The following is a 72,089-nucleotide window of genomic DNA, read 5'->3' on the forward strand; positions in this document are numbered from 1 at the left end:
GACAAAATGTAGGATTATGTTGCAGCCCTATTGTGAAATAGCTCCTGTTGTATGTACTGTACAGTGTAAACAGTAGCCCAGCTGTAAACCTAATGAGCATAGCCTACTTATTATATGTAAAAAATCTTATATAAAAATGAGTCAAGGCTATAGGCAGTCCATTTACCTTGCTTAAGATGTATTAATAATGCACCCTAGAGCCTACATGTAGTCACAGAGTACAACATATAGAATGTAAATAACATGAAATCACTATTACAAGAAAATCTCTTAGCATTGGAGAGCATGTTCCATTAGTGCAATAAGTACAGGTGTGAGAAATATATATTTAAGTGCCATGTTGCTGTATTATGTCACAAGTGTGGGCTCTCAGACAGAGCCAGCCTCGCCTCAGGCTCCCGGCCCTGCTCCCAGGAGTAGCCAGGCGTGTGGGGTTGTTTGTTTTCGGCCGAACAATGAGTGACATGGATGATGAGCTCACACCAAAACGCAACAAAGGCCCGCCTGTAGTCCCGCCAGGCTCGCAACACAAACTCTCATTAACCTTCTTTACTCTCTGGCACACCCTCTGCCTCTCTCTGTGTCGTTAATCCCTCTCTCTGTGTCGGTCTTTCTATTTTCTTTCTTAAAACGATGGTTTCCACATCAGCTAAACCTCTTCAGTTTATTGTATTTTTATTCTCCTTCCTTTATCTGACATGTTATGCTTTATTGTTCATGTAAGAGCTTGATTCATTGACAGATAGCCTGGTTTGTTATGTGAATGCCAAAGTTCAGATGGCTGATATTTGTCTGATAACTGTCCAATACAATAAAACTTAGATGTTGATAATACGTTGGTCCAATCTACTGCTACTACTTGTTTTTTATTTCTAATGCAGTCTTCTTTTCCCCACAGGATGTGATTTACCATTTTGTCGCTGTGCTTTTCTACTTTGCTGCCTTCGTTTTGGAGGCAGCAACGACAGCAGCAAACGGAGGAGCTCATGTCAAGCCCCTGCCTAATAGCACTGACACTGTCATGTGTATAACCTACCCTCGGGGCAATATATTCACAGTCCTGAGTGACAGGCAATACAGTATTAATGTGGCAGCCACGGTGAGTGCTATATATCTTTAAAAAGAATAAGTCAGTATAATTTGTGCATTTTAATTCATATTATTATCATATTGCAGTACTATCTGAATGAATATAGCCTAATGTGAGACACCTTTGTGACGTTCTGAGGTAGGGGAGCTGCTGAATCTTCAACACTCAGCAACTCCCACCATGACAATCTAGACTGATAAATAGCACTACAGATAAGAGGAAAAATATGTGTTTTTGGTTTTGGGTGGAACCGTTGGAGTGTCGAAGTAAAACTAAATCTGACTTCAGCCGTATAGTTCTTTTTCCAAATATCCAAATTCTTTTGAACAACACTGTACAACAATGAAGACAAAATATTCTGGATATGGTCGCTGCCATCTTGGGCTAGTGACGTCATTTGGAGTCAGTCTGTACAGTTGTGATCACCACGGTATCGGGTTCCCGCCCATACACCCGTTTGACTAATCACGAGCAGCGTTGTTTGTTTTTGTTATTAGTTTGGTTGCAATAAACACCTGAACATACATACATCAGTGTGATATGGACTACCTAAAATGATAGAAACCATTTTGGGAAAACTTGATTTGATGTGCACTTGAGTTTTTAGCTAACATAAAGGGGGGCAGGGGCTATGACCTATCCTGCAGCCAGCCACCAGGGGGCGGTGGCTTTGCCTTCACTTTTATGGGGGGTGTCATGTCTTCAATTTTAATTATACAGGCTATAGCATATACAAAGTAACCCCCCTGTTCACTAAACTTCAGCTTTGGTCTTGTGTGTATTTAGATTTTTGCATTCACCTTGTCCTGATATCAGCTAAAACTGTGGGCTGTGTGATCAAAAAAGGAAGTGCTAGCCACTTTCTCTGACAGATATGCAGTAGGTTATGTTAGGTTACGTGGGGTGAGATTGTACTTTAGGTTCACAAAATATACCCAAACCATGTGCTGGCCCAAGATCTAAATTGAGGAGCTCATGCAAAAGGCAACACTTCTGTGCTGCATTTCCATATTCTCTCTATATTGTATGTCAAAGAAAAGGCCATTTGAAATGTTGAAAAGTTTTGAATAATGATTATTTAAGCCATTTATCATGCAAAAAACATTTTCTAGTTAAGGTTATAAAATGTTTCACAGAGCTTTTCTAACATTTCATATATTTGTTGTTTGCTTTCTCTCCTTTTGTCTCCTTGTCCCAGATATTTGCATTTGTGGTGACACTATGCTATGGCTGCAGTCTGGTGATGGGCTTCAAGAGGTGGAGGATGTAGCCTTGAAAACCAGCGTAAACTAGTTTTGTAACTGCTTCATAACTTCAGCATGTATTTAAACATCAGCCACACTATCCAGAGCTCGACAGAGAGCATGGCTATTGAGTTCAGTTCAGTGCAAACTTTGTTATTTCCTGATGGGAAACAGCAAAGCTTTAGATGATAAAATTTCTGCCTTAGTCAACACATTTGTTAAGATTTCTGGACAATATTATTCCTACAGGTTTCAAACAGGTTCAGTCTGGGCTGTTTAAGTCATTTTAAATAATAGCAGTCTACAATGTTCACATAACTTTATATATGAACACTCTGAGGCAACACAGAGTGATTTTGCAAGATGCAATTAATGCTTGTGACAGTTATGGTTTTGTTTTGCCACCCACTTTGTTAATCATACAAATATTTCCCCATACTCTGTGTAACATCCTCGTTGGAGGGAATATTTCCCATTTCCAATACCAAGAAATATGCCAATGTATGCTGCTATAAGTTAGTATGCACAGCTAAACGTTAATGTGATGCAATTTCATCGAAAGACTTTAATATTGCCCCATTTCCTGAGTCACATCCTCATTGGAGGGAATATTTCCCATTTTTAATACCACAAAAAATGCTTCTGCATGCTGCTAATCGGTTATGCACTACAGAACAGTAATGTGATAGTGCAATTTGTTTGAAAGAGCCTTTAAGGCAATGTGACGTTTTCACTGTCCTCCAGTAACCTTGGTGCTAAGAAGCTGTAAAATCACTCTATGTTGAAAGCTGGAGTGCTGAACTTTGTCTCCCCCCTCTGGCAGTGAGAGTAATTACACAAACACTGTTGAAGTGTGCTTATGATGAATGCCTGCAGGTGAACTTGAGCTTTTGTTTTTTACTTGTTTTTATGTAGATGAAGAGCTTTTGGAAAGGTGCAAAATGAAAGTATTGTTTTTCCTAAAAAATATATTGTGAATTAATCATTTTTTAATTTTTGTGGGGCAAATGGTCAGCTCAATGTCTGCCCGGTTGCCATGAGCTAACACTTACACCAAAATTGCCCATCTTTGTTGCTAAATCTGTTAATAACTGTTAGGTAACGTTAGCTGTAGGATGCTAACAGTTTGCCCTGTAAATCTGTGTGTGCAACAGACTCTGTCCCCGGTGTGGAGCTCACACTCCTGCAGCAGCAGTCTCCTAGCGGATGTAGACACAGGGGGACCACAGATGTTTCACAATAAACAGAGCAAGAGCAGGACAGATCATAGAATAAAGGTACTATATGCCAGCACAGAGTCACTCTCCACTCGACCATGACACGTGCAGGTTGTGCAATAAACGGGCAACTACTTATGCTTCGAGCAACAGCACTGTGGTGATATTAATGCAACAAAAGAGGGAAAGGGGAGTGTGACATCTTGTAGCTATTAGCTGCTTTAATCCTTCCTCTGAATGCCAAGCTACCTTTCTAACTGGAGCATCTACACCAGAAACTTTTCTCAAACGCTTCCTATTTTCCTCCAGGGTCCTAGCTAATCTTCAATCGCTATTGTCTCTCCCCCCTTCCTGCCTATTTAGCTCTGGCTGGTTGACGTAAAACGCATCACTTGTGTGCTAGCACAATAAATTTGCCGCAGACATTACAGACAAGGGTGGCATGGTGGTTCGGTGGTTAGCACTGTCACCTCACTGTCACTTCACTGGGTACTCCGGCTTCCTGCCACAGTCCAAAGAATGGCATGAATGGTTGTCTGTCTCTATGTGTCAGCCGTGCAATAGTCTGGCGACCTGTCCAGGGTGTACCCTAGTTGTCGCCCACTGATAGCTGGGATAGGCTCCAGCCCCCCCCCCCCCCCCCCCCCCCCCCAGCCCCGCGACCCTCAAGAGGATAAGCGGCTACAAAAATGGATGGATGGACATTACAGACACCAGGTTTTCCCCAGTGGTGATAGACTTAATCAGCAATGTGTGAATTCATTTTTCAAAGGCTTGAATGTAACAGACAAGTTCTGCACTCCAGCTTCAACACAAATGTTATTACATTTTTATATGGCCACTATTTAAAATGTGAGTTAATCTAATATTTGAATTTCAAAGTTGTTATCTTTTAATGTGAGCAATTTTTGTCAAATTTTCTCAGTATATTTTAAATAACTATTTTTCACAATATTGTTGACTAATGTTTCTCAGTGCTGTCCTATGTGTCTAACTCCACTGACTTACTAATAAATATCATTTGACCATTTATTTGGTTAAATAGATTTGTCATTTTAGTGACTTTTACTGCAAACTGATCATTTAATCTGACCATCAATAATGCTTTTGTCAAAATGCTTTTGTCAGCAACTATATTTCAAACAGTGATCTTTGTGTACTAATGGATCATGTATAGTACAGTATGTTTGTAGTGTTTGACCCATATTGTAACTGTGATAATGAATCATAAAATTACCCAAATCATTAACTATCTTGCTACATGATTTATTAGTTGTATTTAATATATACTCCTGTTTGCATTAGACTGTTAACTTTTATTAATTTAAAAATTGTTTAAATGAAGAATTTTTGTTTTTTGGCACCTGCTGTTTTGTTCGTTTGTTTTTGTTGTTTTTTTTTTGTTTGTTTTTGACATTTAAATGCATTTTAGAACAACAGAAATAAAGGTTTTGAAGAAAAAAATGGTGCACTTGTCTTGTGTTGCTGTCTGCCACAGTGTCTTCTTTGATGCTACCACTGAGAGGCGCCAGAGTCAGAAATACTCAAGCTCAACACAGGGGTTTTGTGAGAGCAAACCCAGGAAGTGAACCGAGATAAACTGGCTTACAACACTGTCCCAGGTAGTATAGTTTCTCGTAGAATTTCTCAGGTTGCACAGTTCAAAGACTTTTATGACAGGAACTGAGACGGTTTCTTTCTAAATTTAATACAGTATTTTCTTGCCTCCACCCCTGTCTGCCTAGCAGTGGCATAACTAGAATGATACTTAAAAGATACAGTATAAAGACTTGGCTAATAATATTCAGAAATGTTTTTACAGATCTGGTAGGGGTTCTGTCTACCCCCATATCAGAAAGATTTTCTAAATTTTCTCCAATGGGAACACCACATTCTAACGACAACAACAGCAATTGAATCCACAGCAGAGGCTTTGATCTATTTTAGCTGTTTCCAACATGCAGTATGGGGGCAGCAGTGGCTCAGTCCACAGGGACTTGAGATGGGAACTGAAGGGTTGCTGTTTAAAGTTCCCAACCAAACCAAGTATGGAGTGTGGACTGGTAGCTGGAGGTTTGCCTCCTGGCCACTGATGAGGTGCCCTTGGGCAAGGCACTGGGCCCCCAACCACTCGGGGCGCCTGTCCTTGAGCAGTCCCCTATCTCCAACATCCCTCCATTTAATACATGTATAGGTCCTGTATGTGCAAATGTGTGTATTTTAGGCCTGTGTGTATATGGCAGGTAAAAGAAAAGGAACTTCCCATCAGGGATTAATAAGGTATGTCTTCTTCTTCACCTAAGCACAGGAAACATTTACTGCTTGTGTGTCAAATCAATTCAGCAACACAAATGAAGTTTAACTGCATATGTTTGTGCATATTGTCACATCACACTGAGATACTTGATATAGACGTTGATGTATCTTGAGGATGTAGCTGTGGTTGTCATTAATCACTCAACTAGTCAGCATTCCTTACCCTAACTACACATCTATACACTATTTAACCAGGTTTACAGGCATTTTTCCACCACAAAGTGTTGCTGGAGCTGGCAGGATGCTGCAATACTCCAATTTTTATCATAAGTTTACAATGTCAATGTTAATTAAAGACATTACACTGTATTTCTGCAGCATTACAGGTTATTGCTTGTGTTAAATAATATGTATACAGTATGTATGCACACAGAGTATTTAAGTGAATTAATGTCACATAATATTTTTGTGTTTAAAAGCTGAGGAGTGCAACAGTTATTACACATTTGTAGGGATAACATGGCAGATTTTGACAGAAAGCTCAGTGCTAGTTATAATGCCCATGCAGCCCACACCAGAAACGATCATCATGATTGATTCACTATTGTTTAGTTCAATAATTGGATGACATTACCATTCATACTACACCATATTACATTATAACCCCCTGCAGTAATTTTATGTTGTCATTTTCGTGTCAGCCACTGGATGTCGCCCGGTATCTACAACTGCTCAACTTTACCATGTTTAACCAATGTTTACACATAAATAGTAAAGCGATGGCATCAACAAAAAATGTTGGTGGCGCTTTCCAATATTGTGCTTGTCTCGTGCACCTTCAACACAAGAAATTTAAAAAGAAGGAAATACCTTGTTACACGGAAAAAGTAAAAAAAAAAAAAAAAAAGTCAAGTTATCTTATTTAGACTAGTTCATGCATTTAGTATTTGCATTTAGCTGTGTGGTACAATATAATACAATACAGGTGAAAAACATAAAGCAACTCGTGAACGCGCCTTACGTCCCCTGTGCTCGTTCATTCACTGCTCACCTCTGCATCTCCCATCATCACAGAGTCAAGTCAAACAGAATACCACCGGAAGTCCTGCTGGTATTCCTTCACAATAAAAATATGTCAAAAGGTAAAACTTAAATTTAAAGTTTAACATGGAGCTTTTCGTGTTTGATTTAACACCCGTGTTAGACAAATGCTATTTCATTATTTCCATTATATTCAGTCCCAATTCTATGACAGAGACTGTTCCCATTAGGGCGACTTTAAAACCTTCATCAATTAGACGTTTTATTTTGATGTAAAATATAAACCGGAAGTACGTGTTTTCTGTATTGAGACAGGCTTGTTCGTTTCTCGTCTTGCTTTTCTTCTCTCACTCAGTCAGTGTTGAGAAGGCAGCAAGAACACCCGTGAGTGTCGGCATTTACCTGTCAAGATACGGAATAACGCACCACCTTAACATTTGGATTATTTCTAGTTTCGACTAGCAAACTGCTAAAGATTATCTCCACGGTCCAGCCATGGGTGTGACCGGGGCGGCATGGAGGGGAGAGGGGGATTTAAATTTCCCTTTCGTCCCAACAGCGTCTTTTGATTTGAAGTAAACGGTGCACCACAGCAGGACCGAGCGGTGTTTTCTTGACATCTTTGACTGACTTAAAAGTTGTTGTTCGTCGATTTCGGAACAGCAGAATCTTTATACACGGGTTTGCTTGTTTTTGTTGATATTTTTTGGAGTATTTTTTTCCGTGTTTTCCTGGAGAGCGGAGGTGGCGAACTGAGAGCGGCTCATCGAGTCGGGACTGACCACTGGAGTTGGTCCTGAAAATGGAGGCTGTTATCGAGAAGGAATGCAGCGCGCTTGGAGGACTCTTCCAAACTGTTATCACAGACATGAAGGTAAGACAAATGAAGTTTGCGACACGACTTATGTTACCTGAGAGCCGATTAGCGACCCTAAAAACTATGTATCCCGGCCGGTTAACTTCCCAAACATCAGTCTGTAGTTGTAAACGTGGATTTCCTCCAACGGTTAAGCTAATCAATTAACGTTAGGTCAACCAACGGTAACCTACCGTTAGCCATACACGGTGTCAGACCTCTGAACCCTACTAAAACCCACACAAATTACTCTATATTAAGTTATAAATTGATAAGCAAAATGGAGTAGAGCTGAGTTACTTTAAAACAATATGTTCAGCTGTTGTTTATGATAGTGTTTCTGCCTTTCTATATGTTAACCTTTCGTTTTGTTGCACCTAGCGAACACTTTATAATTGACTGCACTCCCTCCATTTTGTTCTACTGGAAAACCATTTTTACATTCACTTGTTCCACTTTGAAGTGGATGCAGCAGCCAACATTGGATACAGACTAAGTAGGGCAATCATCACACTCCAAACTAGGGCATCTTATTTTGATAACAAACCTTATCTCTATTACAGCTTGGCTGATGAGACAATTAGCAATTTCCCAGCTGTTGTACTTGCCTGAAGGAATTCCGGAATGTAGCTGTCAGGGTAGAAAATTACCCGCAGGGTCTGAAGGCTTTGACATGTGTAGGTCAAATGGCCAGCCATGGAGTCTACTGGAGTCATAAAGTTTGTTATGAATACTGCTCAGACATTCAGCACTTCTCTCTCAGCTCCCATGTCTCACACTTGGCTAGGTGGTTCATGGTTCCCCTGTCTCTTTAACTTTCAGGTAACTGTGCTGGCAGACAATCCATGAAATATGCAAATGCTTCGTGTATTTGTTTTGTTTGCACATAAGAATCACACATTTCCAGGTTTGTTTTTTGCAGAGCTACAGATGGGGTTGTGTACTCAAAAAATAAAGTGACAGCTCACTAAACCGGAGCTGTCAACAAGATGAGCAAGAAAGGATGGGAGCTGTGCAGAGGAAACCTTTTTTGCCATGGTGCTGGAGTGTTTGGTATCTGTGCTGAAGCAGGCAGCGCCTCTATAGAGACAGAGGTAGACTGACTGTGCAGAGATAGATATAAGTCACATGCAGAGAGAGCAAAGATCATAAAAAACCAAAGTGATGTAAGGGAGAGCAGGAGACAAATAACAGGAGAGAGAAAGTAAGAGGTACTGAAGGTAGAGAGAGTTGAGTTGGTTGTTGGGTGTAATGTTTGACAGCACAACATGACATTCCTCAGACCCCTGACAGTAGTAGCACATCAGTGACAAACATGTGCTTGTGCGATATTCATCACTTTATCCGGTGCTGTCTTACTACCACGTTAGCCTCCTCTTTTCGATGCATTAGACCACTTGTTCTCTCTGTGATGGCTTTGATAGAAGGCTCTTCAGCTATTTTCAGCCTAGGACCTGAATTAGGTAAATTTAGAGTCCCATCGGGAACAAAGCTCATTATACCATAGCAATAGTGCTCTTGTTGTGTGGGGATCTTTCAAAAGAGGCCTGTGACCCATTTTGCAACCTAACACAAGCAGGACATGAACAGTAAGTCTATTCTCCTGTTAGCAGAAAACCAAATAGGAGCAAAATAAAAACCAACTGTATGGAAATTTGGAGGTAATGTGTTATAACAAGTTATACTGTGTTCAAACAAAACCTCTTGCTTATCAACCCTACCAAACAAAATTTCATCCTGTAACTTAAATCAGACTCCCTCAGGTCTACTGGCAACAAGATGGAAAATGTATTTGGGGGGGTGTGATAGAACTGGGTTACAGGTATTGGCAAACCTGAGCCTTGGTTAGTTCTGCTTAACCCTGCAGGTGAGGTGAGGCATCAGTGTGGCCTCATGTTGATCGAGCTGTTACGTAACTGTGGGAACAGTGAAATCTGTGTTGATGATTGTGTCATGTGTTTGTGTCTCTTTTCCCCCACAGAGCAGCTACCCTATTTGGGAGGACTTTATCAACAAGGCTGGCAAACTGCAGTCGCAGCTCAGGTGAGACCGTGTTTATGTGCACGTACAACACATTTGTGTGCTTCTGTGTGTTTTATTGATACAGGAAACTTAAATTACAGTTTTGCAGTACTTCTAATGTATAAATGCACATTAATCAGGATTCTCTTTTGCAGATTTTCTGAAGATTTTGTGCTAAATTTGCATGGACTATAGATTCACAGATGCTTAACCACAACTTTTCAGGAAAATGGCACTGTGATTGTTGCACAACATCTGAGATAACCCATGATGACCCCCTTATAAACCAAATAATCTCATTCCATAAACTGATTTTGTGTTGTATATGGGCCTTAACATTAGACGTCATTGTAAGTTTCCTTCCGAAGATGGGCCACGTGTCCTCAGACAGACAAGTAATGACAGTTCACATAAAAGTCTAATTTCTTAACAGTACTGTCCAGCGGTCATTTTGTGTCCCTCTCCCCCATCTAGTCTTCTTTAAGCCTGATTTATTTCTAATGCTGTAAATTTGCACACCTCCTGTCCAAAATTATTCCAAGTCCTCAGCTAACAATGGATGCCAATCCCAGTCACCTCTCCTAGTTGGTTTTAAGTGGCCACGTGTCAAGAGACAAACAACTCATGACAGCTGAAATAAAAGCTTATTGTCAAGCAAGCACTGTAAATATGGATGTCCTGTGGTCTAAATTATTCTTTGATTAACAATGCATGGCAGTTCTCTAGCCATTTAAGTGTCCACGTGTCCTGAGACAGACTAATAGTGACAGTTGTATAAAGGCTAGGGGACTGAACAATACTTTCCAGGGACCACTCAGTGTCTCATTCTTCCATTTTCTCAGTATTAAGGCTGATTAATGGTGATATGTTATTCAAGTGTGTCCGTCATTCGGGGGTTAAATATGTGACCCTGCCATGCTAAAGCTCAGGGGGAGTATTTGTGGCCTTGTTGCTAATGACTGGTTGTTTGGCAGTAGGGTGTCCGTGTGTCTGGGCACCTGGGGCAATGATAAAAGAACAAATCTACCAGTAATTGTACTGGCGAAAAGGTGAGTTGAACCTACTGTATGGCAGTGAGATGTTTTTCCACAGTTATAATAGGATAGTGGCATTTTGATGATGGAGATGTTTGTGAAAAGTTGCCGTCTGTCTAATATTGATATGTTACAATTTCTGATCACTGTCTTATACTATGACCTATTCATTTTAGGGCATCACACCACTTTTAAGCACAGTTACTTCTTCACAGGATGAGTTGGGTGTCATTCATAGAAAGACAACCATGTTTTAGTGTTTTAGGCTAACCTTTGCCCGATTGAGGTTGTCTTACACCCTGCTCCAGGCTTGCAGTGGTTGTGGCATATGGCTGGCTGTAACGATGCCCTTGCTGCTGAAGCGCTAATAAGAGTGTGCTATCTGGGTTTGCTCGTGGTGACCTACAAATAGGCTTTTTCTGTCTGCTTTAAAGCCTGTCTCCAGCCACTAAAACTTTGGCCAAACTAGCCCCTTTGACTACAGCATAACCCCCCCTCCCCCCCCCAAGGACCTCTGTAATCTGCCTGGGGACTGGGCAACACACACACGTACACACACATATACACACAGTCAAACACAAACACACCCACCTTCCCTCCTTGGCCTGGATAAGTGACTAGCCAGCAATGGTAGCGGCATATGTCTCTGTGTGTAATGACGTCCTATGGCAGACTACTCTGTAATTTAGACCCTCTGCTCCCCTCTCACAAAGCAACTAGGAAATCAACCAATTACAGTGTTGGGCCTGTTCTGTCATTTTTTGGTCCAAATGTGGTGTTTTTTTTTCTGCCCATTCTGGTTTTAAGCAGCCATCACACACACACACACACACACACACACACACACACGTGCACGTGCACTGAACAGCTTTGAAGAAAGAGGGCAGGGTGGAATATGGCCTAGCTGATTTCTAATCACAGTCCTCTTTTAACTTTTCAGTATTTGGTCTGTTTGGTGGGTCATGGTTGATGCAGCTGTGGCAGAGCTAGGCGTACACACAGTCCTCCGTCCCTCTGATGCTAATTTTGTGAAGAAGCAGACCACCTCAAAACTCGAAATTCAGCTAGTGAGCTGTATGGTTGTAAATCTTATTTGGGTTCGAGATGGAGTCTTAAAATATTTAGATGATAAATGGACAAGTAGATTAATAGATGGATGGGTTGTGGTGATGGGTACTTTAAGTAATTTCCATATTTATTAAATTTGTATCCATCACAAAAAATTGAACATACGAACAAGGTCCATAATGAACACCGAAGTGAAAATGCAGGTAGGGTTAAGGTAAGCCTACCTTTCTGTGCTGCACACACTGTAGAGATTAGCAATGATACACAAGCTCGACACTACATTGCAAATAAATTTGGTTTATTTTTGTCAAAATACTTCCAAACATCACTCTTACCCCTCGTAGCCATTCTGCCTGTAACATTAGATTGAGTGATGCCAGACTGAAAATGTCTAATGTTATCTGCGTCTGTGCAGAGCTCTCATTTGTGCTATATGGAACTGTGCACATATTCATAGATAGCGGTTACATCACTGCATCCCTTCCAGAAGAATGTAAACTTCTAATATAGAACAGGGTCAGCTTACATTTATATTTATATATTTATTTTTGCATCTTTCACAAAGCAGAAAGGAATGTGATTACTTACGCTTTAATTGCGGAGTGGGCAGACTAACAGACAGACATACAGTACAAACATAGCCTATATATAACATCTAAAGCACACTCAAAGCACTATCTTCATAATGAGTCGTGGTATGTTTTGCCTCAAACAAGTGGAGTTAAACACAACATCTTTCTATGATTCAGATTTATTACAGTCACATTCCAGTTTCTGTTGAACTAAGAATAGATGGGGGCAGCAGTGCTGAATGTGTCATTGTCAGAAAGAGCACTCTGCTGCTGTACTACACCAGGGTCTATGGGGAGTTTGGATAGGCTTGGCCAAGGCCTTGCTGAATAGATATGTTAAAGGCATTTGTCTTGACTCCAGGATAGGGGCATTTGCAGATTTTAAGGCCAGTGGTAGCAGTCAGGTCATTTTTTTTTCATACAGCCACAGATGTCTTGAGGCTTTTTGGGTAACTGTCAGAGCGAAAATTAAAACCAGTTATTCTGCCTTTAGTGTATTAATTTATCTATTTAGAGGATACCTAATTTCACTGTCGATTGAGCCAGAAAATTCAGAAAAGATTTTGAATGTTTGTTATTTTTCAATGCTGCCTATTTTACAATTCTCTGTGGAATGTAAAACTATGTTTTTCCTTTATGTTGACAACTTCTTTGAGGTTGTGCTGATAGGAGTTGAAAGTGTAGTGAACCGGTTCAATAGTTTGGCATTTTCCTTGTAAAAGCATGGAACAGATTACAGCAGATAATCACTGCTTGTAATTGCAAACTACTGCACATTGTGCTTCAGTGGGCTGGGGCCTCTGATAGTAAAAGCAGGCTTCTGTTAAAACCACTTCCCGCACAAACCTGTTTTGGATTAATAAATTAAACTTGACTGAACAAGACTTTGCTGCCAGTGCATGTAAAATCTAATCCACAGACCAATGTGTACATGGTATAAATTTGTGGAGACAGATATCAGTTGGAGGTTGCTCCGGTGGCCGCACTCACTGGGCTTTAAATAGAAAGGAATCTGTGTGTGCCTGTGCGTATGTTTCTTTTTCCACTTGCAGGACACACCCTTGGATCTTCTAGTCAGCTCTGCAACAACACAGCACTTATTAGCCAATAGTTTATTAAGTTTTTGGGTGATAAAGGAGGTAACTGTTCTAACACTGACTAAATGCTAAGACTTGGCTGTCCCTAGAAGAATATTTAGGCCACAGACTACGGTTTGTATCAGTGTTGTTTATCAGTCAATCAGCTGTGCTCTGTTTTCCCTTTCTGTAAAGCTTGTAGGAGGCCCCTCTGAGATGTTATCTGTAAATCCATGAAGCATCTAACAACTTTCACATCTTGAGACAGTACTGTGCAGCTAACCATTAGGAACTAAACACAACAAACCCTCAGTCTATATAGAGATCTTTTCCATACGCAAGTCATTTTAAGAGCTCACAACAAAGTGGCTGTATGGTTAGCACTGGTCCTGGATTGGAACCCCAGGGAGCCCCAGTGTCCTTGCACACCAAATGACATGCATCAAGAGACTACTCCAAGGATTTAGCATTGTACTTGTATAACAATACCGTACACACAATGGAAAGTTTTTAAAAGGCATCAAAACTGATGCAGCAGAGCCAGAAATATTGTCTTTGCTGGCTGGCAGCTACATGGTCCGAATGCCGCTCAACTGCCGACAGTTCGGCTGGAGAGTTGGGTATGCTAGTAGCAGCTACAGCAAGCTTAGAAACGTAGATGCATAATGGTGTTGGAATATCAACAATTAAAAACACCTGTGTTCCACCTGCAAGTCAAACTTAAGAGTCACCACCAACCTGTGTTAAGCTATTGTTTCGTGCAGTTGTGAAATCTGTCTTTATGGAAATTCACAAGTTGTGTCATGATGGGTTTTTGTTGGCCCTTGGAACTGTTGGTCATGGAAAGTGTTTACAAATAAGGTACTCAAGGTTAGAACATGCTGTTATACCTTGGAAAATTTCCGAGCAATTGTGTTTCTTTTTTTAGCATGCATGATGACTGATAGGTTGTCTTGTCTCTGTCAAGGAGATCAGATATCACATACAATCACATGCACACACATACACACAAGGAACGTCCTCTTCATACCTATGATCTTAATCATGGGAGGCCCTGTTGTTTCTGAATTAGGTAAGTCAGTATTTGCCAGGTAAAGCCGCCAGCTAACCTGCCAATGAGGCAATCTGTTGCCAGCTAGCAAAGCAGTTGGTCAGTCAGGCAGCCAGACAGCAAGATGGTGTCTATAATGAGTAAAACAAAAAGTAATCTTACACCAAGCTTCCACTACATTTTTATGACAGATTGAATTTTGCCCTTTCTCCAGTCTGATATGTATAAGCACTATTTTATACTGCAATAAATATTTGGTAAACCATTCAAGATGACAGAGATGCAGGTATAAGTTGTTAACCTCCCACAGGCCCGTTTTCCATTTTAGAGCTGAACTGGGTAGATCCCACATTGATCCCTCCATTGACCTGTAAGTGCAGCAAACGCAGCTCAAGAGCTGCTTTGCTGAGCCGGACAGATTCCAGCGGTCTCTAAGTAATCACATAGACATTCCTCGCCCAGCAGGGCATGGGGCATTAGGTTTTAACTTACTCACACACTCACATTACATACAGACACTATCAAACATACTTAAATTTTCACATTATCAGGGTTGATGTAAGCTTCATTATCGTAAGTGCAGCACATGTGGATACACATGCAAAAGATGTTTTTTTTTCTCTGCCTTGCAGAGCAAAACAAGTTCTGATATGTGTTTTTCTTAATCTGAATAGTTTATGTCTGCCTGCCAACACTTGAATGTAATTACTTCAGTTTATCAGCCACCTGTGTTTATGTAACCTCTGAATGATTCAAAGTGCTGCCTCTGCCATCATTATTGCTCTGGGATTTTCTCCGTTTATGTGTACAGTTTTTATTTTTTTTATAGTGTTTGACATCAGCAAAGTGTGATGTGTTTTTTTTTTTCATACTGAACCGCTGTCTTCCTTTTTTCTCCCAGGGCGACGGTGGTCGCTGTGGCTGCTTTCCTGGATGCCTTTCAGAAAGTGGCTGACCTGGCTACCAACTCACGAGGTAAGAAGAGGCTAGAGTGTATGAACATTGGTTTTCTACACAAAATCTTTTTCTGATCCCTTCAAGGGATCTGTCATTTTCAGTCTTGATGGACACTGTGTAGCACAGTGCTGATAGGTTAACTCTGTTTAATGGTATGTGTGTCTGGGCACCTATGTGTCAGTATGTTTGTCTGTGTAGCCCTACTATGCAAGTCAAGTCTTTCACCCCACTGTGCTGAGAAGTTCTGTGGGTTGTTTGCTTTATCGTATGGGTAGTAAATCCGTCACTATGCTGTTTGAAGCTCGGCTGCTGGCTTTGTCTTCGACCTCTACCCCCCCCTTTTCCCCTGCTCTTTACCCTGCCACCCCCCACATACACTCCACCTCTGCTACATCTGGACTCTCCGGTGGAGTTTACTTCAACTCTGTGTGCGCATAAGAGGGAAAGAGGGAGAGTGAGAGATCTCATCCCTCTCTAGCTTTGACACCTCCAGCCCTGCTTCATACTATTAATACTATTAATAGGTACTGAGACAGACACACACATTTATCATCTCACTCACTGCAGAGAGCAAGAGAGGGGGGAGAGAGATGGGGGAGCACAGGGAGTCATCATTCTCTCTCTCCCTCTTTCTCTTTCTCTGTCTAAGACACACAGTATAAATGTTTGCTGCGAAGGAGTCAGATTCAGTCAGCTGAAGAGAGTTGCGTCATCTCTCATCTGCTCTTTCATCACTTTCTCTCTCCATTCTCTCTACGTATTGTATCTTAGCGTAGCAGTATCGCATAACACCCTTATCGTTTTTGTCCTCTGTTGCTCAGGCTTGGCTATACACTGGAGCTCTTCAGCATAGAGGCAAGCATGGATAATGTGATATAATGCACTGTTGGCTGACATGTTGCTATCTGTAGATGCACAGATGCATAACCTGTCCACATGATAATTGTACCCGGGTAATATAATAAGTTTGACTACCTGGATTATAGATGATATTTTCCATTAAGGTTCCAGCTGTATCTTTTCACATTCCTAAAATGTTTATATTAAACCCTATACCTCAGATTGGTGAGGCACATTGTAGGGCACCATATTTCTCTCCGCCACTTATGCCTGTAAGCCTTTTATTTAGCTTATCACATTCTGTACGAGCTTATGAATGCTTTGACACCTTAATGGTTTTTGATATGTGTATCTTTATCTTCTTATCTGTATTATTCTTTATCTTTAAATAATGGAATTTGTAATGCTTTTTTGACTGGTTCAGTGCCCATAACACCCCTCAGCTTGATTTATTATTTGCAGTAGTTCAAATGTCTGGAGAAAATACTAGTTTTACATCTAATAGATCTAACAGCAGCCCCATCACACACAAACACGCACGCACATGGGAACACACATATGCTCTGACAGCTGCTGTAATGACCAACATGTGTTGTAGAGAGAGTAACTTTACTATCAAGTAAGGATGTCAGAGTTTTTTTTTAATTTGTTTGCTTTCTTGTTTTGATGTATTGAGCTTATTTAGGGGCCCCCTAAACAGTTGCTTGAAGGCAGGAGAGTGAGTCTGAAAGAAAGTTTTTTCCTTATTACTAAAGTTAACTCATTTTAAAGATGCTAGCAATATAGTTTTTTCCAGTTTCTGGTAGCTCAGAGGCAAGAAAAATTGCACTGAATTTTAGGTCAGCTCCCACAACAGGCCACAATATCTCTTTGCAAAAGAAAAATCTTTTTGAGAACTTGATCTCTGGAGTCTAATTTACTGAGGAGTCATTTGTCACCAAACCAAAGTGCTCTGTTGGAATCTACTGTATCTACAAAACAGTTATGTACATGTAATGAACCTCCAGACATGCCCGAGGTATCCGCCTCTCCTCTGTGAAGATATCAGCTTACTGTATTGTTCGCCTACAAAGCAGAAGAGCAAGGAATACTTTCTGAAGACATCACGGCCCGCATGTGTCTCTGTGTGTGTGCTTGCTACAGTAGCTTTGATGTTTAAGATCATCTGCGTGGTTTTGTGTCTAGATCAGATAAAGGATGGACTGACCGACACACTGTTTTCTGTTTGCTCATCATGCTGAGGACACATTATACACACACAGATGATGACTTCTTTCTTTGATTCTGTCTATCTTTCTCCATCTTGTTGCTTCTTGTCCTTGTGTGTGACTCCAAGTCCTAACCTTCTTCACACAGCCATCACCATGGTGACAGCGTGGAAATCAGGTGTTTGCGGATCAAAAGTGTCTATGTGTGTGTGTTATGGGGCTAAAGTAAAAAAGGAAACAGCCCTTCTTCTCTCTACCACCACACCACACAGACAGCCTACTGTAAACATTCTTATAATAAAAATAAAGGCACACAAACATGAAAGTAACCAGAGACTTGACCATGCACGTGTCAAAGGTTGTTTAGTCGCTTAATCAGGAGAACAAGGCTTTGGGCCGCCTTTGTAAATGGTTGTACTGTCTTATAGTTTTGCAGATATTGGCAGTGATGGTAGCTCATAAAAATTCAAGGGCTGATCACTAAACTCAGAAGACTTTGATATGTAACAGCGGTTATGTTTATAGTGTTAAGATGAAAGTTTCTCCAGAACTCTTTTATCAGTGTTATCATTGAAGTAGCGTGATTGAAAGACACATTAACAGAAGTGAGTCTGCTCAAAAGATGAACCTTAGACTGCAATGTTGTGCTGTGTTGGCTTTTAAGAAATCTGACTCACTCAGTTCCCAATCAAAATAAAATCTGGACATGATTAACTCCTAATTAAACATTCTTTTGCAGTTATCATATAGGTAACCCCAAGCAAGACATGAACTTGATACATCTGTCTTTATACCAATAGTGCATCTGATGTTTTCTCTTCAGTCCTTGAATATATTTCTAGTCCTGAATACCAACTCAACACAGGACTTTTTCCATTTCTGACACCAGTATCTGCGCCTTACCAATACAGTTGTTTAATTGTCGTCACAGGTTAAATATATGCATGGAAGGTTCAAGCTCTTCTGAAATACCTCATGATTTCATTAAATTTAGGCTATTAAGAGACTAAAATAACAGGAAAACGCCTTATTCACAGAGGCTGACCTTTTGCCAAGATTTCTCTTTGAATTCATAAACATCTACTGGGTCTCAACTATGGTCTATGGTCTATTCACAACTTTTTTCGTATCTTCCTGGCAAAAATGATTAGTTCCAGTGTTATTAAATTAGAATGTTACTCATGCAATGTCATTATCAGTGTTGACAGGCTGTTGGGATTGTTCTCTCTCGTGCCTGCTCAGCAGCTGTGTAAGTAATATTCAGTCATTGTGTCATCTGTTGATTCAGATGAAGCTAGCTGACCATTGGAAATAATCAATTGTGCAGAATCACATAACCTCTGTGCTTTATTCTGTTAACTCTTCTTCTTGTAAAATACCTAACAGGCAACAACCTAACCACAACATTATAATCTTAACAATAATGCAAGTGGTCTTTGATTAAAATATGCCTGTTGATTTAAGGTGAAAAATTTGTGTCAGCACTATAGCGATGGTTGTTTCATACAAAACGCTCTGGGTTGTGAAACAATCTCCCAGTGTAAACTTCAGTAAATGCTCATTGCATGAGCTAAGCACTGTGGCGTAGTAAAAATCTTCAGCTGAGTTTGGGAAACAGGCCAACAAAAGACTGTAGCTTCATATAATTATCAGCATGCTGTTTGTGTTCCTGCATTTGTTTAAGTGATTTATTTGAACTGATGTATGAAAGCCAGATGTATTCATAAACATGAGCAGAGGAGAAGAATCCTGCAAAATTGCAGCGTTGGGACAGTTTTTGCAGTACATGGACCAGGTTGAGAACACCCAATCAGAGGATAGTTAGGGTTAAGAAATGAGGATTAAGATGCAAGAATTAATGCGTATTACCAAAATAAACTCACGCTGATTGCATACGTTTCTTGTTATTGTGAAGAATTGTAAAGGTAAAGTCCGGCTTACAGGTTTACAGTTGAGTGAAATAAAATAACTGGAATGCCAAGTGGAGAATGACTGAATAAAAGAAAGAAAGAAAGACTTAAGTTTCCAGACAAAGCCTTTTCTTTTCCTCTGTTGTGCTCTATTATTCAGAGTCTACTGGAGCTGACAGTGAACACAGACACAGCAGACTGGATCTGCTTGCTTTGGTAGAACTCACACATATAATTACGTACAGCAGTATACACGAATAAATAGAGAGCTACGCACTCATAACCATAGATTCTCACACACCTGTACACATTCAGATGTGTTCATGTACATTCACAGACACACACAGAGACAGAGGATTAGCCGAAACCACCTGTTTCGCTGGGCTCTGTTGTGGTCTGTTCAGATTTGGACTTTCTCCACGCACAAAGGACTCACTTTGCTTTGTTGTCTCGGTCTGATAAAGTACATTGAAGTGTGCTCTGGCATCTCCCCACTGCCTCACGTTTCTTCTTGTTTTCCAGCTACATTTTTGAACTTCTGTGCAAATGTGCACAGCTTTTATTCTTCATGTGTTGCCTGACAAATTATTCTTCACGCTATTCTTAGAATGTAAGGGTTTACTTTACATTTTCATACAAATTCAGTTTCCCTCGAAACGAAGCTGCCCTTTCCCTGAGGACATTTATTCATCCAGTTGTTTGTACTCTGCCTCTCTCTTTTGTATTTGCAGCTTTGTTTGCTTTAGCTGTAGGTGTGTAGTACAGAAAGCTTAGCGTTGGCTATTCCATGTATTTTCCAAATGGATCAGACATGTTTTTAATGTGGTCTAAAACACTGGTTGTCAACAGCAAGTAGCTCAAGAAGTGCCCTGAGCATGCAATGGTTAATCATTAAGGAAAGTTTACAATAAACATTAGCTCCAAGCCTCTGAATAATGTTTGTTCTGTGAAACTGAGAAACCAGCATTTGCACAGATGTGGGACAAACCAAAATATTACCAATAAAAAAAATAAATGTAAAGCATTCTTGGAAGACTAAAACGTGAAAGATCTTGTTTAAACAGAGAGCCTTTTTCATTATTGTGCTTTGTGTTGCATGTGTCTTATCAACAATGAAGATTTTTAAGAAATGTTTAACCCTTTTTTAAATTTGCCCATGATGGGAGTTTGTTGAATTTTTAGACTAAACATTTTCAAAGTTGTCAGCCTTTAGCGATTGTTGTGACAGAAGATTAGACCACATTCTCAGCTGTGTTTAAATGTTATTTGTTTGCTGTCTTCACGCCAATCGTCTCACTCATTACCTGTATAACTGAATTTCCCTGAAATGTTTGTGTATTCCCGGAAGTCTCTCACACACTGTAGTAACTTTTTGCAGCCTTTACTTCTGTCGCTGTCTTCGAATCACCTTTTCTTTGACCTTCTTTACCCTCTGGCCCTGTATCTTTCTCACAGTTCTATCTATTTTCTAACCTTGACCCTGTCTGCAGAGGTGAAAACATTACGTAAGACTCATGCCTGTATCCACCATGTACTGTTTGCACAAATACATCAGGGCACTCGAGTTGTGTCTGCCTTACAGCAGTGTGACAGTGCCAGCTCTAATAGGTCTAATAGTTCTATTTGATTTAAAGGTTAATGATTAAACATGTTTTGGGTCTGACCTGATAGAGGTAGTCAGACATCAGGCCACATGGAACAGTGTCCAGGAGACTGACAAACAAGCTGTTATCAAGAGTAGGCTGTGAATTCGCTGAAAGGAAAAATGTGATGCTCCTGGCAAAAGGGCAGCGGATCTTTAGTTCTTTCATTCACTTTGCTTTCAATTGAGGGTGCTATCATTCAATTACAAAACTACTCTTGCTTTAGATGCATATGGCCACCCTGAATATGCTTGGTTTGAGTCTAAAATGGAAACGGCACAGTTATGCATTTACCCTCATGTTTTACATGTCCTAAGCAGAATCTGTGCATATCCATAACAATAGCTTTCATCATAGTGCACAGTGTAAAGCTTTTGTGAGATTAAAGACATGTTTTTAGCAGAGTGCACTCGCTGAACCTAGTTTATTTATCTTGGTTAAACTAATTAAGTTAAATGAGCAGAATGGCTCACATTGATTCACATCACATTGTGTCAGTAATGTCTTTACCTCATTATTACCTCTCCAAAGTGTGACTTCAGCGCTCAGCTGTTTTAAGAGAGAACCATGATGTTTCTAAGATCTAATATGTTTCCCTCCCCTGCTAGGTTTATCCATTAAATTTAAGTACAGGGAACAACTTTATGTAGAAGACAAGTGTATTCTACATAAGCGTCACTCTGCAATACTTGTCTCGTACCTAAAGACTTTTTTGTTAAATACTGAACATTTATCATGAGGACATGCAAGTTAATTTTACTGGCAAACAAACAAACCTAATATTTTGCACATTACCCAGACTGATAGCTTTGAAACACGACACAGTATTTCATGATCTTCATTTCAGCTTTTTTGGCTGTTGGCTGACACAAAGCCAGGCAGTCTGAGCCATAATTTTTCCCTCTGAAAACTTGAAACTGAACTCGTCATTGGTGAAAAATTAGACAAAGCGCTATTGAATCCATGGACAGAGAAAGAGATAAAGAGAGAACAGACGAACAGAGAAGGCAAAAGAATAATCCTTTCTCTTGTTTCATCCAGCGCCATTTCATGTAGATCCCCTCTGTCCCTCTGCTTTGCATCAAATTATACTTTCGTCATAGTTTCCTTCTGCGCATAATGGGTTTGTGTATGCGTCTGTTTCTGTGTGCCCGCGTGCGTGTCTCTTTTTAGCTTGCGTGTGCACACGTGTTTCTGTGTTCATACAGTATACCAGTGCTACCTCTTTGTGGTATTCCATTCACCAAGGGAGTGTGAGAGTGACATAGTGGGTGAGTGGTGAGATTTCTTTTCGAGTCAGCCACGCTGAAACAGCTGATGGCAACCAGGCTACAGAGGGAGATGAGGTCATTCCATACAACAGAGCAGATGTTAAAAATAACACAGTAATGCAATTTTGACCCTTTCCAAGACTTGCATATTGTTGGAATTAAAAGCAGACAGGAATGTAAGAGTATATCCTCAAAGGTTTTTAACTTTGATAAAGATGAAAACTATTATGACCTACCAAAGGTTAGGAGACTATGGTAAGTTACTGGTATGCAGACATCCCTTCCTGGGTAGACGGCTTAGCATTCTAGCATGTTTTACAGACATAAGTAGATGGCTTGTTTGAGGCTTCCTTTGACACATCTTTAAACCCCAGAATCTGACCTTGAAAACCGCTGTCTGAGGGAAAAACTACCAGAGTCGTTCTTGCATATTGCATGTTCAAAAACACATTCACACGAACATGCAACACCAAATTTCTTACAGCACACATAGCGTAATAGTTCACAGTTGTAAAAATAACCAACCTGTGTCACATGTTGGTTAGCAGCTGTCAGGACACTGTCTGTGCATGTAGTATTTGTGCATGTGTTCATATACAGTGTGTTAGTATATCACAGTGTGTTTATGTGTGGCTGTGCCTGTGTATATATTAATCTCAGTGGCTCTGTCAGCCTCTCTAATGTTGAGTCTGTTTGGACACGCCTGATTCTGTAGAGATGAAATAGACACCTGCCACAGAGCTGGCATGTAGAAGCTTGTTAAATGTATTTGGACCTTAAAAGATTATTAAGTTGTACGAACATGTTTTTACAGCCGATAATTACTTGAATCCTCCAGTCACCTATCCAGTTATTGGGATCGTTTTGAGGGAGGATAATTAATCGTAGACAGAGCATTACATCACATTCAGCCTACCACTACAGCTCATGTTGTTTTCATTTTATGTGCAGTTAGCTTTTTAAAAGCTTCCCTTGCATGAACGATAAACAGTATTTTTGGTTTCACCTTGAAAATTGTATAACACCAAAGATGGGAAAGAAATTTTTCTATCATAAATGACCTGTTTTAACACATCCATAAGGCTTAAAGATCTAAGACCACTGTATGGTCAACATTAATATTTTCCTAGGCACTTTATTTTCACATTAAACTTGTTTCCCTTGGTTCACAAGTCAGGCAACTTATTATCCTGACGTAGATGTCTGCTGTCGTATTGTGACCTCTTCATGAATATGGTAAACCAGTTCTTACACACATCCTGTCTGTTTGGAACAATGCTGGCTATTGTTGCCAATATTACAACAATACTTGCTGTTATCCAGTTATACTCCTTAATTATCTCTGTGTCTGTCCTCCTTATCTGACTGCACATGTTTTTTAATTTGCTTTTAAAGACAGGAGCAGCCAACATTTGCACTTGGGCCAATGGTGAAAAACAAAACATCGACCAAGCATATATGTTGACTGGAAGTATGTCTGAGTAAGCTGCAGCCTTTATTAAACATTAATGATCTGTCTCTCAGTAGAAGTGGAGAGGCAGAGGATGGGGAGTTGTAGAATTGAGATGCTTAAGGTGTGTTTAGATACTGGGTGCAATCCTAAATCCCAGATCAAAATCTACAGTATGAAGTAAGCTAAACTTTTCTCATAATCAAAGTGTAATGGTGTATAGTGGGAATAAAGTTAGGGGTGTTTTAATGAAAATAATCAATCTAGTAAAGTAATCCAGTGCTAATTTTACCATACTGGTATGCTGCTTGAGATGCCCTTGCCAAGTGCTCTCATTGCTCCATATTTTCCAGGCTGCTCCTAGTTATGACAAAGTAGCTGTGCTACATCTTTCTGACCTCTATACACTGCCTGGCTTCAACCCATTGTATAACCTCTTCCATTAACATCAGTGCCGCTCCTCCTTGTGGAATGGCTTAGTTCCACTGAGGCCCCTGTGTGCCTACAATGAGTTCAACACCTGAAAATAACTTCCAATTTAGAGGTGTGTATGTTCTTCATTTTGAACTATTTGCAGTTTATTTCTTATACATTATAAAAACAGGATGTCTCTGAAACAGTAAAAAGACAATTGACAAACATCACAACAGCAGATTACGTGCATGTTGTATAAATATTTGTCCATTCTGTGTTGCTGTGTTTAGCGGATATTCAGGGTAGGTAGGGCTGTAAAGCCTAGATGTCCCTAAAGATTTACCTTCCACTATTTCCAGTCATCTGGTAATGCACTTGGTGCCTCTGCTAATGCAGGTCAGAAGCTGTCACAACTGTTAACTGTTATCTATGCCTGTCACTGTTACAGGCATAGATAACATATTCACATATTATCACGAGTCCTTTTTACACAGAGATCACACCACAGTACGGCTTCTTCATACCACCTTTGCATTTTTACACAGAACCAAAGGATGGCAGCATCATTTACAGTCTGATATATGGCGGCTGATCTGATCTCATCCTCTACTCGGAGGTTAAGGAGCCTCAAGACCTCATTGTTTTCCCAATTTGCAGACATGTTCGGCCGCTATTCTTCTTTTTGAGGTAGTCGCTAAGTGCTAACAGCTACTTTTTAATTCTCCTGCAGTGGGTGGCATGCATGCACATCTCATCAAAATGTCACACCTGTGCCACCCATTATCCCGTCCTGCTGGCTGTCCTGTTTATACAGACATTGTTTCAGTGCTGTTACTACCTCTATTTCCGGTCCAAAAGTGAGACAACTCTTTCCCTCCATTCTGCAGTCGTACCTTGTTTACAGAACAACGAGGTAGTAGAACAGCATTAGATACCCGTCTGCACAGGCAGTGGAAAAGGGGCTACTCTTTTTAACTTTTCAGTCTTGGTCATTGATGCTTTGAGAATGGTTAATGTGGAAGTGAGAACAGTGGGATCCATGAAGTCTAAATGGGAAAGAGAAGGGTTAGTAATTTGTATAGATGACTTAAATAATGTGTGTTTGTCGGTTGTCATGTGGGTGCTGGGATTTGAGCTCGGTGGTGCATGTGTACGTATAGGCAAGCACATGCTACACATATTCTTGTGTGTATGTGTGAGTATGTATGCCCTAGTGGTTCCTCAATGAGGCCTCTGTTCTGATCCCCTTATACTGAGTGACGCTGGGCCATATAATTACTGTGAACTAGCACTCATCCAGCCTACATTAGTCAAAGTAAAGAAGCGATCCAGTCTGAAATAAGTTGACATAATGCCCTTTTGCTTTTGAACTGCTCACAGTAATTCTTGATAATCCAGCAAGTTTTACCTGAATGCAGATGTACTTTGACTTGACATCCTCCTAGACAGAAGTGAAATTGAAATTTAGTGAAACAGACTTTATTCTAATTCGTCTGTATTTTGTTCACTTTACTAAGCAGGCTCTGTGTGATAGACAGACCCCCATACAGCTCCACAAAAAAAAAAAATCAGGCCCCTCTCAGTTCATGGCTTGGCCTCTGTTACAGAGCAGTCTTAGATCCTGAACTAACCCACTGTCTCAATGCCCTCTCTGACAGCGCTCTGTCCTCTTTTCCAGTTTCAGTCCAAGCCCAGCCTGGCCGTGTACATTTCCTGTCCTCTGTCCAGTCCAGACTTAGATCCCATCCCCTGGACAAGCTCGTGCCTCTCAATCCACCCTCTGTTCTCCTCTGTTAGCCCTGACCTCATCCTGGGAAAACTTACAGATCACTGGAACCAGCAATTAAAACAGTTAATGGGTCAAATACACAGACTCACGCATAGACTCACAGATTAATTCAAGCTTGCACACCCTTGTATACACATGCACACATAAACGAACACAGCATAAGCAAAGTTTCAATCATACAGACTAAAATGCTCAAAATGATCTCTGCCCCTCTTGAATGCGCGGACAATGGATTCCTCAGGCTGATTTAATGCTGGTCTTTATTTCTGCTGTTTGAGAATTTATGGGTCAAACTCTTTTGTCATGTCACATGGTATAGACTCATTTGCTATGCCATTTCGTTTGTGCTATAAAACACATTAACAGAGAAAATACAAGAACGAGTCTTTGAAAAATGTAGCCGCAACCATCTGCTCTAATACGAACATCTGCCCATTGACTTTGCAAATTTAGAGTTAGGCTCCAATATGCCCTTATCATTGAGTTGAGGGACACAGAAGTGTGAGTGTTTGTTTTTCTGTGAATGTGTGGAACAAAAAGGATAAGACATAAGATACTTGCTCTCCAAAAGAGAGACAGAAAGGGAATGCATATGTTTTCTAGACACGGAGGAGAGTAGGCCAAACACCTTTGAGTGTGTTTGACCCAGAAAAGAATCAGAGAATCCTCTGTGCACTTGACTATGCGTGCATGCAGTGTGTGTCCACACAAGTGTTGGTGGGTGTTAGCGCTGTTTGCTCTCTGTTTTTGTTTAAACATAAACCCGGTTAGACCAGTGAGCTTTGGATTTGGAACATCTGACATGCATGCAAAGCCAAATTCAATACACATTTCTTTGGCAAATGAATTTAACACCGTGTGAGGGGGTTTGATAGGCGCTTATTAAGCACGTTGCCATATTGATACTCCTTTCTGCATTGGTGGACTTGTCTTAAGATTATATTTTCTTTCTGGGAAAGTCACATTGGATCCTGTTGTCTAATTTGAATCTGGCCTTAAGCAATTGTAAATCCTGTGCTAATGTGAAACCTGACATCGGTGGCCTAAATGCTAATCATTTATTTTTGTCACTGTCCATGAAACACACAGCAGCAGACAAGTACATTGGTAAACAACCAAGTTCTTGTTGTGTTTGTGCACCTTTAAATCCCAGTAATTCTTGATGGATGATTCATTGTCAGTTGTTGACATTTCCTAAATGTTCACTACTTATATAAAGTGATTAGAAAACCCTGGGCTGATAACATCTCTTCTCTCTGTGGGTGTGTATGTTTCTGAGAAACTGAGGGCAACCAAGCTAGTCTAGACTCTGGAGTGTGTGTAATCGCGTCTGTCTGCTGACTCTGTGTGCATATACTAATTTGTTTACCTGAAAGCATTGGCCTGTGTGTCTTTTTTGTGTCCAGTTCACAAGTGTATTGGTTGTGAATGTGTGTGCTAATTTTAGGTTTCCCTCTCTGTAAAAGTTAAGACCACATCTCAGCAGCCATGCTGTCACCCAACACAGTCTGCTTTTGTTCTGTACCTCCACGCACATGCTTAAAGACTCACTCTGGAGTTCACAGAGGTGGTTAAGCTTACACTCAGAGAGCTGCCCTCCCAAGGCCTTGATTAGAGCCAAAATACTGAATGACTCAGAGGAAGATTAATCTGGCCTAATGAGAACTTTGTGTCTGAAAAGTTTGGCTCTAAATGAAGTGATCTGAGTTTGACAATCCCTGCAGTCAGAAAATTACGTGTTGACATGTAATTTGTTTCCCATTTCCACTTTTATAAATATTTGAGCACTTTCCCACGAAGCAAAGTCATGTAAGGTTGCCTGTCTGATTTCCTCTGTCCCTTCCTTCTCTCTCACTCTCACCTTCACTCTTTTTCTCTTTTCATTTTATCTCTTTCTCCGTGTCCTCCACTCCTCTGTATCTACACCCGCACCTCCTGTCTGTGTCCAGGCTGTCGAGGCCAGGTGTACACACAGCCGTTCTGTGACAGCAACACCGAGCCATTTTCTGTTTATCCTCAGGAACTTTCTGCTCAGTTGAAACTCCTCTCAAGGACAGAGAAATATGGGAAGATAGAGGTGGGCAGAGACAGAGGAGAGTAAGAGCTAGGTTGCATTAGGAAGTAAGAGAAGTATAAGGTGTGTTTACATGCTCAGATTTTCCAGTATTTGATGTGTCATACTTGAGAACAGACTACAACAGCACACATTTGCATAAAGGCTCAGAGACGGAAACACACATGCACAGTGGGATGCCGTCATCAGCTTGTTGCAGTGTTAGTGGGCAGGTGAGCCATCTGCTGCAGCATGGCAACTGAAGGTGAACTTGGATGAAGTGTTGCCTCATTCAGTCCTTTCCAGTCACTGAAAAAACTTAATTCTTTTAGAATAAGATAAAGTGACCTCATACTCACACATACATATTTCTATATGCAATCATTTTAAGCTAATTTAGGGAAAAAATGATATCAGGAAATGTGTGGCAAAATGTGCTGAAGCATGCGGCTCTTTAAATAGATCTAATAGGTGTGAGTTTAACATTGAGTGTGTGAGATAATACAGCCATTGTATGGGTTGATAGATGGATAAGTAATGGTTTAAGTTCAGTCTATTTAAGTTACTCAGTCAGCGGGTTGAGCTTTCAGTGTGTGGATTGTTCCCCATCGTCCCATAGACACTTCATAAAACACTCCCAATGAATGATCTGTTTGTGTGAAGAGCGCGTATATGTGTGTGCGAGCGGGGGCGGGTGGACGGATGGATGTGGGGTGACACTGGGGTGGAGAATGTCCCCTCGCTAACTCTTTTGACAGCATAGAGGGCTCTTACACACATATACAAGCACACACATGCACACACAAATATGCATGTAAAGGCTCAGACACACACATGGTAGATGTAATCTGGTGGTCATTATTGCAAACAAGGCAGTGTTGTGTTTTACTGACAAACAGTTCAGTCTCTCTAGTGTGTGTGTGTGTGTGTGTGTGTGTCTGGTTTAAATTATCGCCAGTGTCTCCCAGACTAGAGGCCTCCCAGTCTCTCTCCCCACAGGGAAAGGGAAGGGCACCGGCACATTCTGAGTGCAGGAGGTGAAAAGCCAAGTTTTGTAGATATTTTTGATACCCTGTTTGGTTTCAAGGAAGTGGCAAGTTAGGCTAGAGCCTGATTTTCATTGCTGTCATGTGTCTGTTAATTATACAACAGAAGTTTTTCCCATCTTTGCTTTCTGTCTTGCATCATTTCCTCCTATTTGCAAACAGCTTATGGATGGTGAATATGTTCTGCGTAGAAGTGTAGAAGGTGTTGTCATGGTTGTAGATGTCCTATCTATTACTATACTGATTAATGTTGTTTAGCTTTTGGCAGTAATACATGGGAACTTGCTTGTAGCCTATTGTGTATTTAGTACACACAGTTGTCTGTGCAAACACCCCAGTTATTAGATACCAGATGGTGTTTGCTATTACAATATTACAGCTATAAACAGCAATTTCTATAGTAAGGCATTTTGCTGTGAAATGTAGAAAAGTGATTGAATGATATACATCTGAATAAATGTAAGATACATTTATTCGTCAATGAAACATTCCATACATGGCCTTGGGCTCTTACGCAGGAGAGAATACAGTGCCGCTCCTTATTCACACCCATACCAAAACTGCATTGTGACTTATGTCGTAATATCTTCAGAAATGTCGCTCCCAAGTAAACCTCTTGCATAAGCCCCCAGATGGAGTATTGACAGTATTGAGCACTGAATCGGTTCTACAGGCTTTTTTCAAGAGCATGTGCCTACAAGGTCTTAATTATCGGTATGAATGTGGCTCTCCACCCTCCTTACTTGAATTACCAGTTTCTCTCTGTATGATTAACACATGCATGCTGTAACATTCTTTTTCTATTGCTAATATTGTTGTAGTTGTATTTATTTTATTCTGCTGTGGTGTTGAGACCCATTTGCACCTAAAACCTGACCTGAGATTTCTGCTGTGGTCACAGTGTAAAGAATTACAGAATTGCAATTTAAACTGTGAGAATAAAGCAGTGGACTTTGGCTGTGACTTAAGTCCTGCATACAAGGAGACGAACGTGACTCAGACCCCATGACTCAGACCTTAGTTTATTCAGTTGTTTGTGTTGCACACAGTTATTGCAGTGGAAATAGGAACCTCTGTCCTCTTCACTGTGAATGATTAACCATGGCATCAGACTTTTTGCACGTTGTGATCATATGCTGACGTGATGCAAGTCCATACTCCTGTCTCATTTGTCCAAAAGTGCTTTAATGTTGCCTTATGTTGATTGGGTTTCTTGATTTAATTGTTGTAAGTTGCAGTTACTACTGCCACTGCTTCTCTGTTCTGCATACCCTAAACCAAAAAGCAGTGAATTTAGTTCACTGGTAGAGATCCTAGTAAATCCTTTCTGTCTATCTGTCTGTGGAATGTGTGTCACACCAGAAAGGAAGATTAGAGAAAAATTGGGGCACCAGAGCCCAGAAAAGAGCAAGAGTGGGCTCTAGGGTAATCTATTCTCTCTCTCATTCTCTCTCTCTCTCTCTCTCTCTCTCTCTCTCTCTCTCACTCTGGTCATCTTATGACATGCTTAAACCCCCTCATTGGGGGCTTTAATTGCATAGATTCTGGGCAGCGGACTCATAGCTGCTGTTGAGCTGTTACGTGCTGTGTGGAACAATATGCAAACACTGGCTGTGAGTGCATGAAGCCCCATATTGGTAGTTCTGTTACAACAAGTGATGATTTTGAGGGGTTATTTGTTTGCGACACATTTGATGCATTGAATGGTAATGAGGCGGAAATAAAATGGCACTTGTGGTGATTTATATTGTGGTCACAGATTTAGCCTTACATCAAACGCTTGTGCACTTACACATAGCAGAGATCGTACATTTTGCCTTAATACACTTAATCCATCATTCTGACTGTTCCCCTAAACATGCAGCTCTAACGACATAGTGTTGATCAGATGTTAACTTCCTGTTACTTTATGTGGGAAACATTAAGACGGAAGGGGCTGTGGAGGCTTTTTATTATTGAAATGAGTGAAGTAGTTTCTCTCGAGACAACACTGTGAAGCATTTCTCAGTATTCAATCACTAGAGATGGCATTTGCAAGGATGCAACAAAATGCTGTATTTCCATCATGCACTTTCTCATGGGACATTCTCCATTTCTCTTTGAGCATTTATTTCTGTCCTGACTTTGACTGCACATTGAACTTCCCAAATGCTTACCGACTGGATTAACTCAGGCACCATGTTAACATTATGGTACTACATTTGGAGACATCAGAGCCGAGGGGTGGGAGCAGAGGACTAAGCCAGTGCAGAAAGAAACCAGAAAGAGAGAAAACTAAACCGAGCACAGAAAGATCGGAGCGCACAATAGAGAACTAGATCAGAGAGAGAACGGCTTAAAAGAAGAAATCAAAGGAATACAGTAGAATAAAGGGGAGGGGGTGCAATTCCTCCATGACCTACATTTGCATTGCAATCTGTAGCTGCAGCCAACATGTGCAGTTATGACATAGCACTGTAAGAGTACAGTAAGCCAGTTAGCATAAATTACCATATCAAGTCTGCCTGGAGACTGTTTGCTAGCTCTCTCTGTCTAGAGACCACCCTGATACTATTCTCTTGTACTCCTCCTTGTGCGGCTTGCGAATCCTAGAGATCAAACTACCATGCAGTACTCTTCTTCTTAATAGTCTCCAGGCAGAAGTGTCGTGCTGTTTAATTTCTCTGATTGAACACTGTGACCCATGCTGTAGACATCAGCAGACATCTGGCTCCTTCTTGTGTGAAGCCTGTACTGCAACCATCCTCATTTAGGTCTTATTTTGGGGGCTTTTCTGCCATCAGTGTATTATTCAGAAAATGAAACACCTGCTCACTTAGAATCATCCTTAAAATCTGGGACTATATCTATGAAAAGGAACATGAATGTCCTCAAAAACAATTAAAACTGAAGTATGTAACACCTCCTAACCACACTTAAATCCACACTGATTTTATTTCACAGCTGCAACCAAATGTGTTTGACTACAATTACAAAACAGCAGCAGTCTAACAGTAGGCACAAAATAATCTAATAGAGAAAATGTTTTGATGTTGGCGCCCCAAGACGTGCTAGATGTAGTGCCTATATCATGGGACAGATCGTAGATGCAGAATGTTGATAGTACTAATGATGATGTATTGGGCAAATGGAAATCACCTTCTCTCCGTAAATAAGGACTGAATGTGCAGCAAATGTGCAAGATGAGAAATAACTCGCACAGTGCACCACAGAGTGTGACAGGAGAAATGATGGTGGCATTTTGTAGACGAGACCAATGCATTCTTGTTATCTTAATTGGTTCCCATCCATTGCTTTAGTCTCCATTCAGACCACAGTGCTGTGAAACAGAAACGGTGAAAGGGGGGAGAGTGACAGAGGAGGGATGCAGAGATACAGTAGTTCTGTAGGCATCCAAATGAGAAAGAGAGAGAGATGCACAGAGCAATGGGTGCATTTGTCGGCTATCTTTTCTTGTTTATCTGTGGCCTCGAGACTTCGTTAGCATTCACACTGCAGAACCACACGGAGGTGCCATACTGTCGCACTCAAATGACTCCTCTTTGTCATCTGTAGTCTCTGTCCCCCCCCCTATATCTTCTGCCCTCCTCACTAATTCGCATCCAAGTTTTTAACAATAAAGTCAACATATATACCTTTTCCTACATTCCCCTGTCTTTGCTGCCTCCCTCTCCCGCTCTTCACGACACATTTTAAAAAAGCATTATGTCAACGCTGTAAAGTTTAGCAGGAATTTTGTACAGCGCTCATTAGTATTCAGGGTGCAGCTCTAGAGTGGCACACTGACACACTTATTGTTACCAGCCTCGGCTCTATATAGTGTACATCAGACCCAAACAGTTATGTTTCTTTGAAAGCACTACATCTCTAGATCATCTCTGTATACATAACTCATTTGTCCTTGTAATAAATTTTTATGCTGCTGGTAATTTCCTCGCCAATATTGAGATGACAGATAGAGTGAAGGAGTGGAAAAGGCAGTGTAAAGAGAGAAAGAAGGCAAGTGAGTTGGAAGACAGAGAAAGTAAGGGATGGGATGGGAATAGTAGAGGACACTGGAAGGGCAGCAGAGGGAAAGAAGAAACAAGATCATAGCAGATAGGGAGGAGAGGGAAGAGGAGACAGGAGGAGATACAGCCTTCAGGAGAGGAGAGTAATGTAAAGGAGAGGGTCTCATGCATTACTATTCAGGATGCATTTCACTGCATTGCAGTGGCACACTGACACACATACTACAGTTTTCTCTATTGGTTCTTTAAAAGAATACAGACTGTGAATATCTTTGTAGAATTGCAGTCCGTATCACGATCTGCTTCATTGTTGGTCCGTTGCCAGTGTTGATGAATATTGTCACTGAGCCACACATCCTGCTGTCATTCACAGTCTGCACAAAGACGCTCAGACGTCAACCGGCAGTTGTTTTATGACTCATTTTACTCTGATGCAAACCAGTGGCAAACAGCGTCATGGGTTTGTACCTGGCTAATGATCCCAGCCCTGCCTCCATTTTTTATCTCCTGTCAGTGTTCAGTGCATATGGTGCTATGAAGTAAGCAAAGGGGCTGTTAAAATGTATAATGGCTAGTAGTTTACAGTCCTCACTAGTGTGTATGTCTAAATAAAACCAGATAATGCTTGACTGGTTGCTACAACACAAAGTAAATTCAGATTTCACCATGAAATTCTTCAATTTTGAGACCTTCATATAACTAAGAATAATGTTATTTCCAGTATACAAATCAACTTAACTATGTCCCAGAACAGGAAAACCTTTTTTTCCAGCTGTATACTTTTTTACATTATCTGAAAATAGTCCTCATCATTATATTCTCTCTCCTGCTCCTCCTCTCTTTCAACACCTCTTCTGCCTGCTCATCTTCTCTTCCTCTCTCTCTCTATCTTCTTCTTCTTCCCTTCTCCTGTCTGTGGATAACAGCTGTTGGGAGCTGTAGTCAGACAGTCCAGAGTTTTTTGTGTGTCAGCGCTGGTCACACTGCAGCAGGTGCGTGTGTGTTTGCTCGCCCACACGTTTGCATGTGTTGGTGCCCATTGAGGCCAGACTTGCTGACTGTCAAGTGTATGTGTGTGCATTTGTGTGTGTGTGTGTGTGTGGGTAGACAAGGTGAGCTGACTTTCTGTCATCAGCTATTGATGAATGAAGAGGTGAGATGGTTCTCAAGGAGGCAAGGGCAGCCATCAGAGCAGACTATAATAAGCCGTTAACCTTGCAGACCATGCAGATACTATCCCCACATACCTCCTTACTTAACCCCTTTACCTGGTATGAATAGTATGGTAGATTTAGAGATCATTTTTGGTTGATCATTTAGACTTTATTCCAACTGCCCTCAGGTTCCAGATTCATTAAAAGTAGTCACATCCGCCACTTATTTTATTGTTTTATTGAAAAATGTAATTGTAGACTTACAGTGGGCTACCAGACTGACAGAGCAGAAATATAAATCAATGAATGAAATCCTAGCCTGTTTCTGTGCTATGTGGGTGGCTCCATCTGGGCATGCCAACTGCTCAGCTAGTGTGTGTGTGTGTGTGTATGTGTGTGTGGTATGTTTTCAAAGACATCATGCTAAGAATCTGTAAATGATGATTCAGATCTTACGAAGACAGTAAAGCACTTCAGTAGTTTTTTGCCATACAGAACAAGAGGTTATTTTTTAATGGTTTGTTTACAAAAAGTAGTGACTATTAAAGAAATTACATTATATTTATTAGATTAAAAAGTCAATTCTTACATTACTTCATCAACACTGAAACACCAAAACAATATAAAATTGCGAAATCTATTCTTCCTGTCTCCACAGCTGCAACAAACAATAACTGTAAGGCATAACTATTTTCTAATAAGAAGTGGGACAGTCAGCCTGTTCACTCTGCAGAGTCTCAGCATGTTAAAACTTTATTCTGGGGCCATTCTTCTCTCCATGATCACTTACATTGGTTCTTCCCATTGAATTTGCTCTGATTCCTAACACCTGGAATGGTTTAAGTCAGAGATTTGACTTAACTCCACCTGTGCCTACTGTAATTCTTGCACATTGACAGTAAAACTGTCAATGTGATTACCAGTTGTTGCTCACAAAGTGGTCTGACAAGACAGCCAAAACAGATTAATGACAGCAGCTTTGTGTTATCACCTTTATTAGCTGGAGGCAATGGAAACTTGGCTTCTTAACATTACTGCTAGATAACACGCAGCCATGCAAACACGCATCATTATTTTGGAAACATGCCACTGCTCATTTTCCTCCCAGCTTTGTTCGATTGGAGCCCAACATGAAGAGGAAAAGATGCATTCCTAAATATAGCCAGCGTAGTGTAGATATAGCCTTAGTGTTTTCTCCAGCTCTCTAATTAGCTGGTGAACAGATCTCCTTACCTCTGTCCAGCTGGGTAAGTGCATGTGTGTGTATCCAGCTGTATGGTCTCCAGTCTCTTATCAGTGTAACCACTGGCCCGTGGTTAACAGCGACCATCTGGTGCCCATACAAAGTTGGTTTTTAGCTAGCAAGCCTCTCTGATCTTCATGTCAAAATTACCCCAACCAAATCCCACTCCCTCTCTCTTTCTTTATTTCTCCTTCTCCCCTTTTGCCTTTAAGTGCTATTCCTCCTCCTCTCTCTGTTTCTCTTCTGCCTTGTATATGAATGTATTTTTTTTAACTTTTACCTTTCTTCTCTCCCTTCTTCCTTCTGTACTCCTCCCTAAATCACTCCTATTTCTCTCTTCATATCAGATTTCCCTCTGTTCTCTAATGACAAGCTGAGATCTGTGTAAAGGTTCAGACTGGCCAAGTGTGTTCACACTTTCTTTAGTGTGTTTAGCAGAAAGCACAAACTGTAGGCTCTACATGAGTACCTTTTTAGACTGGTGTATCATTTTAATAAATTAAGGTGTATTCTAAGTATGACAGGTTAAAGAAACTTAGCAATAAGTCAGAAATTTTAGGCTGGATAGTTGGCAATTTGGGATACATAGAGAGAGTTAAGTGCGCTACAGCCCAAGGTAGAAGCAAAGTCCCACTATGTAATAACAATAAAGGTGTGCTATGTGAGAGTCAGAGTTGTGTGAACATGGTTCATGGTACTCCTGTTCCACCTGTATTTATGGTTATTTACCAAGTGAATTAATTACAAGACTAGCCAAAAATAAACAGTGGTTTCTCACACAGGATGTCTTAACCATGGACCAAGAGGCTACACATCATTATGAGCGCTAGTTAAATGAAAGAATCCCTTTTTGCTGCATTTTATCAATACATTAACCTTTTTATCTACTGCCCTTTTAAAGTCCTTTATCTGCTTTCTTACAAAATGCATAAAACCACACACACACACACACACACACACACACTGCGTCAGCACAGTGTGACATTCCCAGGAACAGTCTGGAAGGGGGTTGAGGACAGAGACAGACTTGGCAGCTCGACATCAAAATGTCACACACATAGACACACACACACTGACAGAAAACTATCACCTCTGTCACAAATGTCCTATGACTATTGAAACTGTAGTTCCCACAGAAAGCTGTAATATCACAGACCAAGAGAAAAAGTCTTTGTAGGACATAAATGAAAAGTAGTGGTTTGTTGGTTTTACAACCTGATACAGAGAGAACTGATGAACAGCTGCAAGACAGTCCATTGACTTTATACTGTCTACCCTTTACTATGGGACAATAGTAATTGGTTAGGTCTGATAAGGTTGGTGTTTTTTGGAATGCTACCTAAATCCTGTGTGGACCAGAAATACTGTGAACCATTAAAATTTCTTGAAGTTTCTCGTGCTGCCTCCTGGGTCACTAGGTTTGAACAAAGGCATCAGTTAAGCATCGTTTGTACACTGATGCGCCAAAAAGACAAGCTTATGGTGCTATAGTGTATGTGTGTGTTATTGACTGGTTAAGTGTTGGTGGTGCAGGGATAATTACAAGCCTCCAAAACAACCGTGTCACACAGCAGCTATTTCTACTGACAGCCAGCTATGCCACTACACACACACACACACGAACACACGGCAGCGGTCTGGCCATGCACTGAAGCAATCGAAGCTTGCTTTTGTGCGTGTCTGTGTGTGTGTGGTAGACAACTGGTGCTGCCAATGGAGCTATTTCTATCCAGGGGTCACTCGGTGCTAGACAAAGTAGACGATGTGTGTTAGCAGCCACTTTATCCTGAGAGCAACAGAGCGACTTTCCACAAACAGGGCAGATTGGCCTGATATCCACTTTTGGCCAGCACCCTAACCCTTAACACTTCTCTGACTGCATGTCATGTGTGGGCTTGTGGTTGGCGATATGGTTGAAATCGATATCATGATTAATGAGAATTGTATTTTTTTTAAAAATAATATCACAATATGGCAAAAACGTGCAAAGACATTGAATCAGTACAACCACACGCTGCTGTACTGTGCATTATATTGGAGTGCATGTGTAGGGTATGTGTGTGAATATGCTTCCTAAAGGGTATGACAGGTCACTGACTTTATACATGGCAGAAAACTAAAGGGGCCTAACCTCGTAACACTGTTACAGGCGCACACATACACAGTTTCCTTGGTAACTGTCAGTCATGGCTGCTACCTGCTGTGGAAGCAAAAAGTCTATTTCACATGTGGAGTATGTGGTATTGCTGAAGTGTTTTAGCTTAACAAAAGACCTTATCATAATTATCATGCTGCCATGGTGTTGTCATTTTAGTTGCAAGGCTCAGTTAATTCTTATTTCTGCCCGTTTATGCTCTTGGCATGGGAGGAGCTCTTTTGCCATACCCATGTCTTGAGCAACTCTAACGTCTGCAGACAAATTTCTGTCTCTTTCAAATACGACCTGGTGAAAGGAAGTGTGCCATCCAGAGAAACTCACTGCCTTTAGAATTTTTTAAAAAAAATGTTTTAAATGGAGGTATTGCAATAATCTTACAAAATCTGACTTAAGTGTGAGCTGGAGTTTAATCTTTTTATCACACCCATAACGGCACACCTGTGTATATAGCCAAGAGCAGATTTTGGTGGGTGTGTAGGTGGGTATTGGCAGATGAATGAACAACTGAAGCTCTTCTTTTGAAAGCATTTGCTACATGACTCTACAGTAATAGCCAAATGAAAAACGTTTGCAGCACTGAAACCTACTTTTTTTTTTTTTCTTTTGGCAGCGTGGCCTCCTTGTGGCACTGTGGCATCTATCAGCCACACCCTTTTAGAATAACAAGTACTCATAGTAAGGGTGAGATGGGCAGAGGGATGGATGGATAGGATGACTAAACAAGTCCACGCAGGAATGAATGGGAATTATGGTGTTGTATAACAGAAAGGTCTTTTATGGCATGTAGTAGCCACACCCTCTGCAATAACAAGCATGCACAGTGAAAGTGGAATGGATAAATGAATGGATAGAGGGAAAAACTGAGGTCATAGTGGGCTCAGTGGGACTGACATTAAATTTTGTTTTGTTGAAATGTTTCAGAAAGTTGTAATTAAACATCTAGAACAGCTTAATTCACTGTGACGCTGTCTTTGTGTTACATTTTGTTTCTGCAAAGCACAGTGAGCAGCTGAGACTTAAAAGTACAGATGCTGTTCCACTGGTTTAGTTTTGGAGTAGAGCAAAGGGTAGATATTTTGCCACTGTGTTGAACTGATTCAGTCTGGCAGCCACAGGCAGCCACAAAGAGACAGAAGCAGAGAACTTGTCTAATAGGGCCACATCTTGCAAAACTGACATCAAATATCTATGAAACTTATTTAAACTTAGAAACACACACAAGAAAACACTTTATCCACTCAACATTTCTTCACACATGATCATGGAATTTAGACGTTCAGTAATTCAGAACATATGCTCCAAACTTTGAACCCATCTTCTCCCCACTCCTGCTCAGCCTGAGATTCACAGTTCACATGGGGTAACTCTAAAAAAATCTCACACCAGTATAAGGTGTTGAGGAGTCTGGTCCTGGTGCAAGCATTTTCACAAATCTGTTGTTTATTAATCATTTTAGTTGGAATATTAACTCTAACCATTTGAAACTAAAGTTATAATTTGAAGGTTTGTGTCAGTTTATTCATTTTATTCCTGATCTTTTTTATACCACTCCAGTTATCATGAGTGAGTGTTGTAGGCAAAATCAGCAGCCTCTTCTCAACTGTTTTGTCCAGTCTCTGATGGAGAAAAATACATGTGTGTGTGTGTGTGTGTGTGTGTGTGTGTGTTGTGAATCTGAGTGTGAGTGAGTGACAGTTCTGTGTGTGTGTCTCTGCATGCAGCAAGGACTGTGCTGACAGCAGAATGGCTTGCTCTGTTGGTGGGGATTCACACTTCACATCAGATCGTCACAATCAAACTGTCTGTAACACACACACACACACACACACGAAACCACGCAACTGAGAGTATCACTGGGCTTCTCATGCACTCAACAGAATGTCGCAAGCACCCCACACAGTTTCATGCAAGATCTCTCTGCCCCCATCTTCGCTCTCTCTCTCATGCACGCACACACTCACAGTGGTGCCTCAAACCCCACAGAGAAACCCACCAGTCATACTGAGCAGCCAGACAATAGTTCTGTCAATCAACGCCAGGGCCCTGCTTAGCTGTCGAGCCTGAGGCCTTCCAGTGGACAGCTCGTTAGCCTGTGTGAAGGAAACTGAAATTAGCCTCTAGCACATTTACAAGGCTCCAGCTCCAACTTCCCTTCACTGCTCTTGACCTGAATATGTGTGCAGTTCGTAACTATGTTTCACACTGATTCCCACAGTGGGGCAGAGAGTGGGGCAGTGAGTGCATGTTACAGATGTTTTATTTATGAAGTCCTGAAACTTTTTTTCTCCTGCAGTCAGTAGACTCTCAGTGTAGAGGGAAATCAATTAAAGCACAGCATTATACTTGAACAGCACCACTGTATACTGATTTTTTTTTTTTACTAAACACCACAGTATCAGTATTGTGACAATATTGTTGGGTTGACTGTTGGTGTGTACAGAAAATGACATCATTTTAGTGTAATGCAGCCTTTAAAATCAGGAAAAGATAACACTAATGACATAATGATAAACAAAGCCTGCTTTACATTCAGGTTTTAGATGTACAGCAACCTTCAAGGGGTGCAATGAATTGTAGTTGCATCTTTTCACATACAAATAAATAAATGAGAAATTAAGATACCTATTTTATAGCAGGCTGAGTAGCTGAAGCGGATATGATACATTTCTTTATTTATAATCAATGAAAATTATTGTCACTTAGTATAGTTAGTTGAAATATGTTTGTTACATTCTGAATCACAGTGTGAATTTGCCCTTTAGCCTTTATCCCTGGCTTTTCTAGCCCTCATCTTATTGTCAAGTGTTTGAGCACTCTTTTATTATTCAAAGAATATTTTCCTCTGTATAGTTTGACCCCCACTATTTTCTCTATATCCCATCTTTCTCCAATGAGTTGTAGTGATACTGATTAATATCTGATGTTTGGTTGTGTTGATGAGTGGATGATTGTAGCAATTTCCACATTAAAGCTCATGTATATGTAATTTTTTTTTGTCTTTTTTATGTCTTTCAGGTGGGACCAAAGACATTGGATCAGCGTTGACCAGGATGTGTATGCGACATCGCAGCATAGAAGCTAAACTAAAACAGTTCTCCATGTAAGCCACATTTTTTACCCTTTCTTTGTCTCTCTTCAACTAGAGTACTACTGACATTTACTAACATACAGGATATGATATGATATGTCCCATCTGCAATTTTGATGAATGATTGTCTGGGATGTAAGAGGGGCTGGGTGTGAGCTGGGATTTTAATTGGAGTTACCATGTCCATAAGCCCCATAACTGTGGTATTACTGAGCTAAAAGGGGATTATTAACAGGGAGTTCTAATGTCCCAAAAACATCCCTTCTACACACACTCACACCCTGCCAGTTTGGAGTGAGGTAACATTTGCTTATAATTAGATTTTTGACAATACAGAGCTTTTTTTAAATGTTCAAAGATAAGCATCTAAAGTTTATTTCTTTTTATAGTGTTTCCTATATCATCAAGTCACAGTTAGTGTATTTTGACCCAAGTTGCTTCCCTCACAGTACAGCTCCAATAAAATGGTCTCTATTTAAATTGTTACTTCACCATATCCTCCTTGTCTTGACATTTTGTGTATGTGTGGGTGAGGATGGCCCTTGTTGCGGAATGCTGGGAAGAGACGATTTGTCTGGTCTTATCTATAATGTTTCAGTGTAGTCACACACACACACACACACACGACACAGACAAGGGGCTCTCTAATTTCGGGTGGCATTTCAGCAGAGATTCCACTCGGATCTCCATAGCAGGGGCTGTACACAGGGGGGCTGTGGCCACCACCCACCTACTGGCACACACACACATACACACACTTTGGAGAAATGTCTGCAAGAGGGAGACATCTAATTTTAGTTTCATGCCTGCAGCTGCCTACCTCTCACACTCTCAGCCTCTTCAACACACTCACAAATACATCTCAAATACATGACGGACACAGGTGGGTAATGATTGACAGACATGACTGCATAAGCTTCTTACGTCCTCCTGTGACACAGTCAGACACAGGCAGACCTTTTCTTCTCTCAGTCTGTTTTTCTCCCTTTCTCTCTGCCTGTTAATGATTGACAGACAAGACCGTACAGACAGGCAAACCAGACCTAGATATTTATATGTCTGACAGTCTGTCTGCGACTGTCTAATCACATGACAGATATACTGACAAACCCTGCAGAGCAGCTCTGGTATTTTACATTTAAAAAATAAGGTTGCTCAGCCATATAATTGGTGATTAAAACATATTTTGCATACATATCAAACCCAAGGAGTTGGTGTTTTAGATGAATTCCAGGAGTGAAAAGGTTAGTCTTAAATATCTGCTTATTAAATGTTTAACTAATCAGGCCATTGCTGCGTGTCATTACCCCTCCCTATCTCAACTTTCCTGTCTCTCTCCAGCTGCAATATAACAAAGGCAAAAAGCCCTAAAAATAACCTCTACAAAAAAAAAAAAAAGTTATCCTGGTGTTTTGCAGGGGCTTCCTGGAGGGTCTGATCAACCCTTTACAAGAACAGATGGAGGAGTGGAAAAGAGGAGTCAACACGTTGGACAAGGACCATGCTAAAGGTAAGACAAACAAATGTGAACACATACATAACTATAACTTGCTGATCCAGATATTCATTTGACCTTATGATACATCCCTAACATTTGAAAGCATTGTAAAATGCCAATGTATGTATAATGTTATTATTGTTTTATTATTATTATTATTGTTATTATTATTATTATGAGGGTGTTTGCATGGACATGAATAACCCGTTTATGAAGCTTATTCTGGTTATGATCCAACTCAGGATATGATGTTTGCATAAGCACAGAGAAATCAGGCTATTTATATTCCCTGTATACAGGAACAATACTAGTGATCTGGTTACTGATTACATAAGTTTATTAGCACAGGTGCCCTGATGTTTGGAAAAACAAACCAACAATGGGAGATGAGAGTGACAGGAAATACTAAACACTACACTATACAGTTGCTATCACTTTACAACCTAGCTGCTAATTTCTGTTAGGCTCCAATTGCCAACAGCTGCCTGCTATGAGCACATCCGCATCTCTCTCTCTGTCTCTCACTCATCTAACGATATTCCTGAAAGCAGCCACGCCACTCTTATATCACTGCTCTTCACACTGAAGCCAGCCTGTCACTGTCACAGTGTATAGGACAGGGAGCAATGGATGAAGATTTGCAGGCTCTCTCATTACTGAAAGACAAAACCCACTTTCTTCATTGCTCCAGAAGTGAGATGCTGTCACAGCTGACATTTTCTTGTATTTTTGTTACGTCACTTGGCTAATGCCGCACCTGTTCAGGTACTCAGCAGCTCTCAATTGCCTTGATTAAATGTTTGTATGCACCAGTATCCTGGTTCCTCATTAACGGGTTGAATGGGCTTATCCAGGTTTTTAAAATGGGATATGGTGTTTACATGCTCAAAACATAAACAAGGTACTCCAAAAAACCTGATCATAAACTCGTTATTCATGTCAGTGTGAATACACACAATGACTTTAAGCATAGGTTGACATTTAGGTTGTTGTACCATTTTTGTTTTGTTGTTTACTGTCCCACAGATTATGACTAAGTGTATAAAAACTGAACGTCAACACGTTTTCAAGTTTTCACACAGTCATTTACGTTTTTTCCCTTGTCCATCTGAACCAGAGTATAAAAGAGCCCGGCAAGAAATAAAGAAGAAGTCCTCGGACACATTGAAACTTCAGAAGAAAGCAAAGAAAGGTAAAAAACGCCAACATTTTTTATTTTAATTAACAAAATAACTGCTAAATACATTATATTGGATAATAGTGGAGACAAATCTTGTGCCAACAATCTTGAACTAAATCTTGTACTAGTAAAATCTTGACTACATAGTATGAAAACCAGAACAACGTCATACTACACAATATACAGTAGATTTATTATCTTTATTGTGCAGGACTAAAACTAGCAAAGTATTGGAAACACATTCTTAATGAGCATTGTCTGCTAAACTCAGTAAATATAACCATGTCAAGTGTCTGTCAGAGAATGTCTTCAGATTCAGTTCGTGTACAAGCAAACAAGAACAAGTTTTTATTATCCTCTATCAGTGTGCAACATAATCAAAAGCATGAAACATGATTCTTTTATGCCCCTCATGCTAAAAGATAAGCTGTATACATATATCTTAAGCAAAGTAAAAAAAAAGGCTTGGCTTCATGAAATTCTCAGTCAGTACTTTTCCCATATATGCCATCACAAGCCAGCCCACAGGAAAATGTGTTTTTTATTGACCTCTATGAGAATTATCAATCATCTGGGTATTCTGGGTTTTTTTTTTTTTTTTGGACACCGATGCAGCTAAATTTAGAAATCTTTGGTCAGCATGCTGTGTCAAGAAGTGTAGATCAGGACAGAAGAAAGAAAAACAGCAACTCAGCAACAGTTTTACTTAAACGATGTGCACCTGTGCTTTGGGAGTATTTTAGTTTAGTTTGATTTGCTGTACTGGATTTAAGACCTCTATCTGCAAGGACTAATAGATACATCTGATTATTGAAATCATAAAAAGGTTAAGCCATAGTAACAACTTGTGAAGGAAAATACCATCTTTTATTGGAAAACATCCAAATTGTATATATGAGGTTTTCATAAGACAGCACTGATGTGTATAGGAGAAGTTTGTCGTTACTGATTAGACTTGTGCAGATCTAGTAAGGCTAAACATTACCTTACTTGGTAAACAGTCTCTGAGAGGGCAGGGGCTTTCTCCCTCTGCAGTTCTCTTGGCTCGGGCTCTACATACGCATTCAACTACCTAGAGTAAAAATGACATGCGCAAAAAAGGAATTGGATGAATATGCTTCCAGTATGTGTAGGGATGTTGATCGTTTCAGGTTTGATTCAGTGGATGCCTCACATTCCTAAAGTCAACAGATGTTCAGGTCAGGAAAAAGTAAAACAAACAGGGTGGGGGTTCTTCTTACTCCTACTATGCAGTAGATTTTAATAGTAATCTTTACTAATACTGTTGTGTAAGACTTGTGTCATTGCCCTTCAGCTGTTTGCATGACTTTGACAATCGTTAACACTGCTGGCATAAGCTTAAGATGGACCACACAATTTGTTAGCACTAGCATTGCTGTCATGTTGCCCCCCATTTTGCTTTGATTTACTAAACTTGTCCAGCAAATTTCGATTCTTTTGAAAGACATTGTGAAATCTAAATCCACTGATCAATGGACCAGTGTACCAGTTAGGAAAGAAACAATAACCCTGATGCCATTTTTCAGATTTTTCTATTTGTTTGTTGATATTGAAACACCATTTTTTTAGGATACTGTTGATATCAGATGATGTCATCTGTAGAAAAAAAAACCTGCTAATATTTGGCATTTATTTTTGAATTGTCAAAGTGGCAAGTAATGTAACTGGCAGTTACTGCAACTGCTTTAAAGTCCCGCGATACTTAAATGAGCATCCAGACACACAAGACTGCACCTTGCTTTAGGTGATGCATTAGTGTTAAGTGCTGGCACTCTTTCAGTTGACTTGGATCTTTTTCCCTTTTCCTTTCCCCATGTGGTTCTGATACCATCCTACTCCTTATGCTGCACTGCAGCTGATAATCTAGGTAAGTCAGTTTGTGGAATAGACACACTGTCCAGGTTGTTGCTTACACTGTAATGTTTAATCAAGCATATTGCTTGCATTGTGAAGAAGCCACCATAGATACAGAGTTTTATGCAAAGACCAAATATGTTTGGATGCTGCTAAGTATTGGCATGCTTGATTCTCCTCCACAGACATGGCAGCTGTTGTTTACAGTCTATACTTACCACTCCATATTGGCACATTAAGAGGATCCATCTTTTTTACTGCCTCTTCCACATCCTCTCCTCTGTTTTCTTATGGTTCCTCTCATCCACTGTCTGTAGTTCTGGGTCAAAGGCTCCATGTTGTGAAGCAGCTGAAGTAATGAAGTGTTCTTGAAAAGGAAATTAAACAAGGAGCAGAGGTGTGCTCCATAACTGAGCCTTTGCTCCGACCCACTCGAGGGTGGAATTAGAAAAAAAGAATTTCTTCACTGAACCAGTGTCACAGTAAAAAGATGCTGTGGCCTGAAGAAGAAAGAGAGGAAAGGAGGTGAAGTGGAGGCCTCAGTTGACTTTAGATACACTCAGGTGCTAAGTGGTCCAGTGGGTGGCTCCTTCTGCTTTACTGGTCCAGTCCTGTACCTTAATTTCTACAAGTTGTCTGTCTTTTTTTTTTTTTTTTTAATCAGCTCTGTGGTGTCCGCCTTAAGTGTGGTCCATGCTGGCAAGTTTCTGTCCCTTTACTCTGCTCACACACACATGCACCTCATCTTTAACAAGCCACCTAGTGATGAAAAGAAAAACAAGTGTAGTGTTGTCAGAACAAAACTTCAAACTTGACTTCAGAAGTAATGCTTTAAATGCTTTTAGATTATCTTTCCTTTCACTACAACCTGTCCACGCTGAAGAATTGTAAATGGAAAGTCAATACAAGTAAATGATTCAGAAACGTGTTGCATGTAATTACATTTATAGGCATTCTAAAATTGTAGGCAGGGAAAGGGTCCTCTCTATTGTCCAGCCTACAGCAACCAGTGTGACATCGGTTGATGCTTTATTGCAGGAAGCAAGCATTACATTGTTGTTGACAAATAGGACATTAAAAGATATTACCACCCTTGTTTCCTATAAATTGGAAAATAATTTCATTTTTTTGGTAGCCATCTCTTATTCACCCATTTTAGGACTCCTCCACTTGAGTGAACATACTCCCACCTAACTTTATCCAGCTGCACCTGTTCCACCCAAAAACTCTGTGAACTCTGCACCACAGAAATACTCACAACCATTTCATCAAGTTCAGGAATAGGCTACTAGTGTTAGTCACACTATTCAAAAGAAGAGTAGAGAAATAACATCTGTCTGCATGTGTTGGTGAGTGTATATCTCATGTTTGATATGTGTCTTGTGAGGGTGTTTTCCTGACCTGCGACCCCAGCCGTGCTAAGTAACAGCCTGTGACTGCAACCTAATGTAATCATTGGTCATGTGAAGGCTAAAGAAGCTAATCTCATTTCCATGTGTGTGAGTGTGTGCACATGTGTCTACATGTGTGCAGACTGTGCGGACCCTCACCATATTTATCATGGCTTAGTCACTGAACTTCTGGCAAGTTGAGTTTGGTAAAAACAACTGTAGAATATCAGTAAGACTTTAATAGAGCGTACAACACAGCAAATCTAATAGAAGGAAACTGTTTTGCTGTAAGGTTTTTTGTTTACACACAACAACACTTCTCGTCCTCACTGACCCGGCTGTTGTGTTTGAAGTGACAATGAGCAAATTAGCTACCAATCTAATTAACCTACACAGTCTACCTAACAAAATGATGTCACTTATCTGAACTGACAGGTAAAGTGTACAATAGGGTGTGTGTTTTGGTGGTGCCATATCTTGGAGACAATGCGTTGGTTCATTCAAGACACGCCAACATGACATCTACAGTATCATCACTTAGTCATCCTCAGGGAGGGAATCCAAAAAAAGCAGTCCTCACTACGTGTCACAAGCACTAGTTAAGCACTAGTCCTTAATTAAACACTGAGCGGCTTGTGAAATAACTTTCAGGGCGGATTTGTTTACTATGCAGTCAGTGCCCATTGACCTTCAGTGAACCTCAGTGTTTGTCTGTGGTTGAAGAGAAAGAGGAAGTAGCAATCAGGGCCTCGTCATTCACATAGTTGCACAAGCACAGATGCTCAAGTTATGGCACAGGCACCGGGAATGTGTTCCATTCAGCACTAACAACCTCTTTGCTTACCACAAGTTGACAACTCGTGCCAGGATGTGCCTGCATTGTCTCTGCACACATGTGTGTCACTGTGTCTGTGTATGTGTGTTTATGTACTCCAATCCCTGCAATTATGTCTTTTACATCAACACTGATGTCTGTCTCAAGCTGATTGAGTAACGATAATGGCTTTTGGTTGGATATTAAAGATATTTTTCAGTCTATATGTGGTTAGTTGATAGTAGTTCATAATGTTTACCCTTTATGGTCAGTTTCCACATGAGCTAGTATCATGAGCGTACGCATATTTAGAATTGATGGCCTCGTGATTCACTTTAAAGGGCTCCACTCAAATATCAATGACTCAGTTTGTTTGCATTTGCGGACAAGAGTCAAACTTTCTCACGTAATTAAGTGAGTGAAGGGATCAAGTGCTTCTTGATCACAAGGAAGTGGTGCGACACTGTTTGTGATAATGTTAAGCGTTACTCAAGATACTCTCGGGCACTACCAAAACAGCAACAAAGAAAATATTTGGCTTTCCACCCGTCTCAGACAAAGTGCCTCAACTTTCAGCAGCGTCTTTCCAAACCCACTGCGGTTATGTTGAGAATACAGCCTGCCAAGACTTGAACTAGTGGGAGAAAACCAGAATACAGCGTGCTCCCTCGTTTAACTGGATGCCAAGGAGACACCACATTTAGGCCGACTGAGGCCTAAAGTTTATTGAAAACAAAGTTGTGATGTGACAGGAATATTTCTAATTGTCACATTAACGTGTATCTCGGAGCATCACAACAGAGCCTATACTCACTCAAAGCATATTTTGTTACCATGGCGTTGTTCCATAAAGCCCCAGTGCCATTTTACTTTAATAGATATTCTTTATAATGATTTTTTGCATTAATTTTCAATAACGATCGACCAGCTGTTTATAACTAGTGATTAAAACATTATTTGAAACGTCAGCCTAGCTTACTAATAATTTCCTTGGCAACAAGATGGAAAGAGACTAATTTTGCCTGGAGGGAAGTGAATAATAATGAGTTTGGTCCTGCAGTGGAAACCAGACTAATGAGTGAGGCCTATCTAGCCCTCTCAGATTCAGTCATACAGCCAGTTCTCCACAAAACCTTGTACAATGTAATTGTATACTCATCTGTTAAAAAAAGGTCTTCAGATCTATATGAGACGAAAATATATACCGCAATTTGGACTTTGTACGGTCCATCTACTCCATCATGGTCTCCATAGGGTAATAGAGTAGAAACTCCCATAAACACACACATAACTCACATTCTTCTTAGTGTTACAGCCACCAAACCAAGCTTGGTAGATGGATTCCCTCTATATGGAAACTCAGTTTGTCAACAACTATCAAGTTCTGAGAATTTCGAGGCATACTTGAAAAGTTCGTGAAAAGTAGAATGAAAAAAGCAGTTCAATGTGATTGCACATTCTCCCTTTGTGTACAAACACGATCTTAAAGGAACTTAAGTGATTAAAACATTTAGCCAGTTCTCAGTAATGTCAACTGTTGCAATGCTAGTGGTCACATAATGACAGGAAGAGTTTCCATGTGGTGCTTTTGTGTCAACTCAGTATTTATGTGTGTGCTTGAAGCCATTGTTTATTGTCACTTTAATTGTGGTCAAGTTGACTGATGGGGAGATAAAGCAGTGGAAACAGAGCTTCCCACATCCTGCATCATACATAATGTATACTGACACATTAGAGAGGAAAAAGCTGTTGGTTTGTCCTCAAGATAAGACGCACATCCTTATGTTTTACATTTGAGGTGAAGCTGATTTGCCTGCGTAACTCTATCTGTGTTTCTTTACTACTGATTTGCATGATATAGGACCGCACGTCAAATGTCGACAAAAGATGCCAGTTTGTTATCTTTCCCAAGACACGAGAGCAGACAGACAGACCACAGAGTTGCTCACTGTGGGTTTAACCTTGATGTATGAAAGTCAAGACTGTGTGTGTATACATGTGTGTGTAAGTGTAGTTCAAGTGGTTAGATAATGCCTTTGAGGCCCACTGTATGTCATCTTGGGCAATCGCCAGCCTTCCTGCCTCCTAAGAGAACTCAAGAGGGCTTGATTTGGCTTCAGGGTATCCAATCTTAAAATCATACACTCACCCACAGAAATGCATCCAACCCTACACACCTATATACGTGCAGCACAAAGATGCACACGGCGCTGAACAACAGGATAACCTTGGGGCTGTAATTGCCCGTAGACATTCCTGGATTTACATATGCATAATGACAGTACATGGACCAGATGGCCTTTGAGAAAGACCTGAATCCAATGTCCGTCTATAAAAACTCTGGAAATGTAATTGTTTGACAAAGCATAGGTTGAGAGATAGTCAAAAAGAGGTTCTCACTTTTGGCTATCTCAGCATAATGGATTGAAGTTCAAGAAGAGTAACAGATTAGTCGAAAGTAGATAACCTTCCTGCCACCTCTGAACAAGAGACAGGAAGCACTTCATGACAAAAGTGGCCCTTCATGTGGCGGTGATAGCCAAAAAGTCGTGGGGACATTCAAATGTTCGCAGTGAAGATAGCAGCATTCACAATGAAAAGATTAACATGTAGAGCAGTAGTAACAGTCCAGGCCACACCAAATGTTCTCTCATTGCTACATGATCATATCGTTTGTGAATATTCGTGCATGTTACACATAACTCTATTCTTTTTAGTGTTTGTGTTGTGAAGGAAGAAAGATGGAGAATATTGTCAGGTGTAGTGGTGAAATGTATCTCAGTACGCTGTGAAGTAGTAAATAGACAGGTCGTGTTCCCTTGTGTGTTTTCCCTATAATGATGTGTATATTCTTTTTGTGTGTCCATTTTGTTTCCAAGGTCGTGGTGATATCCAACCCCAGCTGGACAGCGCCATGCAGGATGTCAGCGATAAATACATTCTGCTGGAAGAGACAGAGAAGCAGGCCCTGAGGAAGGCTCTCATAGAGGACAGGCAGAGGTTCTGCTGCTTCGTAGCCATGCTGCGGCCTGTAGTGGTGAGTACAGCAGGGGATAAGGAGAGAAATGAGCCTTCGGAAAGCACTCAGGGAACAACAGAAAGTTACGTCATTCCAGTGTCTTTGTTTTAATCCCACAGACTGAAAAGGTGCAATTTCATACATTCAACTTAATCTTTCTCTTCTTTCTACCTTCTACAAACCTGTTCTCTCTCCCTGCCACTTATTCTTTTAGGATGAGGAGATTTCCATGTTGGGAGAGGTCACCCATCTCCAGGCAATCTCTGATGACCTCAAAGCCCTGACCTCTGACCCACACAAGCTTCCCCCTGCTAGTGAACAGGTGAGGAAAATATCAATGATGAAACAGCTGGTGTGAAAACAACTGACCTTCATCTCACTGTCACAATACAAACCCTTTTGGTCCTGCATGACCTTTTTTGTAAGGGGTTGCTTGGATTTAATATAGCTTTGTTAAGTGCTGTTCCTCATGACAAGTACGACTAATAAGTATGACCGATATTTTCCTCCCTCTCAGGTGATCCTGGACCTGAAGAGCTCAGATTACGGTTGGTCATATCAAACGCCACCCTCATCCCCCAGCACCACTATGTCCAGGAAGTCTAGCATGTGCAGGTAGGCACGCATAGCCATAATGAATTAAAGAAAGGCTTTTTCTTTCTTTTTTTCAAATACACTTTTACCGACTGTACCCATGAAGGCTTTTTGTGCTCCAGTGTGCTTCAAAATGATGTTGAAAATTAAATAACTCCGGTTATTTTCATCAACCATTTCCAAGACCTAAGGAATGAGGAGATGAAGCTCCATTCAATATCTACATCTGGTCAAGTTAAAGATTACATTATAGCATGACATGTATACACACATGATGTACGGAGGTCTGGAAATCTGTCCTGTAGACCCTTTTACTGGTTGTGGAGACAGCTTGTATTAGTGTGTAATGCAGAAGGGAACAAGGACATGGAAGAAAACTTGCCCAGTCTATGTCTGCCACCCAGTGGTCAGTATGAGCTGGAGTAGTTTGCAAATTCTTTATCTCAGTTTCTTTGTACCTCTGCTTCATCTCCTCTTTGTTAGTGATAGTAGCTCATTAGTTCAGTTCACTGACAAATGCAGTTGAAGTGGACTACATTGTCAAAGAAAAGGCAGACAGATAAATGTATGAAAACAACTAAGGATTACATGTTAGAGAACTTTTAAAATTGGACCCAAAAAAAAACAGACTTTCTGTTTTGTAGGTGTTCAGACCATGTCTTCTACCGTCTATCCTCCCTGCTTTTTGTGCGCCTCCCAATGATTTTTCCTGAACTGTTCTGGTGTAAAGAAAGAGAGTGTAATGCCTGGGTGGTGCATTGCTTTGCATTTCCCCTGTTTAAAACTTGTAATGTCAATTTTGGGGTTGTGGGTTTTCTATGATTGAATCAAAATGTTAAATTACCTCTTATGTTATGATGAGAATGTTAAAAAGCCTTCAGGCTCTGAAAACATTTTAAATTTGCCATAGAGGAGTTTAATAGTTTCAGTCCTCAACAAGTTTTTTTCTTGATTCTTAGATGGGTGATTTTTTTTAAATTCACAAATCATCATGAGACAGCTGCTTTTATGATTTCGATGCTTTGCAAATTTTGGTGCATGATTGGTGCTATAAGCCTAAACTGCAGTTTGCCTTCTTGTGTATTTTATTGTCAAGTTTGTACATGATTTGGCACATATGTACATATTTTTCATTGTATAGACTTTGCAATATGTTATTTTTATATCTGCTTCAGATATATAAACTGTTAGTTTCAAGTCTTATTTCAAACAATAATTAGACCCAGTGTTTATGCTGTTGTTGCTTTTCATCTGAATATTCTCAAAAAGATGGCCCAAAGGCAAGAAATCCTGTGATTTCCTGCCTGTAATTATTGTCATTATGATTTTACGCCTCCTTTGTTGGTTTGTGTTGTTGTTTTGACTGGATTGGCCTCAGTCACTGCCTGCTGCATCTTGGTGTGCCGTGTTAATTGTTTCCCACCCTGTCTTCCCCAATCCCCCGCCTCCATTCCCTCCCTTTTATTCCTTTTATGTCCTTCTTACCCAACCTTCCTTTTTCAATCCATGTCTTTGGGTGCACTTGATTCTCTTCACCCCGCCTGTCACTGCCAAACTTCTCCTTCCTCTGGTCCTCCCCTCATCCCTCACTCCTTCCCCTTTCACAGTAGTCTGAACAGCGTTAACAGTAGTGACTCCAGGGGATCCAGTGGCTCTCACTCTCATTCTCCTTCCTCCTCTTCTTCCTCCTCTTCCTCACACCACCTCTTCCACCACCATCACCCCCGCCATCGGTACCGTAGCTCCACGCTACCCCAGCAGGCCCCAGCCCGGCTCTCTAGCATCTCCTCCCACGACTCGGGCTTCATCTCTTCATCACACGACCAATACACATCGTCCAAATCATCCTCGCCCATGCCAGCTGAAACAAAGGTAAGAAAAACCCCCAGCTACCCACACTGAACCATAATTTTGCCTCTAAGTATGTACACATGGTTGAGACAAGACTATAAAACCACATATGCTCTGTGATTTACAAGTCATTGTAGTCAGAGACAGAGAGAAAACCCCAAACCAGCAATCCGCACAAGTCTTTTCTCACACATCTCCCTAGCCACTATGGGAGGCAGTTAACTGGCAGCAGTAAGTGTATGTGATCATGGTGAAGTCATTTTGCTGCTATTATTATAGCATAAATGCTCAGGAAATTAGTCTGCCTCCATTCTAGCCCAGGGCAAAACAGGTCAGCCCCATCCTGCTATTAAAGAGTAGACCGCTGTGACAGACTGTGGTTTGGCTTAAGCATACTGCGTGTTGTATTTTCATTAAATGTATCACAGTAAAATGACATGTTACAGTGTCGACAGTCTCTTTTACATCCACTAAGAATGCGTCTCTAAGGGCAGGTCTCGCTCTGTCAGTCTTATCTAACCATCTAACAGAGGGTTTCAGATAATTATCAATGTGATAGTCCAGAGGATTATCTGCGTGGGGTTTGTGGTTTGAGATCAACCGTGAGAAGCGGCTGCACTAGCTGACATTTTGTTAGCGCGCCAGCAACCAAAGTTCCCCCATCCAGAACACATTGGTTTAGTTAGACTCCAAGTTTTTATGATGCAGTGAAGGTGGTTTGGCAAGTCCATACCTGACCCATTTACAGTACAGTCCTAGGAATCAGCCCTCTCGCTGCCTCATTCTTGGTGTAGTTACAGTAGTTTATGTTTTAAGGAGGACAGTCTGATGGCTAAACCGCACTTATAGGGACTTGCACCTTAAAGTAATAGTGTGTAAGATTTAGGGGGATTTAGTAGCATGTAGAGGTGAGGATTGCAGATGATCAGAATTATCCACAGAACAAACTAAACTGGTAAAAACACTGAATAAAGCAGTTACCATGGTTGCAAGGGAATGAGATTTTAAGAGAGATTCTAAATTATTTCATGTTAAAAAACAGTGTTTCTCTGATGCTGTTTGGCACGTGGATGGGCCGCTAGCCGAGCACCTGCTAATGTGTGCTCACCTTTTTTCTGTGATAATTTAAGATCCAAACATTCACAAGGTTTTTACCATGAGTGGAATTATCTGCAGAGGTCTCTTCCTCTCCAAAACAAACAGACCTGGTGATTTAAACCAGGAAAAACACTGAATAAAGCAGTTAGCAGTTTGTAGCTGTCCCAACTCCTAATCTCCTTCTGAAGGGCAGCATGCAAACAGATTGTTCCCCTATAGGCATGGATTAAGTATCACTGTTAATGTTAATAAAATAACCAGGGCTAATAGATCCCTTTTAATATCATGTGTCACACATGTTGAGTTTGTGAGGATATGTTCAACACCCTAAAGAAGAAGAAGAATTTTGCTTGTGCTTCCTTTTAACAAAGCTCCAACACTGCTGATGTCCATGCAATTAATGCTGCTATGGCTCCCAGTGCACCTTCTCCACAGCCTCTGTAGTGACTTGGCTGTACTCCTCACTAACTGCTGAGAACTGTGGAAAAGTTTGCTTTCTAACAAACTGCTTCTCTCTGCTTCTCTCCGTCTACCTGCTGACATGTCTCTCTTTGCAATTCTCCCCCCCTCCCTCGGTCTGTCTCAACCCCCCTCCCCCACTGCCTGCTTGTTGCTGTCCTCGCTGTCCCAGCCTTGTCCCAGTTCCAGGTCCTCTGAGGTATCAGAGACTGGGCAGCTCCACAGTGACTGCAGCTCCCCCTCTCCTCTCGCTGCTGCTAGTGCGCCTCAGCACACTACTGACAAGGTGAAACACACTCACCCACCATGAACCTTAACCCTCTTTGTACCAGCAGTACATGCACTACAGCTTCCTCATACTAAACTTCAAACTTGGCCGTACATTGCATCAACTTTAATTTATCAAAGGAGTGTTGAAGGAACCTCCAAAACCCCCCAGCATGTTTTCATTCATTCGGCATTTGTGATCGTTTCCTTTGTTGTGTGTTGACATGATCAATATGGATTCCTCATTATTTCTGTGTTCCTTTGAATGATTTTTCCTCAGTGATGTGGTCTGTTTTGTTGTTATTTTCCTCTGTTTATCATTTCAGTAATTTATCCCATTGTGTGTTTGTTCTATTTTGTCGGTTTCTGTTATCATCCCTCCTCCCACCGGCGCACACATCCAGTTGTCCAATGGTTTTGACCACTACAGCCCGGTCAGTTCCCCCTACATGCATAGTAACGGGGGAAGTTTGGGCTCAGGGTCAGGCACTGCCTTCCCCTTCTTCCCGACTTCCCCCTCATCCCACACCACCTCCTCCTGCCCCACTCGCTCATGGTCACGTCCTACCTCAGCCTTGCTGCCAGACCAAACTCATCCCTGCATGCTGGGCTCCCCAATGGTGCCTTCATCACGAGTCCCCAGCTGGAAGGTTTGTTCATCACCTCAGTCTTGGATCAAGTTATTCCAAGTTTGTTTGACACACAGGCCTTGTTCATTTTTTTACTGCTGTGAATGTATAAGTCATCAGTTTGCTTTGTTTAGACGTTGGTTAAATCTGCAGACTTTAAAACTGAGAAGTGAAATAAGGGGGGGGGATTTTAGCTGCTCATCAAAACCACATCAGAGAAAGCACAGAGAAAGTATTGACAGTGAACACTGACACGCCTTTCCCTGCAGGACTGGGCTAAGCCAGGCCCTTATGACCAGCCCATGGTCAACACACTAAGGAGGAAGAAAGACAAGGAGATGCCAGCTGTTGTGGACAGTAATGGTAGTGTGAGTAATGACAGCAGCCCGTCATCAGGCCCGGCCTCCATCTTGACCTCTGCACCAGCTCCGGCTGCACTACAAACATCAGCATCAGTAGAGGAGAAGAACAGAGCTGTGGCTGCACCTCTCAAGGTCAGTTTTAGCCTTCGTCTCATACAAGCACAGCCTGCCTTCATTCAGAACTAGTTGCTTAATAGCATGCATATCAGTGGCATATTATAGCTCTCTGTTCTTAAGTGAGAAGGCAGTATATTTTAATAGATATGTTAAATCTCTGTAATGGTCCATTAACAAAGAGATATTTCTACTTGTGCTGACTTTGTCCTTCTACCTCTGAATGGGAATAGAATCTGTGCATCAAGAGACCTCCATTTTCTTAAAGGGCTAACCCATCACTTAAGAATGGGGCCTGTTAATTGCAGCAGTTGTGTGATATAATGGATTTACTTAGCGTGAAGAGGAGACAACTTAAGAATAGGGAACCTGTGTGGGCTACAAAAGATTAACAAATAGTGAATTAGTTACGAGCCAGACCTCACTTTAGAATGGAGAACGTATTCTGAGTTATTTGGACACTATTAACACCTGTAGTTTTGTGTTTTGTTACATAAGAATATACCATATTTATTAGGTGCTAATAAGGAAGACTGTGGTATTAACACCCTATAAGGTCCATACTGATTTTAGACATTTTGTCTTGTCTCTGTGTGTTTAAAAACATAAGTACTCCAGCAAAAGTCCATAAGTGATTCATTCTACTTTTGCCAGTGCTGGACGAAGCATATTAACATAGGTCAGTCTACTTTTAACGCCATCTGTGTCGCTTAACTTTCAGGCGACCTCACATTCAACTTTCCAGCAGGCCAGTGTTTTTGCAGTCATGGCATTTAGACCACATGAATGAGCCTCCCACCACTAATGTTCCCATTTAATGACTTTAATGAGTTGCACCTAATGATTTTAATGACTTTAATGAATCGTGTCTGGCTGTATCCAAACAGTGAGACTTTTAGAACATACTAAATGTTTTTTTTTTCCTTTGGGTGATTGCCATAGGCTGGTGATATTGAGGCCCATGAGGAACTGGCTCTGGCTCTATCCAGAGGTCTGGAGCTGGACACCCAGAGGTCCAGTCGAGACTCTATTCATTGTTCCAGCGGCTACAGCACGCAGACCAACACACCCTGCTGCTCTGAAGACACAATACCATCACAAGGTAACACTGTGGGATCAGATGGGTGCCATTTTAAAGTACACTGCTTAACTCTTTTGTCCCCTGGTTTCATAATGTACCATCTCATGGGCCATCTGTTCATCGTTAACCCCTCAATTTGTTCCTCCTAGTGTCAGACTATGACTATTTCTCAATGGCCGGAGATCAGGAGCCTGAGCAGCAGCACTTGGACTTTGACAAGTCGTCCACCATCCCCAGAAACAGCGACATCAGTCAGTCCTACCGACTCATGTTCCAGAGCAAACGGCCAGCCTCCACAGCCGGCCTGCCCAGCACACAGACTCCTTACCACGGACAGGGGGCCTACCCTCCAGGGCCCTATCCCCCCACACCTGTCCACACTGGGGCTTATCCTCCTACTCCTACAGGTACAGAGTGCACTGATGGTGTCACAACTGGATGAGTACACTTAAATCTTTGTTTTTACTTCCTGGATGTTCCATGGTGGTTTATGTGTTTGTTTTCTGCCATTGCAGGCTCGTGCTCAGGTCAGGGATTTTACTCTGGATCAAGCTCCCATAATCCATCTGGCTCTTATTCTACAAGCCACGGTCCAGTTATCGTCACCCCTGGGGTTGCCACAATCCGACGCACCCCCTCTTCAAAACCGTCCGCCCGGCGGTCAGGCTCAGTTGTGGGCACCGGCCCCATCCCGATTCGTACGCCTATGATCCCAGTAAAAATCCCCACGGTGCCTGACATGTCCGCAGCAGTTAACGGGAGCAGGAGTGCAGAGGAGATGGGAGGAGGAAGAGGAGAAGAGAGCCCAGACTCTCCAACATTTGCAGGAGGGGAGGATACTGGCACGCTGCCTGTGATGTCCTGGAGCGGTCAGGCTACGACCAATCCTCCCACTGTTCCCCTGCCCAACCAGCAGCAGCAGTACCCTCACAGCGAGACAGGGCAGGAAGGAGGAGGAGACGAGGGAGAAGAGTTAGAGGGCAACATGCTGGTGGCTATCCGCAAGGGAGTCAAGCTCAAGAGAACCCTCACCAACGACCGCTCCGCACCACGCATAGCATGATGACATGAGCTCACATCACAGAAGTGAGGCTCTCCCTTCATTGTGTTTGTAAATGAGGTTAAAGGCTTTAGAAAAATTGATGCTAGAAAGGCGGTGTACAGAATCAAAAGGCCTCTTACGCTAGTCTGAGAAATGTATTCTGTTCTACATGTAGCGTTTCTCATTCTGTAAATCTTCCCCTGTGAGAATCCCTCACTGCAGAAGCCATTTATAATGATCCAGTACAGAAATATATAGATATGTATTGATCAGGTTGACATTTTCTGATTTGGCTCATGATGCGTCAGAAATTCTGTGAAGCTAGGTATGGTGAAATATTGGTGTGGACCTAAAGCAGATGACAGGCCCACTTCAGTCAAGTAATTATACGAGCCTTTAGGAGTACAAGGACAAGACCTAGTTTCTTATACAGGTCCTCGAAAAGCACTAAAATGTTTTGCAAATTCGAGCCCAATGACAACGTAAAACACAAGGATGTTTTTTGCATTACACCACAATATGTTCATTTCTATAAGAGGACAGTTAAGACGTATTTTACACACATGTATCCAGTATTCTTCCTGAAGCCGAGGGTTGGACAAGGATGATGTGTCTGCCTCCTCTCAGTGTAAAAAGACGCTGTGTAATATGTGTGAATTCTCATCACTTAGAGCATCGTTGGACAAATAAGCGCTCTAACTGTCTAGTGATTTGGCAGAAGGAGCGCAATAACCAATGCAAGTACTTCACAGCATCAAGAGAGCAATATTCAGACGCACCAGAAAGCAATGGCTCCAGTGGTCGGATTCTGATTGCACCATTTGGCATCTCCTGCTTTGTGTTGACTGCTTACTTGGAGGGACGCCCTGATGGCTGCAGGAAGGTGCTGCGTTGTCAAAACTAAATACAGTTTGTCCACAACAGAGGCAGAGGAGTGCCCAACAGAGAGAGCTCCTCAAAAAGCAAATGAGTTTGGGAGACTACAGTGTGACTAAAGCGTCACATGGTTGATGCCATGACATTAAGAGACACTACAAGTTACGTCCTGTTTTAGTTTTAGCATTTACATGATTTGTAAATAATTTTTCACGTCTCAGTCGGTGCTTCTCGCTCCCCATTTTTCTTTCTGCTCCTCCACTGTGCCACAGTCGTTAAGTTTCACATCTTTGAACAGGATGTTTATTAATTTCACGTAATGATCGTCAAAGCCCATTACCTTTGGATGTGAATTGGTTTTATATTTCAACATTTCTCCCCAGTATGAATCTCATTTAATCTACAATATCTACATGCTGAGCTTTGTAGAACTCCTCAGTGGTTTATGTTTATATATATTAGCCCTTATATATATATTAGCCCCTTCTTTTTTGTAGCATTTATTAGCCATACTTCAACCTGCTGCTCATAACATTACTAATAAATGTCAAAGTACAGATGTGCCATGTCAAAAACTCAATATTAATTCAAATTTATATGTGTTATTAAACATTTTATAGACGTTAATGAGGACACATATTTTTGATGTTTTAAAGTTAGAAAGCTGTAACGCCATATTGGTTTTGTTATTCTGTCTGGTTGCTGTTATATTGAACTCTTCTGTCTTCTTTGAAACGCATGTAGCATGCATGCTTGTTTCCTTTTGACTTACTAGGTTTTTACATCCGTCATTTCCAGTTCTGGTGAGTTTTTGCAATATCAAAAGGTGACAAGTCCAGTACGTACAGACATGAAACACATAAAAATCCACTGTATAATTTAAGAAGCACATCACAATAGGTACAGTTTAAAATATTCTGTTTTTATTTGGAGATGTAAGGCTTTTCTTCAGACTGCAGCATTGTAAGACTATAGGCTGAAACTGACTTATAGTCTGTATTTGAATTAGCTTTTCAGTTGAAGCACTGTGAGACCATGGCTACTACAAGATGTATGAAACTGTAAATGTTATTTAGCTACACAAGTTAGTCCAAGAACTCACACGTTTTTAATTTATTTTCTCCTCTTAAGTCTTTAAATCTTTTTTTTTTTTCCTCATCCTATTTTTATACGTATATAAAGTATCAGAGTTAATAGAGTTGTTTTCTCTATCCATGCATGTACTATCTAATGATGTGTTGTTTCACCGGTGAAATGTCGGCGACCGTCCTGCTACGATTCTTTTAAGTCCCATATTTCACACATTTGCATAATTGCACTGCGTTTTAAAAATTTGCATAAAAGCTTGCTGGTTTAAAAAGTGAACAGCAGCTACAACCAAGTGTGTTCCTCGGACTTTTACAAGTCTGAAATGTGTTTCAAAAGTTAAGTAAGTTTTGGTTTTATAACAGAGAGGCCTGCATCAGTATTATGGGTTCAGATTTTGGGACAAATGGTATTTGCATGATGCAGAGTTCACTTCAGTTCAGTCAAGACGGTGCATTTTCTTCTGAATGAGTTTGTCTGAATCATCAATTTATCATTTGTACAAATAAAAAATTCTGTTCAACACATATTTTGGAGCGACTGAGCTGAGAGTGGACTGATAACTGCCCTGAAATTAGGTTTGCAGGAAGAGATAATGACATGCAAACTTGAGCTGTCTCCAAGGGTAATTTAAATTTGAATGCTTGTACCCCAGTTACATACAACTGATAGGAAGTAAAATGTTCTTGAGCATCTTATCTTAACATGTTTGAACAAATGACACGCTGCCCACCATGTCTGACCTGAGTGCTCCAGAGACATCTAAGCATGAAAACCCAGTTTGTTTCTATATTTTAAACAGGTGTCTTATATATTAATGAAATAGCAAGGTACAATAGGAGGAATGACAGCAGAAGAATGGATGACAAAAGCAAAGATATCATTTTTGTCCCTGAATTAAACCCACAGTTTGAACAGGGGAATGTATCACAGACCACCTGCATACAGATCACCCCTGTGCTGTTTGATTTCAACACAGCAAAGATAATGTCACAGCTTAGATGTTTCTGGAAGCTCAGCATTCAGCTCTTGATATTGTTCATGATGTTAATATTTGCATTTGTGTTTTGGCCGTCCACCTGTCTAAAACTTATACTATCAACCTGTAATTTCCATATTTAAATTGCTAGCATAAATATATATATTATATCAGAGTTGCCAGTATATCCTATGAATAAGAAGTCTATAGTTTGTGAGGATTTGAAAGTACGATTAAACCTGGTCTCTAGTTTAGTTCCTAGCTAATTATCCCCCCTGAGGAGAGTTGACCTCTCCGTCTGTCCCTGTACAGCTCAACAGGCTACGATGCAGTTTGTTTCAGGAAGTTAAAGGTTGTTATTTTTTGTGTAATGACAGCTTTAGCAATATAATAAAAATATAAATTTTGCTTTGACTCACTGAGTTCTTGAGTGTAAAAGTGTGCAGCCTGTGTGTGTGTGTGTGTGTGTGAGTGTGTGTCAAGACTTGTCAATTTTCATTTCACATTTATTACCGAACTGTAGGCAAATAGCTGACAAAACAACGTCCCTTTAGTAGCTGCTCTGGAGCTTTCTACTGTATCACATAGCCCTCATAAGCACATTGCATTAGCTCGATTGTCATGGGAATGTACAGTATTGAGGAAGCTACTTTGAAAGGAAGGCTTTTCAAATTACCATTTACTTTACGCTTGATGAAGTCGAGCTACAGCAAAGCTACCCCAGGGAGAAATCTAGTTTGGTTAGCTGAAGCCTCTTGGAAAAAGCAGTCTGAACTATGTAAGAAATGAACAAATTGACAAAGTACAAGTGATATGAAATTATGACAATATACCTGTAATACAACAAAAGTCACATTGCAGCAAAAAATACTATTCAATTGGCCCACTTGTTTATAGATTTAAAATAAATAATTAATAATGAATAAATTTCTTTAAAATACACATTTTAAAGAAAACTTCATTATTCATGAAGTTAAGGAACATCAGCTTTGGTTTTGTATATAGTGTCGATCAATCACACACCTACCCTCAGAAACTGGAGTACAGGTGAGGGTCTTGCACCAAGCAGGATTACTTAAACTAGGTAACTTCTAATATAGCTTGCAACAACTTCATTTATTAGATAGATAGATAGATAGATAGATAGATAGATAGATAGATAGTGGTGGATCGCGGTTCAAGAGCTCTGGGCTTTTATTTTGAAGTGCTGTTTCCTGCTGTAGAGTGAATGACTATTGGACAGCTACTTGACAGAGACAGCAAACAAACTTACCCCCATGGCCAAACACAAGTGTGATGCACAATGTCTTAAACTGTATTGACCTTGATCTAATGACTAATGAAGGAGAAATTTGGTCAGTTTGTGTCTATGATCGTTTCCCCCCTTTTGTAGTTATTTGTGTCTATTTGTAGTTCCTTTGCATCTCTTTGTGGCCCTTTTTATGTCTAGCTGGTCAGTATGTCTTAATCTGAGTGACTTTATGTGAAGGTCAGGAAGGGCCCCTGGGCCTGTGCCCTGTAGGCCCTTTTGGTGATTCATCCATGGGTTGAACTACCAGCAAGCTACCAGCAAGAATGTAGTTAAACCACTAGTTTAGATACGTGTAGTACACTACTCCTCAACGCTTTGACTTTCATTTATCTTGACTGTTAAGACGCGGCTCTTAGGCTGCGACGATGATGGGAGACTAGAGGACTGTACAAATAGTTAAAAGCTTATTTATCTACAAAATAACAATGAATAACCAAATTAACATGAAACAGACTGATTATGTCTGTAATCAGTCATGTCTGTGTGTGAGTGTGTGGAAATGTCTGCAGAAACCCAAAAGGACAGCAGCTGTGCCTAAGAAGAGGGAGGAGTCATTGATTATGTTGGAAGGTGGTGAGCTTTTACATCATGAACGACAACAGGACCAGGTGTGGCTCATGAGGTCGATGATGACCCTCTGCCTTGACCTGCCTGCTGTAACACAAAGAACACCCAGGAAACAGGCATACCAATTGGAGCAGAGGGGTCAGCACATGACCTTGAAAGCAGCAACTGAAAATCAATTAGATGAACAGTTCTTTCACTCATTGATCTCTCATGTAGTGCAGCACAACGAGCTGTGTGTCCATTGTATTGCTTGTGACAAAGCTTTTACACAAACCATCTTAAAAATAATGTGGGACAGTGGGTGGGAAATACTGTCCTGTACAGTGGATACATCCTTTACTACCTTTAATAAGAATGCAAACAGATGATGTGCTTAGTTTTATCCACCAGAGGGCGCTCTTGTCTTTTAACATCCAAACATGGTTCTACTTGTGTAACGCATCACTCCTCCCTCCTTAGAGGCCTGGAAACACTCTGATCAATAAAAGTACAGCCAAAACAATGAATCTGCCACTCTCTCTCTCTCACACACAGAGGGTCTTGAAATACAGCATGCATGAACCAACATCAGATTACAAGTTAAACAAACCTTTTCCTCTCAAGTGCAGACTTTCTCCTCTGCATAAATAACTTCCACATGTAGTCATATTTTCATGGGGTGTGACTGTAGTCTGGATGAATAGCACAAATGCCCCACGTGCATAGTAGCAGAGGGAGGGATGGGCACACACCCAGCAGACAAAATTGACAAACACTCCTTTTATTATGGAGACTAACCGCCTTTCTGTGATACAGTGCACTGAAAACTACACTAAGAAATTATTTTTAAATCTCATCTTAGATAATATTTTCTGTCAGGTCAAAAAACCAATATGCAGGATCATTTTAGTGATGTTATAGCAGACGCAGTGTAGTATATCATGAATACAGCTGACTGTCCCTGTGTGCTTAATGTACGTACGTGTGATGGTGCCGTCACAGTTACGCACGGAGCAAAGCAGCGCTGCTATTGGGAAATATTTTCAGGGCTGCTGGCCGCTGACGTGCCCTCCCATCCGCCTCACACCATCCTGCCAGCCAGAGGTTACAGCAGCCGGGATTACGCTCGCAAATATGTGATTTTGTACAAACACTACACACAGTTAGGTGTCTGACGTTTGCGCGCGGATATCTCCACCATCTCCCCGCTGGTGAATCGGAAATCCGCCGGAGCTGCTGCTGTATATCCAGGGTTTCTTCTTGTGGAGGTTGTTGGACGGGACAGCGGAGCATCGACTGAGGTGCGTCCGATAAGACAAGTTACAGTTTGATTTTTGGGGCAGCTGCCGCGTGTTTTCCTGCTTTATGTGTCACATAGGAGGCTTGGATGAAAATGTTTGTTAGATAACATGTTATTGTTGTTGTCAGGCCCGTGTTTGCCCTGAAATAACCCACGCTGCTCCACGTTATGGATGTGTAGTGTGTTATCATGCGATCCTTGCAGCGATCAAATTATTGTTATTATAATCTGGATGATATAACCAGGCCTGCTGTATCGTCCACTGTCCTCCATCAGGTCCCCCGGCGCATTGCTCAACCCCCCCATCCCAGCGATGCTGCCCTGCCTGCGGAGAGTCTTTCGGCCCGCCCTCTCTCTGAGAGCCGGGACTGGGTTGGCCACAGCCGGACTCAGCAAGCAGCAAACACCCGCCGTGGCGCGGTTCGCTTCGGAGCCTCCCATGTCCATGATGGTGCAGCGGTGTAACCTGGGCACACACCCGCTGAAGGAGCCCGTGGAGCCCCTCAACTCTCCCCGGGGAGCCAAGGAGTTTATTTATACTCTCCATCCGTCTGAGAGGACCTGTCTGCTGAGAGAGCTGCACAGGTTCGAGTCCATAGCCATAGCTCAAGGTAGGTGATGGGCGACATGGAAATATATTTACAGTTGGAAAACCAATTAAAATACAGATCAGGGATCCTTTTGAATTTTTAAGCCATACAAGTAATAAATAATCTTCAATATATATATATAACATAGCAGGTCACCTCCTATTCTTTATCAGAACATGCTTTATTAGATACTTAATAACTGATCACAATTGTTTTTGCATCGTCCATCATCAACAGTAGGTCATAGTGGACACCATAAGCAATTAAGTCTGTGGTCAGATGCTCATCTATCAGCGTACTCATCACTGACACAAGCAGCTCCAGGCTGTATTATGATGAAGTACACTAGTGTGATTGAGAGTAAAATGTAGGTAACATCCTGGTGGGTAATGGAAGTCGTAAAAAATTGTAGGTTGCAGCTGGAAGACTCTTATTAAAGTCTAGTTTTTCTATAAGATCGTATACAGTTCCACGAGGGACAGCTAACCCCTGTGTGCCATTTTGCAGCTGACCCTGATCTCTGACCTTTGACCTCCCTGAGAAGAAGGTCTATTGGCAAGGATCAATACAGCATCACACCATAACTGTAACTTTTATTCCCACAAGCATCACTCACACACTGTTTCAGTAGGAGATTACAGCAGTGGTTCCCAACTGGTGATTCATGGTCCATAAGTGGCTTGCAAACATGTCAGTACAGTACAGTGAATTTCTGGCACAGAGCTTTTATTTTGAAATGCCCCTTCCTTCTGTAGAGTGAGGAAAGCTACTTAGCCAAGACAGCAAACTAACTCGATGACATGGCCAAATGGAAGTATGGCACTCAATGTATTAAACTGTGTGGACCTTGATCTAATGACTAAGGAGAAATCTGACCCCGTGGCTGGACCATTTGGGTATCCCTCAGCACCTCAGCCTGTAGTTGTGCCTTTCAGATGATGTTTAAATACAGCATCAGATTACATCCCAAAGTGAGGCATTAATTGTTTTTCACAAAACATAAGAATGAAGTTATGATATTATAGGAGGAGCACGGTGGCTGTCCCACAGACACAGCGAAAAAAAAGGAAGTGGGTCGATCAATACCTCGACTGAAGCGAATAAAAAGAGGGAACGCAGGGAGACATGAGTGATGATGAAGATGCTCGGCAGTACACGAGGTTCTCTCTCGAGGAGTATGCTGCTCTGAGCTCCTGTCACCCTCTATATTTCTCTCCAGCTATAAAGCCTTAAAAATAGATCCTCATCTTTTTTTTTGTCTAATGGCTTGGTGTTTCCTCCCCGCCACATTATTGGATACTGGATTTAAACGAACAATGCAGATCTAGAGTTATTGAAAAATAGCTGGGAAACTTGATCAATACTCTTTTCACTTTGTCACAGAAGACATTGATAAAAAATATCAGAGCCACTGCACTGAGGCCTAGAATTGTGGATACAAGATTAAGTACTGTTACTGTGTACCTGCAGGGCTGCAGTGGAGTGAAAGAGTTTTCAGTGGAGCTTTGTTTACTGTAGTGTCTCATGATGGATAAATGATTCACGTGGGACTCCCTGTAGGGAAGCTTTAGATATCTCTGACCTCAGAAGATTTGAAGTCTCTCAATTCCTTTGCACCAGCAATGTGAAGCTAATGCTCTTATTTTAGATGTACTTTCTTGGTAGTTCACTAGCTTGACTCAGTGCACAGTACACCTGGCTCCTTTAAAGGGATAGTGCACCCAAGAATGAAAATTCACCCATTATCTACACACCCATATGCCAAGGGAGGCTCAGTTGAAGTTTTAGAGTCCTCACATCCCTTGCGGAGATCCAAGGGGAGAGGAGGTAGCAACACAACTCCACCTAATGCAGGCTGATGGCGCCCCAGATTAAAACGTCCAAAAACACATAATTGAAACCACAAAATATCTACACACTGCTCGTCCGTAGTGATCCAGGTGTCCTGAAGCCCCGACATAAAAAGTTGTTTGGAAATGTGAGGACTCTAAAACTTCACCTGAGCCTCCCTCTGCATATGGGTGAATAGATAATGGCTGAATTTTCATTTTGGGGTGCACTATCTTTTTAATAGAGACAATTTCAAACACAAGTACACAAATCAGCTTCACTATAACTTGCAGCATTCACAGACAAAACACTTGTCTTTAGCTAGACACATTTTCCCCACAAATGCAACATGCTAATGTTATTAGCACAAACCTATGGCATTTTACATTGTATAAATTAGCCTAGCAGCTAGCGGACTTTTCCTCTACTCATATGAAGCCAGGGACAACAGCAGCATTTAACAAAGGTAACGTTACAAAATTCTACTCCATTACAACTCACAAGGTTCACCGACAAAAACAACTGTCTTATACTAAACACGTTTTCCAAACACATGTAACATACTAACATTATTAGCACAAGCCTATGGCATTGTACATTGTAGAATTTCACCTAGCGACAAGTAGAGATTTCCTCTACTCGTATGAAGCCAGGATAAATCACACACAAGACTGAAAATGCTATTTTGTGGAGGTTTTATTGTCGTCACATTTTATTGATTCTTATCTGAAATTCAAGTAAATAAAAGCTCCATTTCCACTGAGGGAAATGGTTTCAGACAGCAGTTCTGCATCACCGTTACGCATAGTTACATTTCTGGGAAGGTGCATATGCCCTTAAATCCTTCATACTGGACCTTTAAGTCATATAGCATCCAGCTGCTGAATTTTGCGCGTACATGCATCAGTTGCTGTGAATAGTGTCCTGTGTGTACTGTTCCTTCTCATAGGCTCTGAATTTAACATTTAGCAACAACATACACAAATCACAGTGCAGACTGTCATTGTTAATATAAGCATGCCTTTGACAGTGTGGCTTGAAAAGTTGCATCTGTTTGGTTCAGTTGTTCTGCTTTTTAACTTTTTACCTCAGAGAAAGTTTTTCAGGAGGAAAAAAGCAAATGTTGCATTATTTTTCTATTTACTGGTGTCATTACTCACTCTATATGATCCTGCACCAGAAACATAAATATAACTGGGGAATGAGGAGGCATGCTGCTGTCAGCTATAGCAGGATGGTATTGATTCTTTACATGATTGATCAGGTCAGAACAGTCAGTCACTTCTCTGCGCTACACTAACACAGACAGGCGAGTGATGCTTCTGCAGACTGGCAGTAACCTTGGTGGTTATAGTAGTAATTTTAACAGTGATTGTAATGCTGAAAGTGGTGATTACAGTGGCAGTAAAGACAATGGCGAGGATTGTTAAGCCTGACAGTCATCTCACAGTGATATTGCTAAACAGACAAACAGTGCTGTTGTATTGACAAGTCCATCATATGTTATTGTGCTCACACCTTTAGTGATAATTACAGCACAATAATATTAGATCCTGTTCGATTCCAACAAAATTGTTTCCCCATTGCACAGAGGATATTAACTTGTTTTGAGGAGGAGGAAAAAAATCAATCGCCTGATTTGAAGTACCTCTCCCTTCTTCATTCCCACTCTGTATCCAGACTCTGGGGACAGAGGGAATTGTAGAAACTGCCCAACCCCTCATTACAAGGCATTTCAATAAGATTCTCCATGCTCTACGCTCCTAATAGGACATCATTATTTTCCTGTCGGATGTGGCTGATGATCCACATGCTGCGAGCCTTCTCCCCGTGCAATATCAGCATTGAGTAAATAGCAGCAAATCCCTCATGACACTCATGATGGAGGGTTTTATATCATACACTAAGGCTGCAAATGCAAAGGATTGTGCTCAGATTGGGCCACTGGAACAAGCTGCACATAGTCAGTAGAAAACCATAATTTCAGACCTCTAAGACCACTGAAATCCATTAGGCATAGAGTGACATGGATATAAATGGATTGACATTGCTAGGTTTATTTAGGAAAATCCACCACACATTCTTCATGCAAAGAGATAATGTGAGCTAGTGCACTGAGGTGACTGTATGCAGAGGACAGCTGCTTCCCTCTGCTCTCTCCTATGGGGCCTGCCTGGCTGGAGCTCACTGACATCCTCACCTTCACGCTATAAACCCCCTCAGGGATTGTCTTACCTACTGTATGTGCAGGGCTGCAGAGGAGCTGAATCAGTGGTTGCTGGACTGGTCGACACAGTGTTTCACCGACTTGGCAGCTCAGAGATTGATTTTTTTAGATGGGTGCTTATCAGCATCCATCATCATTCCACCCAGAGGCTGCATGACACCTGAAGCAGGGCCCTTATTTTCCTGGGGTTTACACGGAGGTTGGGCGCATGGTGAGAAAGCTGGATGTCTGCCTGTGGTTGGATATGCTGACATTTCTTTGTACTGGGCAGTCCTCGGGGTTAATGGAGTCTACTGCAGTGTGTCCATGCTGGCTGTAGCTATGTTTACTGAAAGAATTCATCTTTATTCTGTATTGTGGTCTTAGATTTATACATGTGCTGTGATAAGATGCCTGCCTGGACAATCAGTCAGTTTACTTGCTACTCTATTTTTTTGCCAGTGTATTGTTGGGCAGCTGTGCCTCTGGAGGAAGTTCAGTTAAATCCCCAGCTCTTTGAATCTGCGTGCCAAAGTACCCTTGGGCAAGATACTGAACCCAGAATTGTCCTAGGTGGCTGTGCCATCGGTTTGTGAGTGCATGTGAATGTTTAACTCATGAGCAGGTGGCACCTCCTATGGCAGCCTCAGCCAGCAGTGTATAAATGTGTGCGTGAGTGGGTGAATGTGACATGTGGTGTAAAAGCACTTTGAGTAGTTGAAAGACGAAAGAAATGCAAGTCCATTTACCATTTGTTTTGGTAAACATTTGGTTATTGGTCTGAGGTCTGATGTCTGATTTGGTGACCTCAGAATTGCATCTCTGTTTTTTGCAGATGATGTGGTTCTGTTGGCTTCATCACACTGTGACTGCCGGCATTTACTGGGGCGGTTTGCAGCCGAGTGTGAAGTGGTTGGGATGAGAGTCAGCACCTCTAAGTCTAAGACCATGGTTCTCTGCCAGAAATCGGTCGATTGCTCCGAGCGAGGGATTTCAAGTATCTCGGGGTCTTTTTCATGAGTGAGGGTAGGATGGAGTGTAAGATGGATCGGCGGTTTGGTGCAGCATCTGCAGTGATACGGGTGCTGTCCTGGACCGTCATGGTGAAGAGAGAGCTGAGCAGGAAGGCAAAGTTTTCAATTTACTGGTCCATCTATGTCCCAACCCTCACCTATGGTCATGAGCTCTGGGTACATACCGAAAGAATGAGGTCGCAGATACAAGCAGCCGAAATGAGTGTCCTCCATGGGGTGGCTGGGCTCAGCCTTAGAGATAGGGTAAGGAGCTCAGACATTCAGAGGGAAGTCGGAGTAGAGCCACTGCTCCTTTGCGTTGAAAGGGATCAGTTGAGGTGGTTCAGGCATCTGATCAGGAAGCCTCCTGGGCGCCTCCCGTTAGAGGTGTTCAGGGCACGTCAAACCAGTAGGAGGCCCCGGAGTAGACCCAGAACACACTGGAGGGATTACATATCTTATCTGGCCTAGGAACGCCTCGGGGTCCCCCAGGAGGAGCTGGAAAGCGTTGCTGGGGAGAGGGACATATGGAATACTTTGGTCAGCCTGCTGTCCCCATGACCTGACTCTGGATAAACCATTGAAAGTGGATGGATAGATAGATAGATAGATAGATAGATAGATACCAAACAACCCCCTCCACATCTGATTCATTGTTCGTAGCAGAGTGTGCTGGAAAAGGGGGTATTGGATCAGAGAGTGGATATGGGAAGGCTTTGTTAATATGCCTTTTCAGAGCTGAAAACTTCACTCAGCATTCTTTAGAAGTGATGGTACAGTCTGGGGTCAGCTTCACTTTGGGTCTTCTTTATTAATGTCAAACACAACTTTTGTGTTTACATTTTTTGGTGAAACAGATGAATGTTGCCAAGTCAGTACAATGTGAGGCAAACTGATGTTTCTTTTGCCTTTGCCAGTTTCCATGCCCAATTTAAAAAAAATATGTTTTTTTTACTTCTAAAACTGTATCTTTAAGACAAATATCCGCTAAGCATTTTAGACACAGAGACTTACAGCCAAGATACTTCCAAGGAATGGTTTGTTTGAGCGTAGACAAGGGAAAGGGTTAGAAAGACGCAAGTTCTAGAGAAGGTCGTACACAAGTACGTTCCCCTGTTCTGTTATTTGAGGTACATTTCAGACCTCTTGTACTGTTTTGAAATGACCCGTTCTCAGAGAACTAAGATGAGAGAAGTTGAGGAAAGCAAGGTGAGGTGGGAGTGCAGACACTCAGAGTGGATGAGGGCAGAGAGGACAGACAGGAAGAGAAAAGGATGATAGGGAGAGAAGTAAAAACTGTGAGGGAGCCTTCATAACTACGATTGGTGCAGAGCTACTCAGACATGTTTCATGAGAACATCAATACCAATTTCGTTCTTTCAGGACAATTTGCTCAATACTTTTTAGTTTGTTTGACTCAAGCCACAAAGCCAGACAGAACAAAAATGAGCTCATGATATCAACAAAGTTTCAGGTTATTATTAAAGACAATGAAGAGAATACCCATCAGGGATGTTTTGTGATTTATGTTATGACAGTTGAGAGAATAAAACTCACCCTCTGAACAAAAGCACAGCTGAAAACATTTGTGCCCTACAGCACAGTTAAAGTGTGGATCTTAATGGCTCATTGTCATGTTTGAGATGTCAGACGCTGTGTTTACATGCACAGTTAAGTCGAGCTATGGTTATAGCTCACCTAAGTCATATAATTGGACTACTGTCCTTGTCCCAGTGTTCAAGCATGGGAGGGGAATTTATCGACCAAAGTATGTGCCAGCTTCACTATGATAGGTGGCGATTAAAACTTGTTACTGTAGGGCCTTATTCCAGTGACATATTGCAAACTCCCATCCATGTTTTTTAAAATATTACAATCAGGAGAGACTTATCTTTATAGTAAAAAGAATATTTCTTAACATGTGTACATAAGAATGAAAATATGGAAAGTCTTTGGTGATTAGACCCCATAGAGATAATATGATTTAAGGAATGATGTATCCATAGTCGAATAGGGAACTCCCCCGGAGTCTAGACCCTGGTGGTGGTAGAGGCGGTGAAGATGAGATGAGAAGAAGATGGAGAAGTGCTGATGATCGGGATGAGTAGAGGAATGAGCCTTTGTTAAGCTTGTCCTGGACGCTGGATATGATGGCTGGAGGTCAACAGGATGGAGGAGGGCGCGGTGATTCTGCCTAAAATGACGGCTGACAGCAGCAGAAGAGAGAGCAGATTTAAAATTTTGCAGTAGTATCCTGATTGACTGATAGAGATCGTCGTGAAGTTTGATTGAATAACCAGAGGAGTGAAAGCCCAT

The 72,089-nt window shown here is 41.2% G+C and overlaps 3 protein-coding genes across 11 annotated transcripts in view; all 3 read left to right on the top strand.

The window, feature by feature from the left end:
• The window catches only part of mal2 (mal, T cell differentiation protein 2), a 9,346-nt gene extending 4,695 nt beyond the window's left edge, over positions 1-4,651 (top strand). Inside the window, exons 3-4 of the mRNA XM_033640085.2 lie at positions 899-1,099; positions 2,289-4,651. Coding sequence (XP_033495976.1) covers positions 899-1,099; positions 2,289-2,360 — 273 coding nt within the window. The 3' untranslated portion in view covers positions 2,361-4,651. The remainder of the gene's footprint in view (positions 1-898; positions 1,100-2,288) is intronic.
• A 2,554-nt stretch (positions 4,652-7,205) lies between these two features.
• Positions 7,206-58,205, top strand: LOC117265748 (protein MTSS 1-like). Of its 9 annotated transcripts, none has more exons than XM_033640417.2 (17): positions 7,365-7,722; positions 9,686-9,747; positions 15,429-15,502; positions 40,689-40,773; positions 42,180-42,271; positions 43,377-43,451; positions 45,316-45,327; positions 50,399-50,556; positions 50,753-50,860; positions 51,056-51,153; positions 52,740-53,004; positions 54,713-54,826; positions 55,212-55,457; positions 55,706-55,930; positions 56,855-57,014; positions 57,143-57,400; positions 57,509-58,205. In XM_033640417.2, exons 1-17 carry the CDS (start codon positions 7,651-7,653, stop codon positions 58,054-58,056), a joined length of 2,652 nt encoding a protein of 883 aa, XP_033496308.1. In that variant the 5' UTR covers positions 7,365-7,650; the 3' UTR covers positions 58,057-58,205. The 9 variants fall into 9 exon arrangements, with proteins under 9 accessions (XP_033496310.1, XP_033496313.1, XP_078028025.1 ...); XM_033640421.2 differs by having other exon boundaries at positions 52,875-53,004; XM_033640419.2 differs by lacking the exon at positions 45,316-45,327 and having other exon boundaries at positions 7,206-7,722.
• A 5,790-nt stretch (positions 58,206-63,995) lies between these two features.
• LOC117265260 (transmembrane protein 65-like) overlaps positions 63,996-72,089 on the top strand; it is a 58,029-nt gene continuing 49,935 nt past the window's right edge. Inside the window, exons 1-2 of the mRNA XM_033639650.2 lie at positions 63,996-64,135; positions 64,411-64,745. Coding sequence (XP_033495541.1) covers positions 64,448-64,745 — 298 coding nt within the window. The 5' untranslated portion in view covers positions 63,996-64,135; positions 64,411-64,447. The remainder of the gene's footprint in view (positions 64,136-64,410; positions 64,746-72,089) is intronic.

This window comes from Epinephelus lanceolatus, chromosome 10 (genome assembly GCF_041903045.1).
Source record: "Epinephelus lanceolatus isolate andai-2023 chromosome 10, ASM4190304v1, whole genome shotgun sequence".
NCBI classification, from domain to species: Eukaryota; Metazoa; Chordata; class Actinopteri; order Perciformes; family Serranidae; genus Epinephelus; species Epinephelus lanceolatus.

Bases quoted from the DNA above. Each gene is read 5' to 3' on its own strand.
- LOC117265748 (XM_033640417.2), top strand. From the start codon at position 7,651: ATGGAGGCTGTTATCGAGAAGGAATGCAGCGCGCTTGGAGGACTCTTC. The intron at 7,723-9,685 runs GTAAGACAAATG...TTTCCCCCACAG, and splicing joins CTGTTATCACAGACATGAAG to AGCAGCTACCCTATTTGGGA. The intron at 57,401-57,508 runs GTACAGAGTGCA...CTGCCATTGCAG, and splicing joins TTATCCTCCTACTCCTACAG to GCTCGTGCTCAGGTCAGGGA.